The sequence below is a fragment of the Patella vulgata genome, chromosome 9 (genome assembly GCF_932274485.2).
Source record: "Patella vulgata chromosome 9, xgPatVulg1.2, whole genome shotgun sequence".
Lineage (NCBI taxonomy): Eukaryota > Metazoa > Mollusca > Gastropoda > Patellidae > Patella > Patella vulgata.
Window position 1 is genome coordinate 25,312,617 of NC_065887.2, and position 72,089 is coordinate 25,384,705.

Genomic DNA, 72,089 nt, shown 5'->3' on the forward strand with positions numbered 1-72,089 from the left:
ACGTTAAACCCCATTTTATTTTATGTTAATATCTACTAAGATCAGGAGATAAGTTAGGGGTCGGCGTTTTTGAATTAACCGCTATCGGACTTTGTTTGTCCCACACCCTCCACCACATATTCCAGCCCACAACAGCCCAGCCCAGAAACTTTCAAATCATTGCTTTAAAAGTAAGGTCTGTATACAGAATGATATATGCCGCTTTTTAATGGCTCTATATTGTATTTACTTTTTACCTTCCTTACAAAATTTTAAAGAATAATAATACCATATTACTATTATTCACATAATAATGAAGAGCAATTGATGCAATCAAGATTTGGAAATGTCACCTAACTGGGCAGCTGCATATAGTGTTATCAGCGGAATTGGTTGGGATCTCAGAGATACACCATAACCCTTCAGAAACGCAGTGCTCGACTTTCGGCGTTCTAATCAACAAATTAGAATTTATTTGGCAAAATGACAGATTACTTTTTATTTATTAAAACACATTTGGTTTAATTAATTTAATCGGCAAAATGACAGATTACTTTTTATTTTTTAAAACACATTTGGTTTAATTAATTTGATTTACACGAACAATAAGCTGGGACGGAAAATGTGTCAAATTTACAAGGGGGGATATGTTCCGGATCGACAACCAGCAACGGAATTTCAATAGTATCTGTCTGACATGATCCCAGACTTTCAAAACATGCCCCACTAGCTCTGCAAAGATAAAATGTAGGCAGTATGTAAGATATTGACAATGTCACATAACAACATTCTGATAAATCTATATCATGAACTATATCTCAGTATGTATTGACAGTTATATTGTATAGATTTTCTTTGCTACAAATCCCACAGGATATTATAAAATTATTGCCAAAAACACAGTCTGTTGAACACTGGTATCCATAAATAAAAGATAACAGTATAATTTCATTGTAAAATATGGCATGAAATAAACATACTTACAAACACTGAGCATAAGGAACAAATTGTTTTCTTTCTGGATTTTGTAACGTAACAAGGACCTTTGTCTGCCGACGAATATTAACCATGTTAACATTTGGTGTGTGATAAAAGCTCCTGTAAAATATATTTTCATAATGGTTATACCAATGTCCGTCAAGTATTCTTAAATGTTAGTCATGGATGACGATTGAGAAGACATTAATTTACCTCTACATATTATTATACTTACGTGGGACAACATAGATCAAAATCTTGATTCTGCGTTTTAAAGTTTGTGCAAAAGCTATTCCTGAAAGAAAAATAACATATAAATAAGCATAGAGGAAACGAGTATAAAGTATTGATATTTCTGTCCATTTCTAATCCACTTAAAGCAGAAATCGTCTAGCCCAGTTTGTTCTTTTTTTATCCTAATGTACTTGGAGGGTTCGATGGCCGAATGGTTAGCGCGCGCACATTGTAGTTACTATTACTCGGTTGTACGTGACAAGGAGTAGGGTCGCATGTCCAACCTCGTGGGTTTTCTCCGTATCCTCCGGTTTCCTCGCACTGCTAAAGACCCTAAGGCGCAAGGGAATTATTGAAATAAAATTGAACCATATGTTGGTCCCAAAATGACCTAGTTTGTGTCGTGTGGACGTTAAACCACACTTCCCTCTCTCTCTCTTCCTAATGTATTTCAAGTCCACTAATCCTGTTCTGAAAAGTCGAACGCATAGTTCGCAGGTGTGTGGAATAAAGAAATTGCGTTAATAGGAGGATCCTAAAAGATTCGTAATCTTCATCGACCATGTAAATGATTCCTGGTTGTTGCGAATCCTTTCAGTATTTTGCATTGAATATTGTGCCTGGATCCAATTTTTGACTCTTCTCCTAGCCGTTTTGAAGGCTATTGCGATAACTGATGGCCAATAGAGAGTTTAGTGATATGAGCTTGTTCTTTGACAGTTTCATTCGAACTCTTTTTGATGTATTATGTACACACCTATTTCCTCTCTGGAACATTATACGTTAATGGAAGGCTTTAGTATATACCTTTCCACGGATGTGGTCAAGATATTGGCTGTCTGTCCATCACTATTCCTAGGTTCTTCGCGGAGAAGCGATATCAATAGTCAGAAACATGACAAAAAAGTTACAATCATCATGAATCAAACCCGAAAACCAACCATCAAATTAGCCGTAACAAGTTAGAGAAAATGATTTATGATTCTCACTGGTAAATGTCCTGTTATGTTGTTCGAAATATTATGGAAACAATTTCATTTGTAGAACGTTCTTTGAGGTCTATATTGACATTGTCCATGTAAAGGTCCGTATGTTATAGGTATCGATTTGATATATTCCATATAATAATTTATGTTTACTAACAAAAACATATCAGAATGCAAAATGGAGAAAAGGTTCAAAATGTTGTGTACCCTTTATACTTTATTCCTTTGAAATTTAAAAGCTTTTCCAGATTCAACGGTCATTATAAACGAAGCCATCCATTTCTAATTCCGATATTTTATTTCCGTTCCTAATGGGTTGAAATGAAATGAAAGGAAATAATCAGTTAGGCATGGCAGTAAACATAAAACTTAAAACAGTGTACCCATTCCAGAAAACGAACATGCCAAAAGTTCATCGTATACTTACGATGCATAGTAAGGGTCTTTGCAAACTTGATACAGGAATGATGCTGGTCTGGTTTGGCCATACTTTTCACGATGTAACGTGGCCCATTCTTTTAATTTATCGCCGATCTCTTCCTGTGTATGAAACAGTCCATCGTAATAATTAAGTAATGTTGAAGTGCTAATCTTTACGCATTTTTCTTCATCACACAGTGTTTGTAGTAGATCGTAACGCCTCGGACGTTGTATCAATACTGGGTCTTGAGCTATCGTATGCCACCCAAGGGATATAATAGCCAGTATACTTAATATTGCAGATGTATAATTTAGTCTGTAAATATCCGCCATCTGAAATAAAAGGGTTTTCAACGTGAATAAAGAAAACTAACGACCTGGAAGTCGGTTATAAAAAAATCCTACAAACAAAAACTCATAAATATTACACGTCAGGAATAAACCCATGGACAAAAAATCCCTTATGTATGCTCTTTAAATCAAAAGTTCTCTTAAATACTAGATGCGTTATTTGCATTTTTGCCCAAATATCAAATTTCTCCTAGCTCTCTCCACGCTAAATATCTACCCAGGTTGAGTATTTAACATTTAATAAAAGATGGCATCGTCTTGTTATAAGCAAACAGTATAGATCGGTGGAATTTTAGTTATAACTTTGTAATTTTGAACGGAATTGATATTCCTATTAGAGATAAAACTTCACAATATTATAGTTTGCAAGGAATTGCTGTTGCGCTAATCGATGCTTAGCTGGTATAAAGAAATTTTATATTGGTTAATTGGTCACAGACTGTCAAATACTTCAATTATATTAACGCAAAGTGTGCCAACTTGTGGTTAACCATACATTCACAAATTAGCAATAATCAGGTTGAGTTATTCGGCTTGCTTTACATTTTAAGAAATCAATTGATTGTTTAACTAAATACTGATCTGATTTTATTTAAAATAGATTTTTAAAATTGCTTCATCTATCTTAAAAACCACATAAGATGATAAAACTAGATTGTATGTACTTATAGCCAGTGGTTACTATATATACATTACAGCAAGTTCAATCCGGTTAAAATTATTCGACATATCGAGGTTTAAGTATCGGGCACCCAAAAACGCTTTTCAACTACACCCTTAATCCAGTTGATTGTTGTTTTAATCGGAAGCCAATTATTGTTGGTTTACTATCAGCGTATTCTGATTAAAATGACACAGGGATATGGCTACAGAGATTGTCTTTGTTATGACATTATAAAACAAGTTCTAAATTGGATCTTAAAATAAATTACAAAACAAATTATTCCGTAGTCAATTGTTTTATTTAATAAGGGGATTAAGAAATCAGTCAGACGTTATTGAATACACACGCCTGATGTATATAGCTAGTTAAGGAATAACATTCCGAATAGGGATTCGGTCACTGCGACGTCAATGACGTCTGAGTGGATTAGGGGTGTTTTCGATTGGCAAAGTCGTTTTTACGGGAGGTCTCTTTTTTCGACTTTGCGTGAAGATAGCTGAATTAATTTTAATCAGATTGGTGTGAGCTTGCCGTAAAGTGGAAATAGTAACCATTGGCAATACGTACCGAAAAGTTTTCTCGCCCATCTTATGTGCCCTTTAAGTGATGAAACACGACTCGTTCGTTTAAATATGGGAATTATGGTTACGTTTAAGCAATTACTGTATTGCGCCTTTCGAAGAAAGAAGGGGGCATTTAAAAAGGGGTCGTCAATACAATTTACACGTATTCTGATTAAGCCAGAGTCAATAACGCAGTGAATATTTAATTTAATCACGTCCGAGATCTTTTGGATATCTAACCAAATACCACGTTACACTTCAAATTCCGATAGCTTGTATTTTTCTAGAGGTAATATGTGGGGTATTGCTTTAGCTTTCCATTCCCCAAACTCTAGTTACGTCTAAAGAAGGAGTGGTATGTGGGTAAAGGCACGTGTCTCCTCTTCACAGCAAGCCCATGCCTCCAGTACTGTGTTTATGACTCTTCTGTAGAATACAGACGCTGTATCACATCCCATAAAACTACAGGAGACAATGAGGGATGGGAGTCCTTCCTACCCCCTGAACATGCAATATAGTATTTTCACTGACTAGACAGCATTTCTTTTCAACTTGAACTTTCTTTCTCTTGTCTTAATAAAAGCAATCTAACCCTTCTCGTAGTGGTATAATTGTTTTCATGGACCTTTTAAAAGCCTGTCATGATATAATGAACATGTTAAAATCAGTACACGAGTCGTGAATTTTATGGTTTTGGGTGACCTTTGTAATAAACAAAGAGAAGCATAAGCTACAAGACAATGCAGAAGTAATTAGTATGGCTGATTCACAAACGATGAAATCGTAATAAAAAAACGCTTAGAAGGGACTAAACAGAAGTAAAGGACTGCTCTTCAGTTTGGACTATTCACGTATTTCACCGAACAATATTGATTACAATTTACAATAAAAAATTAAATTTTATGGTTCCGAAAATAGAGTAATACACCCTTTAAATTTCTATCCTTTGTGAAATTCATATTTACAAATGCACACCAAGTGAAATATGTTTTCTGTGTTAAATTGTTATAATAATTCAAAATGTTGCATAGGTTTACTGCCATAATGAATAATCTCTACGCCGTCTAGTCGAGCGGAGACCGGGTGACACATCGTACGACTGTACCCGCCACAATAATAGTTTTCTTCATTTAGTTTGGGTTTCATTTTTAAGGCAAAATGAAACTGTAGAATTATTTGATACAGTTGAGTTAGCTTTAAATTCTGGCGAAAGCACAGTCCCCCAAAGCGATACCAGTCTAAAAATGGGTCATTTCCATTCAGTAATTGCAAAAATATGATCAATTCAAATTTTCTACAGAGGATATAAACGGGACATGGTTAAAAGTCGGTGTCACCTGTAATCTTCGAGAAACATTTTTTGATATGCTTCTTTTAATCCGACTGAACCCAAACGGATGATACTGTTGATATTTAAATTGAAAATGAGTTGCATTTTCTGGTTCACTGTAAACCGTATGACAACCTGAGAGTTATTTTCAATGTCAATAATCATTTTAAAAGGTGCAAACCATGCATGCTTAAGAATAATTGTAGAGCACTAAATGTGATATAATATTATGTGAATGAATTCATCTATAATGCTGTGAAAAATGAGAACATGTAGACAAAATAAAAAGAGGCCGAGATAAAAAGTGCGTGCTTTAGTAATCCCATCTTCAACGATCTATCCGTGATGTAGGCCTATCGATATCGTGGGCCTTGTTTGTATCGCTACCTACTAAGTGACACTAAGTGTAATTGTGAATTTAGCGAAGACTTACACTTATATAAATGTAAATGTAAGTGTAGCCTGGGGGCTTATCATTTGAACGTGAACATTCGCCATGGTGAGTTCAACTTTTAATAAAGCAAATTTTGACTGCGCTGGGCACCTTATCATAAGCCAAGTGGCGTGGTTTCGATTCTCTGCTTGTTCGTGATAAATAGTAGGATGGGCTGCCCAACCTCTATAGTTTTCTCCTTGTCCTCCGATTTCCTTCCGCTGCTAAGGATCCCTATGCACAAGCGAATTATTGAAATAAAATCATTCGTAGACCTTGTTTGTGTTGTGTGAATGTTAAACTAGATTTCTCTTTCTCCCCCTCTCTTTACTGTATCGTAAACAATACTGTCCTATCGTATCGTGAACATAGTTATAAGTTATAGACAAAAATAAATAAACTTCTGCTAATAAGCAATAAGCGTTCTAATTGATTAATAAGTTAGGAACATTACTTACTTACTGTGCAGAACTGCGCCACAAATACCTTAGTACACCCATAACATCGTGTGTTTTAGGTATGGGTACCGTAATGAGTCTAGTCTGTCTATGGCCTAGGTCACACTGAAGAACACCATTTAATATATATAGACCAAACGTGTACTATCCACCTTCGTGTGTTTATATTATGGGTTAGGTGGGCTGTATGTGTTCAGAACGTTCACCTCATGGACGTGCTCTGAAGACTAATATTAAACTAGAAGGGGTTTGATTGTTTACAGCGTAATACTGAATGATACATACACTATTAATTTTGTTTTAAACGTTAGATGATAGCCCAGGTGTAAATGTAATTTCAGACAAAAAGTACGCTGAATAGTTATTGTGGAATATTGTACTAACAGTTCTCTAATGTAAAAGACAATGATAAATCGAAATTGAAATAAACTACCCCCCCCCCTCCAAAAGAAAGCCCCCCCCCCCAAAAAAAAAACAAGAAAAAAACCGAAAAAAAAACCCAAGCAAAAAGCAATATCCGTAGGCTTTCTGGGTATTTAAATATTTTGTAAAAAAGTAAACTGTATTTTAATTGTCACCGCCAACAGTGACTATCTGTGCTTATCTCCCTTGATGACGCGACCTTCCGACGGCTTCTTAAATTGATGTGACACGGACTTGTGATGTCAGCCGCACCCATACGTTCGTTCCTTAAAAGTAAATATCACTATTTCTGGCATAAAAGTCGAAATTCCTATGCTTAAAATAGTGATGTTAATTTACGGGATTAACACGACTACCATTTTGATCTGCTAACCCGGTTATCCATTAATTATTTACTTAAAGGTGTTGAATCGTCGACGGTGGGTGTTTGTATTTTCTTAAAAACAAATGAACATGAAAGGTGTAGTGAATCTTGACATCCCATTTGCCCTTTGATGTATCATTGTATGTAATACAACTATTTTTTAGTTTAGATTTCTTAGCATTTTATGGCAGTTATAGCGAATTTGCATATTCAAATTTAAGTTATTTGGCTATATTCTGGTATTTGCCGAGTTTCCAGTTGTTGTTTTCCAGCTTGGTGTCCCCCAGTCAGTGGTGCGGGATACGCGAAAATACTTGGCCCCGTATACCAGCTGCTATTCGAAATAAGAGTTGGTCGCAACGCCGCTGCCCCAGCAAAACACTGAATGGCTTATCCCCATCTTCCTTTAGCCTGGATGGTGTAGAAAAGTAGAATGTTAAAACACATTAATCCATTCCAGTGTTCTTGGATATATATGAGGTACCATCCCGGCCTAAGTGATGTGAATATCAGATCTCCATGATTGATAGATTTTAATTATGCTTAAACCAATATGCGTTTAATCAACTTTTTTGTCTCAAATATTCTATTTGTCAGCAGTCTAAAATATATTTATATTGCCTAAAATGATAAAATATGGCCTTTTAGACTGACGCTGTTATTCATTGGTTAATGGTGTTTTATTGCAGTACTAATTGCACGTGTTTAGGGAAAATAGGTAAGTATCCATGTTGATGTTCTTCAGATGCTGCCACACAAATAAATATGATGAATAACGCAATTACTACAATACTCAAAATCTAATTTAAAACAAAAGTGATTTTAATTAAGATTTCAAGACTTTATTCAGAGAATCAAAATAACAGTGGCCACGAAAAGGTGATAAATGTGAAGAATGAAACAACCAGCAGCAAATTACAAACTCAACAGAGGTATTTACGAAACAAAGACTAGCAAATTGCATCGATAAAATTAATTGTTCGAAAATTATATATACAAGCGTAAACAGGGAGATGAATACAAAATACCAAATAAATATAACGTGGAATTTTCAGATAAATGTTTGTTTGATAAGCAAAGTAGTAGCATATTTTCTAGAGAGTGCAAACATTCTGCCTCATAAGTCATGACTAACACTGTACAATGTTACTATCAATAATTCACTTGTGTGTATTGGTCTTTAGCGGCGGGATTAAACCCATGAGGTAAAGCAAGCGACCATACCTAGGATCGAAACCACACCATTTGAATCGATGGTAGACCTTATGATCTAAAGAGCACGCGGTAGACCATTGCGCCCTTGCCCTCATTTTAAATGGTTAATCTGCTCCCAAGTTAATAGTTTCTACCCTCTCCCCGGTCGAACCTTCATATGTGTGCATTATCATGTATTTAGTTTTACAATATATGTTAGTTCATTTCTAAGTAACTCATATTTTTCTTATTTCGCTTCCGAGGATTTCGTTTCATTTTTTGTAATATCGTTTTAATGGATTGTCTTAAGTTTAGGTTATTTCCTTTTGCCAGAGCTTATTTCGCTTTACAGGTATTTCCAAACGTATACACTATTTAATATTAACTATCAACAATTCAAATACCCAAAAAATCATAGATCTAATTATTCACCGCAAAACTATCGTGTTGTTTCCGCTTTACTGGTGAAAATTCTATATAACCACAACCTATTTCTGATGGATTTCCATAGCTTGCGGACAGTTATCTATGTACATTTTAGATTAATTTCTTTCTTTCGTTTTGCACGAACAGTAGACAGGGAGTTCAAATTCATCAAATCTACACGGCGGCCAAAGTTGTATATCGACTACCAACAGTGGAAACACAACAGTATCTGTCTGACACATTCCTAATCCGCTAAAACATGCACCATCGTCCCTAAAAAAAGGAAGCAGAATTTTTAACTTGTAAAGCATTATGAAGCATATTTCCATTGCTATAACATTGCAGATATTACACTATAAGATCATCCAGTTCTAGAAGAAATGGTGTTCTTTGATTTTATAATAATTTATTCCTATTCGTTTCATGTAGCACATAGCCGATCATGAAATATTCCCTTATTGTTAATTCGTATCTCTACAGGCCCAGGAGGACTTACAATTATATATAATGTACCGATATATAAGATACTCTTAATAATTATATAAGTAAATAATTAGTTTTGATAAGAAATATCTGAATGCAGATATATTTACAATAATAGCTAAATGTAGTTTCAAATGAAATCTGGCTGCACCGAATCGGGGTCCAATGGGAAGTGGCAGTGTTCAGTTCTTGAATATTGTATTTAACTTTATATCCACAACCCACGTCATCAACCGGTTATAGAGCAGAACATAATGTATCCCTATAAACCCACAACAAATCTGCGATCCTCTACTGAAACATGATTACTAATACATCGTTCTTATAATTTATCACCATTCTATGTATAAGCACCATTGTTATGGAATAAATTCGTAATTTCATAGCTATTGCTACTTATAAAACTAATTTATAATTATATGTAATGTTATCTAAATATCATTTTCATTAGTATGCTCTTTGTTATCTTGTTTTATTATGTAATTTTTTGTTATGGTTTCTCCTTATCAGTGGTGCAGGACAAACTGCCTGGCCACAAACAACGTATATATTAATTCGAGTGGAACGAAAATATGAAGTCCCGTGTACACAGAACAGTAGACATTAAACCCCAATTCATTTCATTTCATTTATCATGTATTATATATGTTGCTGTCTTGCTTTCTAATATGTCTTTGTAAAGTTAATATAATAATCCTTTTCGAAGCTTTTAGAGACAAACTTGTTGACCCCCAAGAACCTGGACATTTTCTGAAGTGGTCTTTAATTGCTTAGATGACGTTCCATTAATATGAAAATCCCTGTCTGTTTGTTATAGCGTGAATATATCCTATTCGTCAGCCATCAAAATTGGAATTTTGTGCGGATGCAAGTAGTAGTTCATGACTCAACGACTCTATCTTTGGAAAATGTTCATAATTGTACATCAGCAGCTACTTAACTTTGAAAGGAACACGGCAATTAGAACGGAAGTGAGGCAGTGACAACACTCACTATTTGACAAGAAACTAAAATTATTACATTGGGCCCGGGCCTTTATGGACTCCCTTCAAACATTTATTAGATGGGTGGTTATCAGTGCCTAAACTGTTCGGTTCAATCTCACATTTTGACGCTTCTTACTGATAATATTGTGTTGATAATATTATTCTATTATGCTAGATCTGTAAACAAATCTAGGGACTCTACCAAACCCGATAAAATGACAAAAGTGATTTGCAGATTTCGATGCTGGTATCAAAATATTGTATACTTCATACCTTCAATATTATTCCTTGAAATAGTTTTCTTTAATTTGATTAATTATTATATCAAACTTTATACATAAAGCTATAGTTTGATCGTATTGGATAAAATTATGTATACAAAATCCTCCCTATTGTTTGGGTCTGAGATTACCCCTTGTTTCCGACATTGTATTTCGTGCCAGGAATCCGACATCAGGGTAAACATTATAATGGCAAAGTATTCTACTTATATTATGATCATTATGTACTAATTTAACTTCAGTACTGAAAATACGAAAAACTGCACAGGCAAATCCGTGTAATTGTTGACGTACACATAAAAGAACTGTTGACAGTAGAAATTCGATGAATAGTATGCAGACATGCCGCTATCCAGGAAAAATCCCCCTTATTGCACATAAGGTTGCGAATGTTCAGAATTATGAAAACAAAAGAGAAAACTTCATTGAATTATGTATCATGAATAATCTTCTTCTTAAGGACCCCCCCCCCCACTAAAAATCAACAAAATATAAGCAGGCCTTTAATTACCATTTTTTATTCCTATGAATTAAATTCAAATATGATCGTTCTTTCACAAGTTATAATGTTACTATAAAATGTATACTTACAGACATTCGGCAATGGGAATAAACTGTTTCATGTTGGACTTTTCGAGGAATACAAGTGTTTGGAGTTTTCCGTGTATATTAACTAAAGTCTGATTTCCATAGTGACCCAAAGACCTGGAAATAATGTTTGGTAAATGGTTTTTATTTATATAATAGTATTACATGTATACACACATACAAAACCGATAAGACAAACCTGTGGACAAGACACAAACTACACAGACATTCCCGGAAATAAACAGCAAATATCAAAGTTAATGGATACAGGGGCCAATCGTAAGCGTCCACTGCGCTATTCAGTTTCCGACCTGTAATATTAAAGGTTTCACTCAGAATGAATTAACTGATGTGCAGCTCTTTGGAATATACGACATATCTCATGTTCTTATATACTAAGGCTATATTATATAAAAAAATAATATACCGAAATACATTCATTGAACTTCATCGACTGTATAACTTCTGTGTCATAACTAATTCTAACTTCACGTACTTACATTGGACAACACAAATCATAATCTAAACTTCCCGCAGGTGAACTTTTTGGTGGAATTCCGAATTTCGAACAGGATGTCATGCTATAAAAGAAACGATAAATTACATTGTAAGTGCAGGTTTACCAAATATTTTGCGGGACAGGGTCCAGTATAAAGAAAGGGTGTCTTTTTTGTTTATCCCGCAAGAGCAGGAATATAACTTTTCGTCATCATGCGCTCTTTCACGCCGAGACAAATCAAAAATAAAAGACACGCTGCCTGTAAGCTTTGAATCCATATCACTTGGTCCAAATAATAGTGATTATAGTGATCAATTTCATCAATAACATATTTGAAGACGCCCTTCATCGTATATTGATCTCATGTACACGGAATGATCTCAGAACGGTAAGACGTGCTTCGGGATCTATATCCCGGGGAAAGAGGTACAGTCAGCACATAGACTGTCAAAAATGTGCCCTGCATACACATCAGAAATGTTTGCGATCAAAGAATGACAAAGATGCCGTATTGTGGATATCCTAAGTAGCTTGGAATTCATTAGAAACCAGAAGCTGGACAATCGTCCCGTCCAGTCCCGTCCAGACTGGTAAACGTAGTATAAGAAGAGCCCGTGGCAGAATTTAAAAGTATGGTCGGATGCCACATTCGCCCTGAATGGGAAAATTTCATTTTGGACCTCAACACTTACAGATTTAGATCCATTGAGCCTTTCAACGCTAAATGGATTGTAAATCACCCACGCGGGAATATCTACTGGTTAATCACTAAACTGAAGGCGAAAGAACGATCACAATTTTTCAGAACAAGCCTATAAAGCGCAGCCGCGACACAAACGTGATCTATACAAGATATATAGACATGAGATGTTCGATTTAATCTATTTGTGAGACACGAATCAAAGACCCCGTGGTTTCATCTCTCTTGGTTATGGAGAGTGTTTTACTCTGTGACGAGTTGAAGTTGACTTTAACAAAAAATGAGTTGGTCCGAAAAGCGATCTCCCAGAAGTAAACAGAAATCGGTAACTTTGGAAGGGGCCATTTGTTGAAGCCCAGGCTCGTTGAAATGTAATTGTATCGACGCGCTAGGCCAAGGGGTGTTGTTAGGCCCAACTCGTTAAAATCGTTAATATGAATCATCCCTTTCTTTCCTGTATGTTATCTCCTCAGCGGTCCAGATTAGAATGAAATGTTGTTTTATAACATGTCAGCTCTAGTTGGGCTATATTGCGCGGTCGAGTTTTGATATTACCATATAAGACGATCAGTTATGTATCACCCTAGGTGGAATATGTCGTTAAACCCGACGACAGAATGAGCACATCGATACCAATAAAGTGAACAATTTTCCATAAACTAAATGTTTAGGCGATAAAAAGTACATTCAACAAAAAAGACCCACAGTTTCATTTTCGACAACTCAGAAATGAGTCAAGTGATTAATAATTGTCTGTTGGGTAATAAAAGGTATCTAAAAGAAAGCAATATTTAAGCTTTGGAATTTTAATTTAGAATAGGCCATAGTGCCGCTGTCCGGGCAAAATTTCACCTCCCTCATAGCACATTTTGTTAGTTCCGTTTATTATGCCGAATTGTTAACGAATACACTTTGATATCCACGAATGATGTCAATAGGCCTACGAAACGTTTACGATCTTCGGCACTATCCGTGAAAATTTGATATATTCTTGGGTCCCTAAACGCTATAAAACGCCACTGACCGCTGCCGAACCCGTCATCGGCACAATTCCTAGTTGATTCTTGATTGGTCTAAATTGAATCGTTACAAATCGTAGACGATTCTTTCATGTTGTACCTTTATCGTAACGTTATCTTTCCATTCGACATATTTTTTACCCGATTACCCACGAATTATCTTAACTTTTTCGTACACTATTCGGAACTGCTTCGTAGCTACTCCCGATTCTCCACGAATTTTTAAAATGTTTTGCCGATTTGTCATGATTCGGTAGTATTCCTAGCGATTCGTGTTTTCGTAGCCCATGTGAACGTCAGGCATAACAGAGACTAATTGAGTCAGGGAGTCGCATTTCCGTTGTTAATTCATAGTTGATTCATAGCGCCACGTGTCACAATGAGAATTAGGATTTTGTCGTTTTCACCGCGTCTTGTAAAATGTTTAAGAAACTGAACAGACAAGTTACAACAATATAAAAAAATATATAACAATTAACAATATAACATAGGTAACAATGGAGATTTAAAACACGATCAGATATAAATCAGTATTTTTGCATATGCAAATGACGAATTCAATAGAAGTAAATAAGAAATTATATATATTGAAGTAAATTTATTAGAATAAAGATAACTAACTTAACAGTTATGTCATGGAAACTAATACTTACGAACTGAACAAAGGAATAGAACAAACTTTATACACGAGTGATCCAGGAGATGGGCGATAAATTTCATGTTTTAATCCCCATCTTCTTAGTATGATGTCAATTTCTTCTTCTGTATGAAATAAACCATAGTAGGTTTTATTAATCAGCGAAGAGTTAACTGTCAAGCATCTTTTATCATCACACAGTATTTCTTCTACAGCTAAAGTAAGCGGTCCTGGGACAAAAGCGACCAATGCTAACAATACTGATACAGTAAAAAATAAATTGCTTTTATATGTCATCTGAAAAGTAATAAAACTTAATAACCAAAAGAATAAATAAAGACAAAATCGTATTGCCAGTACAATCACATACATAGTCATGAGGAATAACTCTAGTAATCATATAAGTGGCCTCGTGCCAACAGTATGGACCCAGACCCAGTCTTATGTCCCAGCCTTCCATCGTCACAACTAGCGGAATATGAAAGCGTGGTTTGCACGTAACTGAACAAAGCAGAAAGGCTTACATCTTGAAGCCCTACGCCTCAGCCTGCCAAACATAATATACATATAGGTAAATCCGTTATTGTTCGCATTGTTCATGTCGATTTACTTCCTGATCAACCAGCCGCAAAAGCAAAAATATAAACCAAAACATGGCAGAAAATGTAAATGCAAACACGCCTTTTCGATTATATACATAAAACATCAACCAAATTACCATACAAAAGTAGAAAGCGAGAGAAACAGAGAATGGCTATAAGTAATTACTAATCCATATGGTCCCAAGACCAGTAATTCTCTCTCCACGGGCTTCAATGTTAAATCCTTGCCATTTCTTGACCAATTATTTTTTTTTTGACATTCTGATGATTTTAATCTTTATAACCACAATGAGCCTGGCATGTTACAATCATCTGATAAAAATATTAAAGGAGAGTAACCATTCCGATAATTTGCTAGACCTGTTCAAAGGAATATATTGTTTTTCTAGGATATCGCTCCAATTATTGTTTGTTAACTTCCTAATAATTCAGCCTGAAAATGAGGAAAATGTCAATTAAAACACTCTCGTCGAATCTAGACCAAAAAATCAACAAAAATTGCCACGTAAAAGAGGAGAATTGGGAGATTTTTGACAAATAGAGGCCGTACTAATCTTAGTCCCGCAAGAGACCAAGCAGCCATGCTAAAGTATTTTTTTGATTGAGGATAACATTTTAAAGGGGCTTGACACCCTGAATGTTAATTTTTAAAGATTAGATAACAAACCGAACGCCTTAGAATCTAGACCGGATAATCTTGAACGGTGTCAGAACCAATGAGGTGACTCAAAATTTTGAGTTGCCTGAGTTATGTAGCTCTAGATCGTGTCTATGGAAGTTGGAAAATACCGAATAAGGAACCCGAGTATAATCCATGTAGGTCACACGAAATGTGCACACTGAACAGTTCCTTTATTCTGAACATGCTATTGTATCCAAATTTCCACCACGAGTGTGTGTAACCCTAGCCTATTCCCGATGACTGTTTGTATTGTTGCGCGGCTGCACTACACTACATTGTTTATACCATGATGTTGAAATATACTTTTAATAAAGCAAACTTATTATAAAATGTAGGAATCTGCTTAATTTAGGCCGAAATTGTAACACAAAATAGGTTACATGTGTATCTAAGTAGATTTCAAATACCAAATTCCCTTCAAGAACACTAGCCCCCACCCCACCTACCTCTAACAAAATACAACCTTGAGCTTTGAGCCCAAATGAAATATATCTTAACTAGCAATATGATTATAAATTGATAAAAACGAAGCATGTCTGGTCTTTGCATTGGATTAAAACATAACATATTATGGCCATCTATTAATTATTTCTGTATATTCTTTTAAATTAATTGGTAACTAAAAATAACGTTCGTTATAGTAAGTCGTTTTTTTTTAAAAGTTAACATTATCTAAGATTTTATGGAGATTTGCCACATTGACTCACATAGGGACGTACTTTTCAGTATTCCATCCTACATATGGACCCATTGCCGTTGTAACTCATAATCGTATAAATACCATATTATAACTTACATATAGGCTTATTTATTGTCTTTATAATTTAATATTATAAATATCATATTATAAGTTCTTTATTAGACTTATTAACAATCGCTTGTGTTAAAATCATTTATGATCAAACTTTCCTAATGTGTTTATTACTTACCATTTTCGCCAGGAGTTTTAAACCTTCTAAAAGTAAAAGAAATATCACTCAATATTATTTGCTCGGTACGTCTGTCCGGTAAATGGGGTAATATAATATGGGGACTCTCTTTTATTTATATATCCGTTTAAAGATTTGCATACACATAAATATCCCAACAGTCTCTAATATACACAACAATATACCGCTGGTATTTTTGGATTAAAAAAAATATTATATCGTTCAATAATCTTTTATACTGGTTAAAGTATTTGTCGACCAATCAAATAGAATTCCATTCATGTCGATCTCTCAGGTAAAGGATATGTACATCAAAACACTAATATTTTACACACTCGTGAATCTTTCTCCGCAGTAATTTTTCTTTTACTGGGCAACCATTGATACAAGTGGCTTGAATAAGAATTTAAAAATATGAACAAAAAGCAGCAAAATTTACTTGTCTGAAACATTGGGGTGTTCGGGTATCATTTCAAGGTTTCTTTAACAGGGTTACTCAACTCAGTTATCAATCCCATTGTTCAAATGTATGTATGAATGACTAAATACTCAGGAAGGCCAATTGCCGCTAAAACATCGATATGTACATATTATATACATTAGCGTAGAATCTGGAGATTCCTGGCCTCGAGTTCACAAAGCATTCTCAGACTTCAGTTAAGAATTTACTCAAAAATTGCTCGCCTTATTTTAACTGAAATATAGCCCTTTATAGAGCTTTTGTTGTTTTAATGTATTAAATACACCAATAAGAAACTATGTGCCAAAGTTTTGTGTTTCTGGATCTAAGATATTTCTCATAAACAGTTGAGTACATTCTTAATTTAAGTCTGAGAATTCTTTGTGAACTTAGGGCCTGATCGTACTACCGTACTAGACTGAGAGTTTCTACTAATCTGTCGATAAAATTATTCGATACAATAGATGGAATAAAGGTTCAAATGGCTGGGTGCGAAATATATATATTTTGCTATTCGGTTTATTCTGAAACATGACTTTTTAAAATGACTTTTTGGGACCTTTGTGCGGTGTTATTGAACTGATATATTTATGTGCACTTGATCCCACAGGAATACATTTAATTTTCCTTCAGATAAAATTATCATATATCTTTTGAATTTCTTCACATAAATTCGTCAGCCTCGCACTTTCGCAGCTCAACTGACAGGTGTTCTAAAGGATTTCCGGTGATCGATAAGGATATTTTACTAGGGTGAAAACTATTTTAGTTCATGATTTTAATAAATGTATTAACGAGGTCGCCTTACTGGCGTTAACATATGACACAGCGTGCCTGAAATTCGTTGTCAATTCACGACAACATATTTATAAACAAATATTATCTTTAATATTGACAAATATTATCTCCTTTGTGAACTTTTCGCATTAGAATTAGAATAATAGAAAAAGTTACATATTGTTTATCTGCCACGTTTATGATATTTATAAAATTACAGAGCCCCCAATACCAAGATTTGCATAAATATTAACTTTTATTAAGAAATAAATACGTTTTGTTTGGACACAGCAACAATATAAACTTTGATAGGACAATTGTGACAAATTCTCAACAAAGTGATATTAATGATTATATTTATACACTAACACAGAAATATGAGATTCTGAATCAAGTACAGTCTCCTGCACCGCCCAAATCAAGAAGACCAGAAAAAAAACCCGTATGGGAGTATGAATTGTTTATTTTATTTAAATCAACCTGTAATAAACCTAATTTTTGGGTGGCATTAAGCGGTTGGGAAACACATTAACAGAACACAATGAATATCGGAAACAATCACTGATTTTATGCTAAAAGTATGACGATGTGCTTGATAACAATAAGAGGATACGTGTTGAAACGTCGTGCTTTTAGAATAAACCCAGTACTTAGTGATTCTTCCTGTATAAATTGTTTTCTGTTAATGTAGTAGCATTGCCATCATTTCAAGCTATCAGCTATGCATTCTGTTTGCTTCTGAAATATAATTTTTATTATAAATGATGGGTGTTTCAATAATATATGCAATATGATGGGAAACGATGTAAATATGATGTGTTTACAATTTACTTTTTGAATCAACAGCATTTAATGGCTATTAGATTAATGAACTCATTTTATCAATTATAATAACATTAATATTTTAACAAATATACTATAAAATCAAAACATTTATATATTCTGGTAGATAAATAAAGGTGATTGGCGAACCATTAAAGATACCTTATGTAAGATCTAAATCTGCACATTGCGGGTCTTTATTTTGGCTTCAAATGTCATAAACAATAATTCAGACACTTATTCACATGGCAATCCATAATCAATTATATAGAAATCGGATGCCTGAGATATTAAGCGGAATAGACAATGCATGCCACATCTTCGTATAATGTTACCAGCATACCAGGATACGCCCACATTTTCGAGAGATGGATAGAGAACAAGCTGAAAAGAAAGTGATTTTTCAGGAAATTACAATTCGATATGCGCAAATATCGAAAGGAACCGAGATCTTTGGGTTATAAGCATACATTTCAAGTTTAAACTAAATCCGATAAAAATTGTGACTTCTACAGTGTTCACAAGCTAAAAACGTGATTTTTCGTACATTCAGGGGCCATAATCCATGAAGTTACAGTCCGATACATGCCAATATCGAAAGGAACCGAGATCTTAGGGTGATAAACCTATATTTCAAGTTTCATTGAAATCGGATAAAAATTGTGACCCGTAGACTGTTCACAAACAATTGTGGACGGACGGACAGGGGCGACGACAAAATGGAATATCGAGATTTAATTATTATTGCAATGGTACTTGACAATTGAAACTATTTACGCTATTTTTTGTTAAAACTTAAAACATTCATAACATCGCTCCGTATAAAGAAAATTTGTAATATATTCACTTTTCATAATTTTTGTTACAGCAAGATCAACAAACTCTTTATCTAAATCTTACATAATGCATCTTTAATGTTAATAATGAAGGTATTTTTATAATATTAAATATACAACTTGAAGATTTTATAGTTACATGGATATGTGTATATGCACCAAGCACTATGTTGAAAAGGGAATGGTTACTGCCGATATCTTACAGAACTTTTCGTAGTCGTCTCAAATCCGTTGGATATGACACTATAATACCTATCAGACGAGGCTAAATCTATCTATTTCACATGCACACCTGAAGATTTTGTCACAGGTCACGATATGTACACAGGGTTTCGACACGTGATTGTTGCCGATGATTGTGGGTTAGGGTTAAGGTAATGCTTACGACTAGGTCTTGGTTTACATTTCGTGACCTATGACGAAATCTGCAGGTGTGCATGTGAAATAGATCTAACCACCAGACTAAGTCTCTTGTCTATTCACCATAAGACTAGAATGGGTCCAAGCACGCAATCATTGAAACATAGTGTCATAGTGAAGCATAAGAATTCACTGATAGTGCCAGTGACTTTCTCTTGTTCATGACGAATGTTAGACCAAAGGTATAGAGAGAGAGAGAAATGGGGTTTAACGTCCACTCGACACAAACTAGGTCATTTCGGGACTAACATATGGTTTAATTTTATTTCCATAATTCGCTTGCGCGTAGGGGTCTTTAGCTGTGGGAGGAAACCGGAGGACCCGGAGAAAACCCACGAGGTTGGACAGGCGCCCCTACTCCTTGCCACGTACAACCGGGGATTCGAAACCACGCCAGTCGACTCAATGACAGACTGTATGATACAGCGCGCGCACGCTAACCATTCAGCCATCCAACCCCCCAGACCAAAGGTATAGCGACGTAGGAACATGGTATATGCACAGAGGACCATGAACATCCTATACCATGTTCCATTCGGCAGGGGCTCTGTCATGATATTGGTTTGGTTTTCACATGACCGAAAGCTTCCACTGGTAACAGTCAGAGGTAATACTCTATGGCCTGCGACACCAGAGAGAGCGAGAGAGAGAGAGAGAGAGAGAGATCCTGGACAGTGATGTACTACTCGACTTTGACAACCACCCTATTCTCATTTGGCCAATCTTTATAAACGACAACGCCAGATCGCGCCATTGTTAGGTTTTTGCGTTGGGAGTCCGTTGTTACACTAGCAATGGTATGAATCCATCCAGCATATCTGAGATAATCTTTGATGTAATATCCGCCAGAGGATTGCCCGTGCAGAATCATATCCATTTGGATCAGGCACTATACAAGGAATGGAACGGACTAACACAAGCTCAGATCAGTCTCATCCAGGCAATGAAGAGGAGGCTATGCAAGATATTGACACCGTTTGACGGCTCTGTGAACAAATTAACTATGAAATGAAATGAGCTGAAATGTATGATGCTTGGACTTGGATTCCCCCATTTTCCGCCTGCGCTATTTTTGACGACATAATCTTCTTAAATCATCTACTTAATCTTCAATTTTTGTCATTCTTTGCGAGTACAGTGTTTCTCCGAGGCAGTTCATTCTGATTGAATACCTTCCAGAACGCAAAATAGCTAACAGGTCTGTTAGATGTTACTGTATTAGTATAAAAGAACTTTGTAAAATAAACCCCATGGTTATTAAGTACATGTATACAAATCATCCTAATTTTATATGCCATTTTGAATTCATTGATCTCTTTATAAATTATATTTTTAAAATGGAGAGAACTGTTCATGGTCGGGAACAATCGGAAGGCCTCGGTAGTTTTCGGAAGTTTACGGAAGCCATCACAAGTCTTTTTATATATGCCATTCTGAGGGCATCGATGTGTTCCTTATTCCTACCAAGTTTCAAACCGATATCTCAAATAGTGACGGAGATACGCCATCTTGAATGTCGCAAAAACGCCGAAGAAAATTTGTGAGAATCTTGATTCTAAATCTAAGCGTAGAAAATTGCGAATTTCAAAAAAAACGTCTGTGAGATCCCCAATGGGATTTGTCCAAACAATCCAAAATAGAAAACCCATCGAAGAGTCGACCAGAAATAAACGAGATGTGGGCAATTTAAAACTATAAAAACTAACCCAATTTATATTTAATAAATAGTTGCACGGAGGCCAATAAAATCTACGATGGCAGAATGTTTCCACCATACACAGTTTTGACTATCTAGAGTGATTGAAATCCACAAAAAAAAAGAAAAAAAAACGGCTTTCGAAAACAAAACCTCTTTCTTACCGAACATTTTGTAGAATTTTATACACGATTTTGTATCAATAATTGGCAAGAGAGTAAAAATCCCCAAAATAACGACAAGAGACTTATATTAAATGGATTTACAAGAACAGTAAGCTGGGATTGCAAACTTTTCAAATGTACAATATAGGGAACTTCCAAAATCGACAACTAATATTAGAATTTCTATAGTATCTGTTTCGCATCGCCCAAATCCACCAGAACATGCCCCTGTTCTCCTGAAAAAAAAAACAACAACAGAAATTTCACTATTACATTATACTATTTGTCTTAGTAAAATATACCGAAATGAGCAGTATAACAGTATTATACGAAACATTCTATTTTTTAATACGTCCAAAACAAATTATTTGCAAATTGATATCGATTAGGAGCTGATAAAAGACTGGATTTAATCATTACTGGGTGTCCATCTGCTAAGCTAGTCCATGAACACGTGTACTATCAGTCGTAGGCTAGTCTATGATTTCAAAGACACATCTTTACCACAGGGAGCGTTTTTTTTTACATAAACTGAACCTGTTTCCCAATCCCATTCAGATAGCCTAAACAAAATATTGTTTATAAAAAAATAATCTATGCCACCAGTGATAATCAGAACTATCAGTGATTGGTTATTATTTGAAAGACATATCAATATTATCAGTCTACGATTTCAAGAACACGTCTAATGTAAAAAGGAATGTACACCATAGGGGTGCAACATACATGCGGAATCAATCCAGATCAAAATCACCGCCTTACTAATGATGGCTATGCTTAATCTTTCTAGAATCTCTGATATAAATTGTTACCGAGGAGTTTAGATACAAAGCAATCTATGTTTATAATTGTGCAACTTCTTTAACAAAACATAACAGGTATACTTACAGACACTTAGCATGAGGAATAAATTGAAATCTATCAGGATCAGATAATTTAACAAGAACTTTCAATTCATTATTTATGTTTACCAAAGTTTCATTTTTATGGAAATAACGAACCCTGGAAAAAAAAAGAAAAAAAGATTTTGGTTTAGAAAGCTTCCATTGGTGGGAATTGGACAGTTTTATCCATACACCGAGATCTGATCAAGAAATCGTATTACAATTTACATCCGTCGTTTTTGTAGGTTTTCAAAAATATGGTTTGTCGAATGGTGGGGGGGGGGCATCAAATATACCACTAAAACCAACATGTTTCAGCTATTTAAATCTAAATACATCACTAAAACCATTATGTTTCAGCTATTTAAATCTAAATAAAACCACTATGTTTGAGTTATTTAAATCTAAATGCATCACTATAACTAATACGTTTCAGCTATTAAAATCTAAATACATCACTAAAACCGCTATGTTTCATTTTCACCGGGTCGTCCGGTTTCCTCCCACTGCTAAAGACCACTATGCGCAAGCGAATTATTGAAATAAAAATAAACCATATGTTAGTCCCGAAATGACCTAGTTTGTGTCGAGTGGACGTTAAAACGCAGGTAGTACCGCTGTCCGGGTAAAATTTCCCTCATATTCCCGTCTTTATTATCCCAGTCATTTCATTTTATATTTGCTTTGATTCTTCTCATAAATTGAGCCTATTGTGTACAATAAACTATGGAAGCCAACTACTACCATTCGTACTGTAATGGCACATCTCAAAGTATACATATTATCCAAACACTCGATAGCACTAAGGCAAAGTTCGTGTTACCGACTTTCATACCGTTTGGTTTCTTTTATATCGTCGGTATGCTGCCGAATGTTGACAAATATTAAATTCAGAATATTTGTAAATACTGAACGGAATTATTTTGAACGGTCCAACTTTCGCAATAGTTATTCATTCTCCAGTATTCCAATTTAGCAAATATTACGCATGTCTATATACATTACTTTTTAATTCGTGTTTGTTATTTCATAGGGTGGTAATCTGTTATTATAAGCTGTCGTAGAGAACACCGAGTCCCCCCCTCTCATGAAATATGTACTTGATAACCGGCAACATTTTATATTAACGTCTTAGGGATAACTTTTCGGTTTGAGGAGATAAATAGACAGCATGCATGGTAGGTTTGCAAATTAACTTTCTTTGACATTTCCTTTTTACATTTAAATAATTTTGATCTACTTTAAGCCACAGAACAAAACATTTATTGAAGCCCGTAAGGTGACCTTTGTACACAAGATAAATATATGTATACTTTTTAATATAATATAATATAATATATTACTTACGTAGGGCAACACATATCATAATCACTATTCGGTTTCTGAAGATTTCGACATATTTTGATCCTGTTAAAGAAAATAACCGACTACAATTGATTCTAATGATTTTTTTAAAAAAAATAAAATTGGGAATAATGTATTTTAAAAGTAGATAATGCTTCCATTTTAAAAAGATATGTGTAATCTCTTAAATTTTCATTCATATATAAATACCTTAAAGATACATTATGGGAGATTCGATAACGAGTTGGCAGTTCTTACTATAAGAGTTAAAAACTAGATAATGTAAAGGCAATTTGCTGAAAAATATATTCAAATTGATCCACTATGAACCGAGAACTAAGCGATTGAAGTTTTCGCCTAGCCTCGATCATCATTACTAAAGTCAGTACGATAAACAGCATAGTCTCGATTATCCATTTAATCGTTAAATCGTGAAGGAAAGTTATGCAGTAAATCAGCCCATAATCCACTCAAGCTCGCAGGCTAGCGATGCCACCTGTAGTTGATTGTGGTCAGGATAGGTTAATCAATGTCTAATTAATAATTTAGATAACATTTCAGGCCTAAAGAAAGACCTGCAATATACAGATTTAGCTTTTGCATAATGTATGTTTAAGTTTGATTATTTCAAAATTTAAAAGTAACATGGAAAATGAAAGAAGGATAGCTCGGCTTATATAAGTACTTACGATTTAAACGACTGGAGCCGGCAGACTGCAGATAAAAATGTTTTTTCATACTTTTGAAGATGTAACTTGTCCCATTCTCTTAATTTAACGTTGATTTCTTGCTCTGTGTGAAACAATCCGTCGTAATATCTAAGTATTTTTGAGGTTCTAATCTTCTTGCATTGTTCTCCATCACACAATGTCTGTATTGGATTGTTAGGTGAAGGACGTACTCGTACTGGTATTAATGGATCTTGCGCTAACGCAGGCCATCCCTGGACAACAGTTACCAATGGTACTAATACCGTGAGTGTATAATGCAGACTATACATAATAGTTGTCTGAAAAAATATGATTGAAATGAAATATCAATTCAAAAACGAAACGTCAGCAGGAATCTGGAAGTTAACAATCCATTGTCGGATAACAAATACATGTAATTAAAACACCTTGTCAATTGACAATTAGGGTAAACCACACACTACATTCAGTTGTAATCACTTCAAGGGACATTTAAATGTCGAGTTAATCAAATTTTATGAGTTGATTTGTTTGTGAAAAACGCCTTCTTCGTTAAAAAGATTATCCGGTTAGCCATGCTGACATTATCGAAGTTGAATTGACATTTTAATAATTATGATAACAATTACTTACACTTTCCATATTTCAATAAATTATAATGTTTAGTTATTATTTGGTGTTTTTATCAAACGCATTTATTTATATATTTCGAGTGTTCCGATCAAAATTCGTTTTTCGTGTATTTCGTGTTTTATAATAATATATTATCGCTCTAAATTTTACTTATACCGGCGTAGAAAATCAGACACCTAATTATATATAGCCGAAACGAATAAAGATATAATTTTGTTTTGATTTACTTGTAAAACTGAAAAGTCAAACTCATTTCAATGATATTGTTAAACATGTATGCCCATTCTTCACACAGAATTCGTGCTATTAGATCAGCCTGGTTCAACTCTGGATATTCTTATGTACAACCCTACGCATAGCAGACACGTCCCTATCGTCATGAATTACAGTTATCTGTAAAAAAAAACTCCGCCCCTACACACCCACCCACACACTGGTCCGCTATACTTTATTCCTCGAAAAATTCAAACCTTACGATTTTGCTAATACATCTACATCTAAATGCTAAATATCTCACAAATAATTACTTACCCCCTTCTCACTGGTCTTGAGATATAGTTTTTATATTGGCTTTATTTTTCATGTTAATATTACGTGTAATTTTATATATATTTGGTTAACTAATAAATGCTAATAATTACTTACCGTCTCCCCTCAACACCAATCACCTGTTTCTAGGCCAAGTTCACAAATATATATAACAGAAAACTGACAAATCTTTTCCTTTATTATTTGTTGATTTGCTTCAATGAGCATAAATAGCTCACGGTGGACCACCTCACGTGAGATGTTAGGTATAAATAAAGGTGTGTATATGCAACAAGCGGTTGCATAGATATCTAGACAAGTTTATGTTTACACCTCAAAAATAATCACTATTAAGTTAACAATAATAATAATATGTCGATGATGCGTTAAATCCACAAAACATGTTCTTTGTTAATAGCTTTCATTTATTCCGCTTAGTGTGAACATTAGATTTGGTTCCCATTTATATAGACCTGTATAATAAGATATAGCCCACGTCAATCTATGTGTCATATTTCTTAATTTTCAACATTTCTTACGTCAAACAAGGAAGGTCTTAACAGTGGTAGAGTTAAGTTCATTGTATTTGATTATTTATGCTCTCAATCCCATAATATTGTAAAAATAATCGGATGTATCCGATCACATCAGATCCTGTTGAAAACACTATTTTATGGTTCAATTTTCTCTTGAAGAATCCATTATGAATATCATTCTTTTTTTCTGTTCGGGTGGTGGGAGGAGATCCTTAGTCGCACAGCAGTAACATCCTATGGCTGTGCTATCTCTAGGATAGCACGATAGTAAACAAGCCGATTTTCGCTCAATGGTCTGACGCAAACATCCAATGCTATGGAACTGGTCCCATCTAATAGAATTAACATACCATATCAGCCCAATTCAATACTTTATATGGGAAAAAATGTGTCAGTTCCTTTTAAAATCTGCAGTAACAAATATAGACTATAAATGAGCAATCACAGTTTTAACAATGTTTGCAAGTCTGAGGGGAAAGTGCGACAAAATGCAGTGTTCGCAAGAAATTGATGCCAAACCGAAATGTAACTGCATAAATTGTTATCTAGTGTGGTCTTCGGTAGTAATACAATACTAAGTAGTAGCCGGGGTGGTTCGGTGAATGATAATATAAGGCCATTGTCAGCTAATTTGAAGGTAAACTGTTTCAATGGCATTTAGTAATTGAACTAGAGTATACAGGTCACAATTCTATGGAATACAATTACTGCTTTTTACTGAGCGACATTTCGACTAGGCTTCTCTGGTCAATATCAAGCTATGATAAAAAATGAAAATATGACAGGACAATATATACATGTACACAACAATGCTTAGTTAATGCTGACAAACCAGAGATCTCCCTTAATTACGTGTACCTAAACGTAATTTAATTTAATTAAGGATTGTAAAGTTAAACGCTAATAAGAACATTCAATAATACCAATTAACCTAAAAATTGACTAATTGATTAATGGATAAGTTGTTGTGGAGTATACACAATGTTTAGTGGGTTTTAATAATGACAAACGTTGAAAGAAAATGAAATTTGATGAAATGTTATCGATGACCCCTTTCACTGAAATAAACACAAATGATAAATGAATAGATTTTTGTGGGGTATTTGCAACGATTTGATGAGGTTTTGATAATGACAACATCCCAAGAAGATGAGATTTGATTGGTATTATGACAAAAAATAATTGATATGTGCATGTTGATGCGAGTGATTCTACTGATATACGAAAAACCCTTAGAACAATGACTGCACAAATGATCAATAGTCCCCTGAAGGATGACAATTTAAAATATTGAGTAGTACTTCCACTGGATGTTATAGTGATGAAGAAAGGCAGTATTAGAACTATTGAGTGCATTAAATTACAATAACAGCAGGCCTGAATTTGAAGGTGCCGGCTCCGATCCAAGTGATGGCAAAGAAATTTCTTATAATTTTCCGACGTGGTTTACCATTGTCAGGACACAGAACGGAAATCAAGGTCCCGTGTACAGTTGGAATTCAAAATTTCACACATAGGCCTACTTGTTACTAGCTTGAAGGGACTCAAAATTAAATGACACACAAGTTCGACGGCGTTATATTCTGTACAGGGGTATACAGAGTTTCGTTGGAGTTCAGATTTGGTATTCAGATATTTATTCTGTAATAATAACCATTGACTGTATACAAAGTTATTTTGTTTGCCCACCAATTCATAATCAAGATTCAATCATTTTATACATGACCTTAATATAGAATGATTTACCGCGTGACAATTTTTTTTTTAAGAAAAGATCGATTTTCACCATACCAAATACATAGCAAGTAAACAAATTTATTTTGGTAACCACCAATTCATGACCAAGATTCGATAATTTTATAGATGACCTTAAAGGAGCTAAATCGCTAATATTTGGGACCTAGAAATTGACTCAAATGGGTCGCAACGCATATAATAATGTATTATGATTGTATATAAACTGTTTTACATTCAATGGTTTCTGTTTTTACTGTAATTTCTTATCAGTCATGTTCGGCGAAATACGCCTGAAGTCTCAATGGAATGGCAATCTCTAGCGTATTTATTGTGCATGCTCTCCAGATAAGAAAATGGCGTCACCATTTGACATGACTTGTGGAATATGTCTAGCCTCGTTCTTCGAGCCCCGTGTTACCAATGGTATTGAAACGCATTATGGTTCACGATTCGTGTACCAATGGCAAAATGTTTATTTTGTCTTAAATATTGAATATCAGAAGCCCACATTTTCCCGGTAAGACCACAACATCAATGTTGATTTGAACTGACAAATAATTCGTGTTTTCAATGTCGAGGACTTTTGATGATACTGAGTTAGAGACTTAGCTACTTTAATATGGTATACTTTACCGCGTGCAAATTTTTTACAGAAGACCGATTTTCACCATACAAAATAAATGTACGTATAAAATCCAATGAAATCGAAAATTTAATTTTTCAGGTCTACACATAATATTGTCAAGCTAAGGGCTCGCAAAGAAATGTTCCTAATTAAACTAGTACTTATGGATATTATTGAAATTCCAATTTTGGTTCTTTTAAAACAAAACAGGTGTCAGGTAGCGCCCATTGGTTAAGAGTACATCTAAAATGAATGTGTAGGACGAAAAATCTAGGTCACGTGTACACATTGACGTGCACGTAAAAGAACCCGTAAGAGCTGGAATTTGATATTAAGAGTAGGCCGTGGCGCGACTGTCCGAGCAGAATGTCGCTTACAGTACACTATGTGGCATTAACGCAGTCGGAGTAGAACAGTGAGACTCCCCCCCCCCCATCAAAACAACAAAAATACGACGATAATATTAATATCAAAGAAATAACGATACAACCAAAGAAAACGCACCCATTACAATTCTGATGCCATTGCCAATACACACAATTAGAATTTGATTTACTAATTAAGACAAGTCTCCGAAAGACTACCCTTATGATTACATTATCAATGAGGCACTAATTGTATGGATTTATGAACGTTATATTGAGATTTTAAACAATAAAAATGACCATTTGTAAAATATGGCACCAATTATGTATTAAATCTCCCCAAACACGCCCCCCCCCCCCAAAAAAAAAATAGAAAAAAAACCAACAAAAAAACAAAACAAAACATAGTCTATGGATAGTCTATTTTGGGAAAGATTTCTTTTGGTATTTTCCATAAATACACCATGAGATTTATTGTAATATTTGTTATCGTCACAAAATCTATTATAATATTGAATGCTTTATGTTACATGACACTTGACATTTGGTATGTGCTTGGGATACATTTAGTAGCCTATTCAATGGGACAGTAGTGTGTCTTTTCGAAGTGAGACAATAGGCGAACTCCCCAAACTGCCTAAAATGGGTTCAGTGCTAAACAGAGCATAACAGAGAAACAGTTTGTGGATTACTAAAATTAATACCGCCGTTGGCAATTCGATAAACCCAACATCCGGGTTTAGTTCTCACAGCCAATGAAAACTACACCGGTATTGTGTTTTTCAGCAGAAAATCGCACCCAAGTTCCTATAAGTAAACCCCAAAAAACCATAAAAATCCCATAGTTTTATTTAAAAATCCTGGTCACGAAGTCACGATCGCTTTGTTGACGAACACAAAACAAAACCCTAAAAACATTAAAGTACGATATCTGGTTTCTTATGAACCGAAGCTTCAAACTGTGTCATGTCATAATGTACCCGCCCGCGAATGTCCGGATGGACCGGATAAATGCATTTTTAACCTCCAAAATAACGCCAGAGAATGTAAAATCGTTGTGCTAGGGCTAACAAAATTGTCAATAAATCAAGCAGATGATCACATTTTAAAAATCAAACTAGGAAAGTTTTTATACGCCCACATTTTCATGTGGACGTATATTGTCGTCGCCCCTGTCCGTCCGTCCACAATTGTTTGTGAACAGTCTACAGGTCACAATTTTCATCCGATTTCAATGAAACTTGAAATATAGGTTTATCACCCTAAGATCTCGGTTCCTTTCGATATTGGCATCTATCGGACCGTAACTTCATGGATTATGGCCCCTGATTGTACGAAAAATCACGTTTTTGGCTTGTGAACACTGTAGAGGTCACAATTTTTATCCGATTTTGTTGAAACCTGAAATGTAAGTTTATAACCCAAAGATCTCGGTTCCTTTCTATATTCGCGCATATCGGACCGTAACTTCCTGAATTATGGCCCCTGATTGTACGTAAAAACGCGTTTTTTGGCTTGTGGACCCTATAGAGGTCATAATTTTTTATCCGATTTAAAAAAACGTATTATTATATCTTCGTTAAACCCTAAGGACGGTTGAGTTCGAATTTCGTGAAAATCGGCCCAAAACTGACCGACAAAATGGCCGCCATTCGTTCTCAAATAGCGTAAAAATATGATATATCAAGGTTGTGGACCATATAGAGGTCATAATTTTTATCGGATTTTGTTGAAACTTGCAATGTAAGTTTATAACACAAAGATCTTGATTCCTTTCGATATTCGCGCATATCGGACCGTAACTTCATGAATTATGGCCCCTGATTGTACGCAAAAACGCGTTTTTTGGCTTGTGGACCCTATAGAGGTCATAATTTTTATCCGATTTAAAAAACCGTAATATTATATCACCGTTACACCCTAAGGAAGACTGAGTTCAAATTTCGTGAAAATCGGCCCAAAACTGACAGACAAAATGGCCGCCCCTCGTTCTCAAATTGCGTAAAAATATGGTATATCAAGGTTGTGGACCCTATAGAGGTCACAATTTTTATCCGATTTTGTTGAAACTTGAAATGTAAGTTTATAACTCAAAGATCTTGGTTCCTTTCGATATTTGCGCATATCGAATTGTAATTTCCTGAATTATGGCCCTTGATTGTAGGAAAAATCACTTTCGTTTTAGCTTGTTTTCTATCCATCTCTCGAAAATGTGGGCGTATCGTGCCTGGCAGCCGCTGGTTAATAATTATGTATGTCTTGTATCTAGTTCACCCATTGACTTGATTGGTAAATATAACATGTCTCTCTCAGCTATTATTCTAGATATATTTAATTGACGCGTATACAATCTCCCTGATAATATTTGTCTACTACATCATTAACACTGTTCATCACGTACATTTTGCATACCGATAGTCCATTGGCCAATCACGATATTTTACCGAGATTTCGCCTAATATTTTGGATGCAGCTATGGCGGGTGTGGCGCCAGGCAGGGTAAGCTTACTCTTCCGGACACCTGTTACCACTGTTTGTCGTGTATTTTGTACACGGTGAACAGTCCATATGCTGATTACACTATTTTGCCTATACCGTTTTTGTTTTTTAGGACTTCGGATTTTGTCTAATGGTTTGGATTGTTCGTACTTGGTTTTATTTTATCACAACACAATTTTATTTTATTCTGAGCCGCGATGTCTCAGTGAGTAAAACGCTGGTTCCTTAACCCGGAATCTCGGGATCGTTCCCGGTGTTATTCGAAAATGTTCCTAGGATTTTCCGGCCTGGTTTTTCATTGTCAATGGTACAAGACAGAGGGTCTGACAAGGAAAGTGTCTAGTTGCTCGAATGAAGCGAAAAAACGAGGTCCAATGCACACATTGGTGTGCATGTAAAAAGGCCATTGAAAGGTGTATTTCGAAAAAAGGTTTGGCCGTGACGCTCTCCGGGCGAAACTTCCCTCATAACACTGTAGCATATGGCCCAGTTGGTTAATTTCGTGTCAACGCCTACAATGTCTTTTTTATACGTTCACGTTTAATTGATCATCCAATATTTTGCAATAACACTGTGCCTGTCACAACTCATGGCGGGCTTTGTTTTCAAATTTGCACGGATTGTTCATTAGGCCAATAGGGAAGAACCACATTGAAACCTCTCTTTCGATGGCAAATCCCATTTTACATTAAAACCTATGAAAATTTATGAAGGTGATACAATCAGGACTAAGTTCTTATAAATATGACATCCAATATATATCTGGAAAATAAGGAACAGTTCTCATTTAAAATATCCTGTTGGCTTCTTCTAGGTGACCCAGTAGTAAATATGTAAATCCCATTCCTAGAATAAACAGGGGTTTTGGTGGCATTGGTGGATTCAGTAATTTGTTCGGTGAAAGTGTTCTGTATAAGTCTTTCTTGACAATATGCTACATACGGTTTAAAACTAGTGCTTTTCATGGTCATCATACTTTTGATAGCCGTTGCACGTTGTATAGTTTATGTCTCTAACGAAATTAGATCACCCGAAGCATCTTGGAATGGATTACCATATTCTTCAAATATTTTAACCAAACTCTTTACGGGTTGATTACCTTCACAAACAAAGTAGCTATACTAGAAAATGACTTTTCAGTCTTTCGAACGACAAAACCACAGACCTCAAAATCATCTGCGACCTTCGGATGTTTCTGTCGAAGAAGGAATATATCTTTGAAGTGAACAGACACCATCTAAAATAGATAACATGATCCATAGCAAACAAGAATGAAGTCAAATTCTTTAGAGCTGATATATGACTTAAAGATTGAACAAATGATAATATAGAAACTTGTGATCGCAAACTAGGTCATTTCGGGACTAACACACGGTTCAATTTTATTTCAATAATTCGCTTGCGCGTAGGAGTCTTTAGCAGTGGGAAGAAACCGGAGGACCCGAGGAAAACCCACGAGGATGGACAGGCGATCCTACTCCTTGTCACGTACAACCGGGACCTTGAAACCACGCTAGTTGACTTAATGACAGACTTTATGATACAACGCACACGCGCTAACCATTAGGCCATCCAACCCCCCGTAATGCTTTGTTGTGGACCAGCAACTTGTAGCGGTGAAAAGCCAGAAACAATAAACTGTGTACAAAGCGAAGCAAGTAACTTCATGGACATATCTGATGCGTTTTAGATGTGACGTAGATAAACATGATTCGTCAACACCGGAGGTAACAATTCCAGCTTTTACTAAGGAACTGACCCATCCACTTCCGCTTAACCAAACACCAACAAATATTAGCGCTAACATCTCAATGTGTAAACCTCATAATTAAAATAACAACAAAATGATCTTCTCTAAACTCGTCTGACCACGTCCACTGTATCTCCCTTCATCAGACAGGGCCGAGTATTTATTCATAACATTTTCCACCATGTTTTGCGAAAAGAATATAAATATAAGTGACTCAAGCAAAATTGTATCTTATGGCGTGGTAGATTTATTCTATAATATGCCCCGGGATGAAGCAATGGAAGTCCTAAGCTCACGAATCAACAATCTTGAAGGACCGTTGGAAACAAATTTGTCAAGAGAGTATATAGTTAGTCTAGTCAGTATGTGCAGTAACTCCACCCACTCACCTAGAGAGATGAAACTTATGAACAGATCCATGGCCTACCAAAGGGAAACCCTTTATTACCTCATCACAGAAATCTATGTAACGCAATTTGAAACTTCATGGATTATGGCCCCTGATTGTACGAAAAATCACGTTTTTAGCTTGTGGATACTCTAGAAGTCACAATTTTCATCTGATTTTGGTGAAACGTGAAATGTATAATTATAATCCAAAGATCTTGGTTCATTATAATATTTGCGCATATCCGACAGTAACTTACTGGATTATGGCCCTTGATTGTACGAAAAATCATGTTTTTAGCTTATGGACCCTCTAGAGATTACAATTGTTATCCGGTTTTAAAAAACGGTCAAATGTATCACCATTACATCCTAATGACCTGAGTTCGAATTTCGCGAATATGACCGTTCCTTTGTACTGAAATAGTGTAAAAGTATGTAATATCCGAATTTGATGGAACTTAAAAATATATTTTTTATATCTCAACTCATTTCGATATTCGCGCATTTCAGACCATATCTTCATGGATTATGGCCCCTGGTTGTTCTCTATCCATCTCTTACAAAATGTGGGCGTATCTTGCCTGATAACCGCTCTTCCACCCAGAAACTGATAGACAAGAGACAATATTTAAAATAGACATGGCTTGAACAGGCAACCGATTGAGTTTTCTCAGTACAGGAGTGATATGAGAGCATGGATTTGACCTAGTCACAATGCGAGCAGCTGTATTTTAGTTTTCTAATTATCTGATAAGCACGAACGTTTTATGTTTTAAACATTTTCTTCTTTTTCATCACAATACACCTTGATATGTAAATCACATAATTAAATCAACCTGTCCATTCTATCATAGTATAATGCATGGGGCATTGAATTTGAAATAAACAACATTACTAATTATCATTTGTACTTGAAAACGATTAGAGAACACTTATCGAAACGTCGTGCTCTATGTGTATAAACCACTGATTGTTTTCCATATATATTCTGTTGTGTTTTTAATGTACTCAGTCGGTAAATGCCACTCAAGGATAATAATTATATTTATCAAAAACAGTCTTTATTTATGTCCAAAGTCATATCTCTCTGTTATTCCCGAAAAGGCTCAGGGACCACATTTTCATCACACATTTATCTATCTCATATCTTATCAAATACTCAAGAACATTTCACCATATATGATTACAGTGGTCTTTATTTATAGACTCGTGTAAATTTAAAGGGACAGTTAAGCGTGTAATTTACATATAGAAATTCCTTGGAGAATAATTAGATTAGTAATTGCACCTTCAAAAAGTATCTTTACTTGAAACTATATAACGTTTCCAATGAACAGAACGGATATAACGATATGTGGTAATTCATTAATTAGATTGCAATAAGTAAAATAATTCAGTGTTTCGTAACTTTAAATAACATTCAAGGTGTATTATTGGAAACACGCACAGTAACGTGTTTCAAAGCTCAGTTTGGAATATAGTACATCTCGACGAAATGTCCCATTGATATTAATAGATAGATATTACAACAGTTTGTTGTATATGTTGATAACTTTTCATATCTATCATATCTATAAAATAGACGTCATGTAGCAGTAGCAATATATTAAAGATCATATTATTTATTATTATGATTAATTGTAAAACAGTATATAAGGACACGCGTTCACACTCTCGCTAGAATGGAAAAGATGTTGCTCTTAAGAAAAAGACGTCGTTTTGTACGGCTTTGTTTTGTTGGTTGTGTGTACATTGGTGTTGTTCTTCTTGGTCTTGTAGGAGAATTGGTGATTAGCAGTAATTCGAATCTTCCAGCTTTTAATACTGCAACATCAATTGCCGAAAATGGAGACCGGCACAGAATTAAAAGAAGTATCACTTTAGAAGAAGGTAAATTAGAGTAATTTTTCTTAATGTATCCATGACGAAATTGAATGATAATGATCCGTTTTTAGTCGGGGATTGATATTTACAAAATGGCTTATCTGACACGTGATCCGTTATATAACCGACAGTAGCACAGACATTGATAAATACATGTATATACACCTTTACGACTAGTGAAACGAATTACCATCGATTGTACTTCGATTATTTGTTCCAACAACCACCAGTTCTATCTGAGAACCCAAACCCAGATGCTGGTATGAAAAACTTGCAGTTTGAATATAAAAACAAATAAATAAAATAATTGAAATATTTTTTTCCCACAGAGCAGAAGAATTGTACTCCACGATCAGTTGATAATTTCCCAGGGAATTTGATGTCCTTACAAGACACCAAAGATGGTGGAGTTTTTATTCATATACTCCTGTCTCTTTATCTGTTTGGTGCATTGGCTATTATTTGTGACGATTACTTCGTACCATCGTGTGAACACATATGTACAGGTAAGAAATTAGGCGCTTTCACTTTTGCGTCCATAATCGCAGGAATACAATACGTTAATAGCACTGTATAATGCACGCTCTTTCACAAAGAGTTTACATGTACATCCCACAAAGATCCTACTACATTACCGAATCAAATTTACCCAATTTATGTCCGTTCACAACACGTCACGTGGATAAGTATTGACCGTTAAAACCGAATACTAGTTCCATTGGAAAGGTGGCCCTATTCCCCGATCGCTTTCGAGGGCCACTAACGATTACCTAACTAAAACAGTTGTCAACATTAGCGACCGAAATTTAACAGAAGATGAAATCAATCTACTCTCCAAGGGACTCAACTTTGTACCATCCAACCAAAAACCTCATACAGATACCTTTATAGCCAATATTGAAAAGGGACTACGACAATTAGCACCAGGTGGGAAAGTGGAATACCTCAGACATCAAGTAACCGACCTACTTCTTAAAGCCAAACCGCAACCAAGTAACATCACCCAGAAGCAGAAGAAGGCACTAAAGGAACTACGCAATGATCTAAAGATAACAATCGTGCCAGCAGATAAGGGGAAAGCTACTGTAGTAATTAACACAGATGAATATCATACCATTGTTGAAGACTTACTTAAAGATACCTCAACCTACCGACGCCTCAGAAAAGATCCAACCAACACACATGTTAAAAATTACGGAAAAATTTTGAAGTCACTTTTGGAAGAAGAAAAGATCACCAACAGCATCCTCAACAAGTTTAAACCAGACCACCCCCACCCACCATATGCTAGAGCATCTATTAAGATTCACAAAAATCCAATCAAAGCAAGACTCCTCATATGTTCCATTGACTCGGTCTATTACAACACAGTTAAGTATTTATCCAAATTACTCGCACCACTAGGGAAAACAGCCGACTCCTTCATCAAGGACTCGTATGCATTTTGCGTTCGTGTCAAAGATGTCAGAAATCCTGGGAAAATGCTCTCATACGACGTAGTCGATCTATTCACCAACGTACCAAGAGAAGAAGCATTGAGAGTTCTTGAAACCCGTCTCCACCAGTCCGCTACACCGCTGGATACTTCACTACAAGTTGACACAATCATTCGCCTGATTAAGCAATGTCTGGAATCTACTTACTTTACGTGGGGAGATAATTATTATGAACAGATTCATGGATTACCTATGGGAAGCCCATTATCCCCCCTGATTTCTGAAATCTACATGACATCACTAGAGGAAGAAGCTATTTTAACCGCTCCCTTTCAACCGCTAGTCTGGCTCAGAAGGGTTGATGACATCTTCGTCATGCTAAAAGAAGAAGAAGATGCGTTCGTCCTCCTGAATCACCTCAACAACCAACATCCAAGAATGAAGTTTACAATTGAAAATGAAACCAACAGCAGCCTCCCATTTCTTGATGTACTGGTAAGAAGAGAGAATGCCAATATCACCACCTCAGTGTACCGAAAACCAACACATACAGATCAGTATATCCACTACCAATCTAATCACCCCTTCAGCACTAAAGCAGGCATTATCACCACTTTAACCAAAACAGCCAAGAATATTTGTGACCCTGAATCCCTTCCCGCAGAAATTCAACACTTGAAAAAAGTATTCACCCAGCACAACGGATACCCAGAACAATTGGTCAACAAGCTCATCAATGCCACACTTGCCGACCTACCAAAACCTGATAAACCTCAAAACGATAAACATCCAATTAGAATCTTCATACCTTTCCACGGCAACATCTCTCACCAAATCAGAAGATTATTGAAAAGGGAAGCAGATATTGAAACCACTTTCTTGAAGGGCACAACAACCAAAGACATAGCAAAAGCGAATGGAAAGTTGAACCCCACCAAACCCTTCTCACCAAAAGGCTGTGTCTACAAAATCAACTGCAGTTGCCAGCAAAGTTACATTGGAGAATCTAAAAGACCATTAGATATCCGACTGAAAGAACACATGTCAAAAGCCCCCACCAACCAATCTGCAGTTGCTGAACATCTGAATGACAACCCACGACACCGTGTCGATTGGACCAAAGTTAAAACGTTGGCTGTGAACCACCACAGCAAAAGAATCAGAAGAATACATGAGGCGATCAATATCAGAAGACATGAACCGAAACTGAATCGAGACCCAGGCGTCTATATCCCCAGAGCATATGACCGCATTATCAAATTGTAACACAGTCCCCCTAAGTAATTCCCCATGCAAAACCATATTTAGCTACTGGCATTTTCCAATACCGAATTCATTGTATATTCCATACCCACAACCCTCACATTTTATAATCCTCTGTTAACAATATGTAAAATTTGTATGTTTCAATTAATTTCTATAATTTATTTAGCTATTCACAGTATTTTATGTTATGTTATACCTCTCATATTTATAATTATAAAAAGGTTTCATCATAGGGCCCTCTGCTTAATTTGTCATTATTTATTTATATTTTATTCAAGCCTTTGATATATATTCACCTTGTAAATACATATATGCAACTTATTACTTAACTTTAAAACATAACCGTAAAATTCTATATTTCCTAACTGTTATAATCAATGTAAACATTATGGTTTGATATAATTCTATAAACCCCCAGTTTGATCTTTATGTGTGTTTATTTAGTAATCTTAGTATATACTGGTTTCAGTTATGGTACACTGTGTATGGTTTCAATATGTGTTAATCTTGGTTAATGCCCTGTTTCATCTTTTAATTGTACAATAAGCCAACTCTAATATGTATTGTTTAATGGTCGAGAGCGAGACATTAAGTAATATATTGTAACAACATGAGGGCCGTAGGCCCGAATGTTTTTACAATATATTACGCAATGTCGTAAGCTCGAGACCATTAAACATCTTAAAATACTGACACTCCGCACGAGCTTTTACGTCACACTAGTCCAATATCTCACTGGTATGAATAAAGTACTATTGGCAAGTTGCCCGTACGATTATTTGAAATAATGGTACGCCAACATCAAAGGGTGACGTCACATCTGTATTTTAAATACGATTATGCACCTTTGTTACATCAATAGCTTGTTATAGCTAAACATGCTCACTCACCTTGCATTCCATTGGATAGTTCGCACTGATGTTTGTATTTATATTCATATCTTTCTCATTTTTTATCTATTTGTATATATGCTTGATAACGACTTGTGAAACCTTGTTGAAACGTCGCAGTGAAATAAACCATAGTAATTGTTATCCATAAAAGTGTGTTTTTGATTGGGTATTATAATGTCAATTAGCAATTCGACAGTTATCGAATACCAACTGCGCAGAAGCTGATTTTTCTCCCAATCTTAGACATGAAATAAATAAACAATGAGCACTGTTTAGTCTAGATCAATATTCCCCTCAAATGACAGCTAATTGGACTACTAAGACATATTTATGCTTAAATCTTTTGATGAAATACCTGATGAATGTATTTAGATAAGTAACACTGGATACACATTACTAGTCGGACTTTAACTTACCTGGCAAAATTATAGTTCACACATAAAACATTAACACATAAATTATTGGCCAATATACGAAAAGTGTTATGTAGTTTTGTCCAATTACGGAATGTTGATATTGTATTTTCTTAATATATTTAAAATTAAAAAAAAAAAAAAAAAAAAAAAACCCAAAAAGAGAAAAACTTGTATACATTTCATTAGATAAGTCCCCGTTTGAAGACCAAGTTTGGACAAATCCAGCTAAGTTAAATTGTTTGCTGAAAATATTTAATGTCTAGCAAGGTACGAAGTTTGTAAATATATCGCCTAATTCAGTCGTATCATTATCACAACTGGTGAAAGAATCAATGCATGTTCACTGTGTAACAACCAAATATCAATTTCATCAGGTCTTAAGCTTCAAGAAGATGTAGCAGGGGCAACTTTTATGGCGGCAGGAAGTTCTACACCAGAATTCTTTACCTCGGTTGTTGGTAAGTCCGTTTTAATGAATATATAGAAAATCACCTAGGAGTCTTTTTTGATATCAAAAAATATCAACACAAGTCGATGAATTAAAAAAAAAACAGGCTCTGCGCCAAAATTCTTTACCTCGGTTGTTGGTAAGTCCGTTTTAATGAATATATAGAAAATCACCTAGGAGTCTTTTTTGATATCAAAAAATATCAACACAAGTCGATAAATTAAAAAAAACAGGCTCTGCCGAGTTTTTTTTACTTTATCGACGAGTGTTGATATTTTTTGATATCAAAAAAGACGACTATATATATATATATATATATATAGTAGATTTTATATATCACCCTATTCTATCTTACATGCACAAATAAATAAATATAATTCTTTGCTATAGATTTCACTTTTACTGAAGCTGATTACATTACGGCATAGTGATACATAATTTTTTTGACAGCAATTCAACCATTGCAAAGTCCTTTATATTGATCCAGTGTCTCCATCAAGATCAATTAAATAAAGATAGTTCATTTTTAATAAAAAAAAGAAGTTACTTTTAATAAAAAAAGAAAAAAAAGAAGTTACTTTTAATAAAAAAAGAAAAAAAAGAAGTTACTTTTAATAAAAAAAGAAAAAAAAGAAGTTACTTTTAAAAGAGTTACTTTTAATAAAAAAAGAAAAAAAAGAAGTTACTTTTAATAAAAAAAGAAGTTACTTTTAATAAAAATTAAAAAAAGTAGTTCCTTTTCAAAATGAAATGAAATGAAATGGGGTTTAACGTCCTACTGTTTTGCTCCGAACTGGGCTAATGAAGACGGGCATACGCCATACAGTGTGCTATGAGGGTAATTTTGCCCGGACAGCGGCACTACGGCCTACTCTTATATCGAATTCCAACTGTCAAGGGATTTTTTACGTGCACGCCAATGTGTACACGGGACCTCGGTTTTTCGTCTCATCCGAATGACTAGACAGCTGTCCTTGTCAGGCCCTCCGTCCTGCATCACTGACAAGGGGGAACCACGCCGGAAAATCTGGATGAACTTTCTCGGCCAATGCAGGGATCGAACACCCGACCTCCAGGCTAGCGAGCCAGCGCCTTACCCACTTAGCCACCGTGATCCCCTGTTCCTTTTCAACTGACCAATGTATTATTGACCAAAGTATAAGACATATTTGTTAACTACGAGGTATCCTCAACTAAGATTAGCAACCAATGTTTTTCCGTTTTTCTACTGTTTACTTTATTTGAATAATTCTGGAGTTTCCTTTCGATATTTACAGGAGTTTTTATTGCCCAAAGTGATGTTGGAGTTGGCACAATTGTAGGATCGGCAGTTTTTAATATTCTATTTATAATAGCCATATGTGGCCTGTTTGCTGGGATGGTAGGCATTTACAGTTCCTCGTTTACATTCTACCATATAGCTACAGACGAATCTAATGAAGACGGGGAACGCGATACCGGATAGGGTTCTATATCTTATTCGTCAAAAGCAGGATTTACTGACACGAACTTTAACGGACGACCCTGCTACTTAGAAGCCCCCCCCCCCCCACGTGTATGTTTAGATAGTAGTTGATAAACTCAAAATTAAGCAAATTAAGTATTTAAATTTTCCGGTTAATCCGTAGATTTGAGGCAGGTATAGACCACGATCACTAGTACATTAAAAACCTGTAAGTGGCTGGTAGCAGCTGTATATGTCGATTTTAAAAGAACAGAGGCAGTGTATACTTACCTTTTTATAAACACCTGGTTCCACTTTCCATTATCGAATTTTGATGTCGCTACATAGTTGTACTTCGATTGGATTATGTAGCCTGTAATTAGGATCATGGCATATTTATAAATATAATTTCTGTTGTACCTGATCCTTTATTATTTTCATTTATCGAATCTTTTTTTTCCTTGATATTTTCCAGGCTGTGCAATTAACTTGGTGGCCATTGTTTCGGGATTTAGTATTTTATCTATTGTCTGTATTAGCTCTTATTTTAGTTATTTATGATGGAGAGGTCCACTGGTAAGTTAGAAACCTATAATAGTATAAAACTGTATTCTTGGTGAATTTTCATTTAGTTAGTGCGAAATGCAGCAAACCTTGTATTGTCCGATTATCCTATATCAGCACATTTCTGCAAAAAGTGCCAATAGTAAATTTATCAAAATTAATGGGGTTTACGTGTCCATGTTGTGGAAAAAACAGTTATCAAGTTTGCATTACTAAGGGAGACAACTAATATTTCTGTATTTTAAAGGCGCACTTTCTTCAAGCATTATTTTTTTACACGCGCTATAACAAGCTGTTTCCCAGTATTCCACTATTATCAATATCGTTAAACAAACGTTTATGTTGAAAGGTATGAGGCTTTGATCATGGTCATTATGTATATAGTCTACATTATCGTCATGTATTTTAATCCTCGGTTGGAAAAAAGAGCCATATCTGCCATTAAAGCTTTTCAAGACAAACACCCCACCAGTAATGGATCTAAAACCGAATCAACAGCAGAGACTCAGCCACTACTACGAGACGATACGGTGTCGGCATCAAATTCGCTAGCGAGTCGGTCAGAAGAAACCGGCTTTTGTGGAGAAGTAACTGGTTTGAGTGAGGATATTGTGGATAAGGATATACGTAAAGTGGAAGAAATTAATCAAGATAAAGGTAAATTTCTGACTACATGGAACAAACCTACAACAAAATGTAAATTTAAGATTAAACAACCCCAACAAACTCGCCAATGCTGGTCGTGAGTTTTTTCGAACAATATCTACTTTTTTGTCAATACTTATTCCACTATAAAATGTCTCAAATTAATTATTTAACATTTAACATTAGAGAACCAGTGAAGTGAGAGCCTGCCAGGAATTTTATCGAACAGCAGAGCTCCCAAGCACGTTAAAGAAACATTGACTGCTGGAATTCGAAATAAACCTAGATCGCAGTAAAATTTCTCTCATAGCAAAACACTATATTATGACCTATATCTGTCTTCATTAGCTCTGTTGGTGCAGAAAGGTATATAGGACGTAATGCCCCATTGTATCTCTCTCACTCTCTCTCTCTCTCTCTCTGGTTGCAATTGCTGAACAGAGGTAAATCTAAAAGCATAATGGTTTGAGCAGCCCCCCCCCCCTCTCCATCGTGGATACGTAAATCCCAGTGCTAAGTAGATATACGTGCAAATGGGGTGTAAATTAGTTATCTAATATTTTCAGATGATGAATATGAATCTCCCTGGGCAATACCAGTCGGATTTCCGTCCCGTATATTTTGGGTAGCTATGTTACCAGTAAAAGTTCTGCTGTATATAACCGTTCCTGACTGCAGAAAACCAGGAATCTGGAGAAAACTCTTCTTACTGACCTTCTTGTCCTCTATAATATGGGTGGCCATTTTTTCTTATCTCATGGTATGGATGGTGACAATTGCAGGTTAGTTTTGATTATAGGTATATTGCTTATATTTTAAAAGTATTTATGGAAATCGTGAATATTTTATTAAAAGCTTATTTATTTATTTATTTATTTATTTATTATGTAATTTCTTCCCTTTTATGCAATTTAAAAGAAATGACTGACTAAAACTAATATCAATATCAATATATACACTTCCTCAGAGCTTTGGTATAGGACTATTTATGTGTTTTACAAAAACAATTATCTTATTCCAGATTGTTTATTAATTTGAGGGAGGAGGAATGATCTAATGCTTGCGCTTTAGATCGTAAGCTCTGTCACTGAGTCACTGTTTTCTAGCTTGTACGTGACAAGGAGTAGGGTAGCTTGTCGATGAGTATGGGCTACCATAGACTTATACTACTTTATGTTTCAGGAGATGCTTTAGAAATACCAGATACGGTAATGGGACTGACATTCCTGGCCGCCGGGACAAGTGTTCCAGATTGTCTAGCCAGTCTGCTTGTAGCTAGAGATGGTGAGTAACATCTTTCAATTTCTACCCTTTCAATTTCTAAGTTTTAAATATGAAATCATAAGGCACCACTTTCTATGTTTCCTACCAAACTTGAATTCTGAGAAGGAGTAGGGTTGCCTGTCCAACCTCGTGGGTTTTCTCCAGGTCTTCCGGTTTCCTTCCACTGCTAATGACCCCTACGCACAAGCGAATTATTGAAATATAATTAAACGATATGTTAGTCTCGAAATGACTTAGTTTGTGTCGAGTGGACGTTAAACTCCATTTCTCTCTCTTTCACTGAATACTTCATGATATCAACCGAGATAAGTACGAGATATTTGATTTAATGACCCAATTGAACTTATATTGTGTACTGTGAACTGAAAATGAATACACAGTTGTTTTAGTGAGGCCAAGACGTTGTCCAAAGATATATTATAAACACATCGTGCCTCGGGTTCTTTCAAATATTGTGCGGAACAAAATAAATTCTTGGAGAAAGGGTTAGTGCCTCTTTAATACGACCATTGGTTGAGTATTACATTTGTTACTATTATTACTCAAAAACTCGAAATGGATGTTAATACGTTTACGTACAATTGTACAATATTATTCTCACCTGCTGCTGTTTGAAGCATGGAATCTTCTGCTAAGTTTGCTAATATATATTTGCTGATAAACCTTTTAACTTCCTAGTTTATTTTTTTTCCAGGTCTAGGCGATATGGCCGTATCAAATTCTATAGGCAGTAATATCTTTGATATTCTAATGTGCCTTGGTTTTCCCTGGTTACTGGAAACACTTATTGTCAACACAGGAGAACGTGTAGTAATAAGTAGTGCTGGACTTACATATTCTTCAATTATACTCCTTTCTACCGTGGCGTTCTTGCTTATATCAATTTTTATTAACAAATGGCAAGTAGACAAAAAGTTGGGTTTAATATTTCTGTCAGTCTATGTTATTGTGGTATCCATCTCATGTTTATTCGAGCTGAACATTTTTGGCGATTTTAATGATCCGGTTTGTTCCAGGTGAGGGACTATACATTTTAGGTTGTTTTTTATTTGTTTTTGAAGGAATGTGTACGAATATTTAAAAAGTGTATTCCCGGAAAATACTAATCCATAGACTAATATTTTAATTTTTGCAAGATGAAAACCATCTCACAGCGGCACATAAACAATAATGAAAGCTATAATACCACGGTCACAATTATTCCTGTATGGTATTATATTTACCTCTTGTCTGCAGTAGTTATAATGACCACAAAATGGCGATCACCACGTCAATAAAAATTATAAGACCTTTTAGTATTTTTTTCATTTTGTGTATTACAGAAAAGTGTTAGTCATAATTATAAAAAAAATTTCGTTATTATTATAACTCAATTGTTTGAGACAAATAATCGTTGTTAAATCAAATTGCCCAAGTACAATTTGCGCAAAGGGGTTATAGATAGTACCCATATATCGCTATTACATAATGCATCTTTAAAAAAGAAGCTTTTCACATATGAAGTGATAATTCCGTCCACACGTTATGTCAGCCCATTTAAAACCATATGCCCTTGCCAAAACTAAACATTTTTCAGCATTCGAATTAGTAGGTTCATTTGGTCCCCAGTCACTATAACTTACTAGTGAACCATCAGGCCAAGTCCACACATTGGTTCTTTCATCACCAATATAGAAATGTGTAGCAGTTACCATTGCTACAAAAGACAAAACAGAAAATTGAGTTCAATACAGTTTATATAAAGTACAGTAATCCTGCACCTTCATGGTATACTACTTCACGATTGATTTGTCTATAATGTTAATATTTATTTAATATATCGATAGTCGATTCTATTTCAAACAATTACAGTATGTATAGACTGATCACATTTAGAAGGTAAACAAAGTATTTAACCAACCGGTGTAAGTCTTCAACAAGTTTTTCATATGTTCATTTTTCTCGAGGGTATCTAACTTTATTAATGAACCACCATCATTTTCACACACTGACTTTCCTGCACTTTGTAGTAGTTGTCTGTCCTGAAAGGAAACGACACACTATGTATTAATTATCATTATATCGCTCATAAAGTTAAATGTTACTGGTCTATTCTGAAAGGAAACAGCACACTGTATTAGTTATCATATCGCACATGATAGTGTGCCCCATGTGCCGAAAATTTTTACTACAAAACTGGTACTCGACACGGTGAATGTGCACGCTTCAGTGACTTGTCTCGAAGTGATTTCTGGCTGGTCACGCACTCTCTTTGAGTCTATAAATAGCCATCACACGTAAAACTCTCAATACATCTATCAACTATTACAAGTGTAAAAAATCTATTGTTGACGATTCTGAATAGAAGTAATATTTAACTTTTTGGTTATTACAGCAGCTTTAGAAATTACGTTCGTTTTATTTTTTAAATTGCTTTATCTTTAACTATTCCGGCATCTTTTGGTTTAGTACAAATAATATCTCTGAAAAACTCGGGTTAGACAGGAACATGATACTAGCAGTAGTTTCATTTAACATGTATAAGGTTCTTAAAACATTTGTTGAGTTGCCTACCGTGCGTGTTTCTAAATTCGATTTCTTCTTCCAGCTTTCTATCATGTTTCGTAAAAAAGTAGTCTTGGTTATCCCTGACTGTCAATCAGACGCAGAATGGTCGGTAGACTGGTTATGCTAGACTAATTTCAAAACAAGGGCACGTAACCTATTTTTTGCTTAAAAGTGCATGGATGTTTTGGACGACACTCTGAACCTTTTTTTCAGTCTATTATTTATCGATGGTTAAATGGTCATAGCTTATTAAGTACAACATGGCCGTTTATTTAGTGACTATAATGTGCCAAACAGATTTAAGTATTGGTATATATAAATATTGTGGTGTAATTGTCGAGCTATTTGGAGATATTTATTTATGGTGGGGCACCCTACCTATGAAAAATTTCTCAAGTCAATCGAAGTGTGGGTGTTGGGTAGGGAATTGGCGACTATGGCGCGTAGACTATCGATTATAAGTGTAACCACAGAGTCAAGTGGTTATTATGTGACAATGCCAGCGAGCCAACGTCCCAACCACTGAGCCACCGTGGATCCCACGAATAATTAAAGACTGGTTTTCGTTCCGACAAATCCGACGTGAGACGTCATTTTTGTTAATAATCAAGGTAAGCTCAAGGTAATGCTCGGGCGTACTTCGAAGACAACAAATCAGTGGTGTATCTGCTCGTATCGGCTAGCATTGTTAAACAAGTTATGTGTTTTGCCGACTTCAAAACTACGTCAATACACTCGTGTGATATTCTCTGCACTTTACATTTCAAAGTTTGTATTTGATCAAACTATTTGATTTTCTCCAAGGTGGACTTTATTCTCAACAAAGCCACAATTCCCCGCGTTCTCGCCGTATCGAGAGGGTAAAGGTGGTAGTTGCTCAGTTGTAGAGCTGGCTGTACAAAAACCGCTGAGATCATCTGATGGTTTTGTCTAGAAGAGGGGTACCTATTCTAGATTTATTAATAATAGCTATTATTAAAAGCATATTTATAAAATTTATAACAAAGCCACAATCCCCCGCTTGCCCGCCGTATTGCGAGGATAAAGTTGGCAGTTGTAGAGCTGTACAAAAACCGTTGAGATCATGAGGTGGTTTTGTCGAGATTAGGGTTACCTTTTATACATTGATTTTACATTTATTAATAATGCCTATTATTACAACGCGTCTTCATTATCCCAGTCGGAGCAGAACAACGAGACTTTAAACCCCATTTCATTTCATTTATTATTCCAAACAAATTTATAATTTTTGCCCGGGTCAGCTTACTCAAATGAAATGAAATGAAATGGTGAATAGCAAATCATCGGTGGTCGCCATTTGGCTAGTTTATTATTACAAAGTTAAATAAAATAAAATAAATCGCATCAAACGAACCTTAACAAAGTATTTTATTTTTAAAAATACGAGTCTGGTTAATTGAGACTACGAAAAATATTTTTCGTTCGTTTAATACCCAGTCCCGTCTCAAAGCTAACAAAAACATAACTTCTAAACACCACGGGAATTTGGTAACTAAACGAAAGGTCTTACGATTAAATTCAAGTAAATTTCACAGTCTTAAAAGTATCAGTAGGTTTAAAAAACTGGAAAACTCGCGAGATAATTCTCAACTGTGAATGTTACAATCAAATAAATGGCAAATGAAACTACCGAGTTTGATCAAAAGTTTTGACCAATTTCGTAATAAAATCCAAAGCGCAAATAAGGTATATTTTAAGGACTTCATAGATAAATAAGTGAATAAATATTATTATCAGGTGAATGCCTATTTCGGGCGAATGTGTGCTGCGTGCAGGGAAGTCACATGACCGTAACTGGATTGTAATCATTCCATAATTTTTCATTAGAGATGCAAAATTTAGTCAAGTAAGTTCCAGTTTTATTAGCACAAATATTAACTGTTGTCGCCAAATCGGGAATCAAATGATTTAAAGATATTTAAAAATCGACTTACAGTATAAACTTTATAACATAGTCCTATTGGTTGCCTGGCTAGTACATATTCTAAATTGACCGGACACGAATCTGTAAATAAAAGAATATGAAAATCGAAGTAATACTACACATATTTTAATAATTCCATGGTTGAAACGATAGCTAATATGTTCTGACATAAATATTTTAGATTTTATACCTCATTTGCTAAATTTGATTGGTTTAAATACAACCTTGTGGTACTGGTATCTATGTATGTATATTTATATTTGATGAAACATTTTTACATACATATACATCCTTTATTGTTATGTTCACGTGCATCCTTTATTCATGCACATCCTTTGTTGTTATCCTTTATTGTTAAGTCTATCTACATCATCTACATTCTTTGTGCATTATAAAATGGGGGGGGGGGGGGCGGTCACGGTGGCTAAGTAGGAAAGGCGCTGACTGGCTAACCTGGAGGTCGGGTGACCGATAGCTGCATTGGCCGAGAACGTTCATCCAGATTTTACGGCGTGGTTCCACCTTGTCAGTGATGTAGAACGGGCGCCTGACAAGGATAGCTGTCTAGTCGTTCGGATGGGACGAAAAACTTAGGTCCCGTGTACACATTGGCGTGCACATGAAAGATCCCTTGACAGTTGGAATTCGATATAAGAGTAAGCAAAAATTCCCTCATTGTACACTGTATGGCGTATGTCTGTCTTCATTAGGCCAGTTCGGGGCAGAACAGTAGGACGTTAAACCGCATTTCATTTCATTTGCATTATAAAATAATGCTATGCAATTGACCAGTTTCCTAGCCAAGAGACTTATGCCATTGTCCGTTTGCGATTTTACGTTTTATCATGTTGAGAGTTTAAGGGACAAATTTACGCTCGTTTGACTTTTGTTTCTTGGTGTCTATTAGTCTCTATCATCCAGAAAAATATTCTATGAATATTAGTCTGGATGCGTTGTCAACATTTGAGAAAAATTGACTAGATAATCCGATCTATTACATTGTCATAAACAACGTCTAATGGAGGTAACCCCTTTTAAAACAAGATGTTTACGCCCATGAAATTAATTTAAGAATGTTATTTCAAAAAATCCATTTGATTGCATGCAAGTTCAATATCTAACACTCTTAATTTTTTATTGTAAAAATTCTCTCTTCATGGGCCATATCTATGCTTTTAAAATTAATCCTAATTCGTCGTCACGATTCATGTTTGTTTATATTACTGCAAGAAATATGGGATTTATTGTGGGAAGGGGCGCAACTCTTACTTGACTTGGCTAAAGAGACTGGATCATCAGGACACAGATCACTAAAGATTTCCCCATTGACTCCAATGTTAATTCTCGTATCTTAGACCGGCTCTAACTTTTTCCCAAATTTTCGTTGGGTAGAACGCTTTCTACCACAGATGGAGCAACATGTGGCAACCACTTGCCGAAAAGCACGTATGAGGTTCTTCATGAAAAACTTGAGATACACAAGCTGGAAGTAGAGACAAGTAAACATGCAATTTCAGGCCCTACATTTCAACCTAACCAACCTCTCAACTCTTGTATCCTTCCGCATCAAAATTATGAATATTCACCAAAACCTGGCAGAAAATGTATTTTCAAACCCTTTTCCTCGATTCTACACCAAAAAGTCAACAAAAATCGCCATGCAAAAGGGGGAAAAAGGAAAAGGGAGAGGAAGACTAAAAATAGCTTTGGCCCTTGTTTCGTGGGTGACGGCGTAGGGGTGACGGGTGACGGCGTAGGGGTGACGGCGTAGGAATATTTGGTGATCTGTGTCCATCATCCACATTAAAAACCAAACTCCCGGTTACGCATGGGCAATGGACTTTACGTCAAATATTGACGACCTTCCCAGACCCTCCGTATGTTGAAGACTAGGAGGTTCTGGGTGACCGAGACTAGGTGTCTATTTGACTCCAATGTCAGCGTCCTTTTCACGACTTCTATAAACTTGATGATTGACCCCCTACTCATTACCTTGACATTGGTACAAAACCTGGATGGCGAGCAGGATAATCTGGGACTAGAAGGCACTCACTGTATTACACCAACACCAATTATCTTTCCGTGGGCGTATTTGTTTAGTCGTCCGGCCAAATGGCGTCTTGAAGAGCAAGCTTTGCTAATTGTCAATTTGACGTGAAAACGCACAAACCCACTGAAGTCTAGTGCATGACATTGCCAAAGTCAGTCTTCTGGCTGGCCTGTGTGGATGTTAGATCTTATGTAATGTACACAAAATCAAAACCGTAAAGATAAAACGAAATAACGAAATGAAATGGGGGTTAACGTCCTATATAATGCCACTGCCGAAGTCATTCGTCTGAATGGCATATGTTTTGAAGAATGTCAGATCTTAAGTAATGCAAACAAGAACCCCAAAGATATATCGGTTTCATTTGTTTTGTAGGTAAATTTTCTAGATTTTCTGACAATTAAGGCCGAAAAGCTCTCTTATTCCATAACCATAAAATTATAGAATAATTCCTTAAACCTTTTAACAGAATAATGGATGAAAAAGTTAATGATGATGTTAATTGCATTGATGATCTGTATAGGACCGATGTTAAAATATCTTATCCTTTTAAAAAAAAAATAATAAAATAACATAGATTATTATCGGATCTGAATGACTGGATTAAGATAATTGAGCCTATAGTAAATTGGTATACCGTTATTAGGCAATAAATAGAGAATGACAGATGTACTTATTTGGATTTATATAAATATAAAGCCCAAACTAATTAAATATTAAATATATATATAATAATTACCCGGGAACATTTGATAGTACTGCCATCCAGTTGCAGGAACTAGGTTGCTAGAATCTGTCATATATCTGGTATCAGATCGGGTACAATTCCTGGTATCTTTAGAATAAGATACAGATACACACCAAGATACCGATAAACACATATTAATGCAGGATAATTTACTTTTGGTTAAAATGTAATCTAAAGGTGTTTTTATCATAGCGTTAGCTAAAGCTAATTTTAATATCGTTTCTACGATATTCATTTTTTACTCCTGTTTAGACTTCCTATAACGGATCTTCGACGAAATGACATCTGATGAAATGAAAAAAATAACAGTCTATTGTTTATAATAGTATATTACTGATTGTGTTAAAAATCCAGTTGATAGTTGTCCCCGAACAATTGTCGTCTATACAACATCCATGCATCAGTAACCAGTAACCATAACAATAATTAAGACTTAAATTATGCATATTATTATAAATACATTTTATTGAGTAGGAGATGAGCAAGATGTATGACTGCAATTAAACATTATGTAAAGTCAGATTAGTATCGGTGATAAATTGTAATGGGTTTTAAGTTTAAACATTATTTTAAACGCCGTCTTCCGTTTTTTTCTAAAATCAGTGGAGGAATGACAAAAAATCGGTCCATTTTTATTGAAAAATGGAAATGAAATGAAATGAAATAGGGTTTAACGTCCTACTCTGAAAATATTAATCACCCAGGTAAGACAAGGTCGTATATGGTTACATCTTTCAATTTCCAGATTTCACGTTGTGCTTTAATGGGCGTCCTCGCTAGAGGTAAAGGGACATAATTTTATGGTGAATACATAATTCTTATATGAAATTAAATTGTAGGATGTCTTCTAACTAAAAAAGCAATGCCCTCCTTCCTATGTATGTTCACTGGGCAATCAAAGCACCATAAATAAGGTTACCGTCATTGAGCGTAGGTGTCAAATGAGAGTCGAGATGGCGCAACATCCCAAAATGTGTTTTACCATATCTTTGTTAAAAGATATTAATCTCATTAGTTACTAATAATGATTACTTTAAAATCATTAATAACTATATTTTTCATAAAATGTGATTATAAAATAATCATTTACAACTTTTAAAGACAGGGTATCAAAGTCTCATTATATTTACAAACTCTCATGTTCCAAAAACTTAATCAAGGTGCCAGAATATAAACGTTTTTCAACTAATCAACTCAAGCCATCAATGGAAAATTGAATTAGAATAAAATAAGTTTTAAATGAAATGAAATGGGGTTTAACGTCCTACTGTTCTGCTCCTAAACTGGGCTAATGAAGACGGGCCTACGCCATACAGTGTGCTATGAGGGAAATTTTGCCCTGAAAGCGGCGCTACGGCCTACTCTTATATCGAATTCCAACAGCCAAGGGATCTTTTACGTGCACGCCAATATGTACACGGGACCTCGGTTTTTCGTCCCGTCCGAACAACTAGAAAGCTGTCCTTGTCAGGCTCTCCGTCCTGCATCATTGACAAGGGGAATGAACTTTCTCGGCCAATGCAGGGATCGAACACCCGACCTCCAGGCTAGCGAACCAGGGTCTTACCCACTTAGCCACGTGATCCCCCAAATAAGTTTTAAGCAGTTCGTAGTTCCTCTTCACTGTCATTAGTTACACATGCCCATCTAGCGGTTATTACACCCTTTACAGTGACTTAAGTCTATATGTGCATCGAATAGTGGCCTTTCTACAGAGTCGCAGAATTTCCGCTTTCCTCAAGACCTGGTGCAGAAATGTATTGTTTCAAGTTCCTTCTATAGATGACCGGATGGTAGTTTGCTCGTATGATGTGGAGATACAGGCACATATCACACACATTTCCAAACCTGAAATAGTTGTATAGTATATCATCTACGTTTATATCATCTTTCCACCCATACATATCACAAACATTTTCATATCTTGAATAGCAATAACATCCGGCACAACCCATTATCTGGACCTATGCTGCAAATGCTCTGACGTAAAAAGGATCCTTCAACATTATTTGTAGTGGCTTCACTTTACCCATGCCCTTAAAGGCGCTTGCTGTATCAAATCCGGTGAACGGATTAAATCAGAGTAGAGCTGCGACAATGTCTGATCCCAAGCCTTTCATTATTTACCAAAGACAGTAGCAATAAAAGTCTGTTTGATATTTGACTTACGGATAATTATGTCAGACGGGGATGAAAAACTTTTACTTGCATGAAGGGCATGAATAAATATCCTTGTGTCAGCTTCAACATGGTCAGAATGAAGATCTGCTGATAATAAAATTCCCTCTTCAGAAACTGCCAGCTTCCTACAACTCTGATCATATGAGACATACATTTATAATCCTTGGAAAAAGATTTGGTAGATTTTTTTCCTATTCTTAAACAATGAATGCATTCAGTCTTTATTTGTTGGCTCAACAAGACACCAATCTCCTCAATTGCTTGGGCATTTCTTGTTCTGGCCTCATATCTTACCTTGCATGGCTCTCTTTTCTTGTTCATGTCTGATAGATACATTAGGGTATATGTCGACTACAAAGTCAACCTTCTTTGCATGGTATTTCAATGACATGTTCACAACTTTCTCTAAAATACATGCTGCAAACTGGCCAAAGGTTTCAGGAAAATTCCGATGTTGCTGAATTAATGCCATAGCATCTAGGATAAGAACAGCGGTAGTAGACAAAGCGAATATAGGTAATGCAGGTGATTCTGAAACCTGGTTTTCTATCTTAAAAAGGAGACTCGGTTTGGTTGGTTTAACCACAGTTCCATCTGAATTGGCTATCGATGATGGAACTGAATTCAATGCATAAGAAAGGACGCCTCTAAAATTAAGGCCTTTTTTTCTGAGCAATCTTGATAACACCTGTTTATCTTCGCGTAGTGTGACAACAAGCAATTTGTACTTCTTTTTGTCAAGATTCGAAAATGTTTTTGATCACTAGCTTACCACTATCCCTGCAACACATTCTTTGTGAAGACCATTTATCATCTAGGTGTGACTAGCGTCTATACTGTTGAATATCTGAATTCCTGTGCTTGAAAAGGCATATACTGGATATTGGCGTTCGTTCGTTACTGGAGTTTTACGTCTACTTCCACCAATGGTGAGATCGTAGACAAGATGTGGGCGTGAACTGTCTCTTTTTTAGTACGCTGTAAGCAATCGCCATATTTGTTCCACAAATTGAAAACAAGTAACGGTATCGCGACTGTTAATTAGGGTGTTAACTTTTTTTATTTAATTATTTCTGTAGTATTGTAATCGGAGTTTAGCTTTAAGAGCACCACTATACGCTATTAAAATAATGTTACCAGTCACTGCTAGGGAAATATTTGTCGAAATATTATATTGTAACACATGACAATAGTATGACTATAATTTCTGATAAATGATGATAGTATGCATTCGTTGTCGGAACAGTTGTTTTTGTAGATGTCTTTTAAACATTCAGTTTCCAAAGATTTCAATTACATTATCGAATAGTGGTAGTATAATGATGGATATTGTAAACTGTATGAGTTTAACAATGTATAACAAATGGAAAACAACATAATATTAGAAATGCGTAGGGCTTTTTGGCTTTTATGTTGGACCGAACAAGTCATTTAGTGTTGTTTACAAAGGCGTACAGAATCGATAAATGTTAGGTGGATGTTAGGTGGGTGTTGGTAGGGTGTTTGGGGGTGGGAGGGAACCTGAAATGCCTGAAAAAATTTCAGGTTACAGACGGCGGCGCCGAGATTTAAACACTGGGAAGTTAAAGCAGCTTAACTCTATGGACAAATGTGATTATTTACTTTGATTTAAAAAATCGCGTACCCTTAACTTACAGAAGTTACGTATATTTAAGCGAAATCTAGTAGACTTAAGATATCCATTGAATACGGGGGTTCAATGAACCAAAGGACATAACTCTACAATAAAAATTAACTCAGATTAGAAATTCCCATTTTAGGAGGCGATCATCGTATTCATGTCCGTTTATTTCCTATCATTCCGAACAAAAATCACGAATATACACCAAAACCTGACAGAAAATAGAAAACCAAACACTTATCAAGGGGGGAAATGTGAAAAAGAGAAGATTGCTATAAATAGAGGGAGTCCATTAGATCAGGAGAATAATTACTAGTCTTAGTCAAATGGTTTAAGCAGTTTTTCTAGCCCATCGCAAAACAGTGGGAAGCGAATCTGGAGAAAACTTTTCTTACTGACAGTTGTAACATAGGAACAAACATCATAACTCACACAATCTATAATTATAATAACTATTAGGCCACAATATATACACAGCAACGTAAGATCTATTATACATATTAGGCTGTAGTCAAAGTGACCAATGTTAATTCACGTTCGCTTTCATCGTTCCTTGCCGTCCTTTGGCTCTCTGTCCAACCGGTTGTATAGCACGTCTCCATTGATATCAAAACCACAGCTAATTTAAAACTCATTTGGTATTCACAGACTTTTTCAATACAACAATGGGAGATATACACATTTGTATTTCATATTATGTAACAATTCCCCCTCTTCATATAAACACATAATAAATAATAATACATGATTAATCTACGACCCCTTAGCTTATATTATAAATTCTTCACCTTTCTAATGTGCGTGGCCATATTTTATTTTATTGAATTATATGGATGGCAACTATCGCAGTTTAGTTCTGATTATAGGTAAATTACCCAAATAGAGTATTTCGCGAAATCGTCATATGTAGTGTTATTATTTCAGTTGAAAGCTTAATTCTTTTTTTAAAATATAACCTCTTGTATCAGAAAATGATTCCTTGCTTTGAAGTGGTGCAAATTGTACTCTGCGTTGTTAGCCTATAATCCCCTGCAATTGATAAGTATATTCCCCTCATTTCCGGATTTGTTATTACAATTTTATCCAGTACAACTATTAAATATATTTCGTAACCTGGCTGTTTCGTTCTTTTTTCATTCGTACCTCACATGAGCGGTTTCGTACTTCACTTCGTACCTCAAATTGATTCGTACCTTTTCCTATGTTGTTGAAATCAGTTGAAAGAATATGAATATGCGAACTAGAATTAGAATATGCACGAGATTTGTACCTCAAATTGATTAGTTTCTTTTCCTAAATGTGGCTGAAATAAGAAATTGAAATAAAGGTGAAACATACTTAAACGATTTGATTAAATCCAACGGCTGCGCTAAATTTATAAAAATGGCTGCCGAACGAGAATTAGAATACACACGTGATTTGTGCCTGAAATTCATTCGTACCTTTTCATATATGTTATTGAAATAAGTTGAAAAAAAAAATTTAAATATATCTATATGTTGTTGAAAAATGTATGGGTGCCATATCATACTTGGCGTATTTGTGTATAGCGTTGTATAATTGTATTGTTTCCTCGGTTAAAAATTCACGACGGAAAATATCTTTTAATTCGAATATTAACCTTATCTTTCATCTGCCGCCTTAATCAGAATTATTTAAACAATTTAGATTTATAATTTTATTGATCGTTTGAAACTATAACCGTTTACAAAGTTCGGTTTGTTCTAAGCCCCTAATCTATATAACGCAGGTTTTATATAAATGTTAAAGCAGCCCATCCTCTAACTCAATATTTTCCTTAATAGTCGAAATTAAAAACATGAATTGGAGTTCAATATTGGTCTATTGCAGTCAATAATGATGTTATTCAATATTTAAGACACATTAAACGTATTATAATCAGCACACCTGTCATGTATTCTATGGTCTCGGTGCCATTTGTAATGAACAAAGAAAAAGATATCTTACGAGACAATGACTGATTCACAAACGACAAAATGATAATAAACCAGCGGTTGCCATGCAAAATACGCCCATATTTTGCAAGAGACGGGCAGAGAACGAGCTAAAAAAAGGTGATATTTTGTACAATCAGGGGTGATCATCCAGGATGTTACGGTCCGATATGCACGAATATTGAATGGAACCAAGATCTTTTGGATATAAAGGGCAGATTCGGTCCGATTTTTACGAAATTCGAGCTGAATTATCTTTTGGGTGTGCGGTGAAATATTTAAAGTTTTGTTTTTAAAAGGGATAAAAATTGTGAGGGGCCACAAGTTAAGAACGTGATTTTTCGTACAATCAAGGGCCATAATCCAGGAAGTTATGGTCCGATGTGCGCGAATATCAAATGGAACCGAGATCTTTGGGAGGTAAACCTATATGTCAAGTTTCACCAAAATCGGATAAATACTGTGACCTGTAGAGTATCCACAAACAAATTGTGGTCGGGCGAATGGATGGACAGGGCGACAATATACGTCCACATGAAAATGTGGGCGTATAGAAACCGTGTAGAGTGGACTAAGCACGCGTAAACGACTGTCGTTCATTTTGGACTGTTCACGTATTTCACCGAACATAATTGATTAGAAATTACAATAATATTTTTAAAAATTTGGATATAAATCACTTTATATACATTCATATTAGATTAATATGTGCTTTTAGTATACCCATTTCCGCCTATTTTACATATGCTTTTCACACACGAAGGGGGGACTCCGTCCACACAATATGTTGGCCCATCTAAAACCTATTGACTTTGCAGACACTATACACATATACATTCATATTAGATTAATATGTGATTTTAGCAGACCCATTTCATATGCTTTTCACATATGAAGGGATGACTCCGTCCACACAATACGTCGGCCCATCTAAAACCTATTGACTTGGCAGACACTACACATATACATTCATATTAGATTAATATGTGCTTTTAGTAGACCCATTTTATATGCTTTTCACATATGAAGGGATGACTCCGTCCACACGATACGTCAGCCCATCTAAAACCTATTGACTTTGCAGACACTACACACTTTTCTTCAGTATATGAACTGCGAGGTTCATTTGGTCCCCAGTCACTGTAACTTAGTAGTGAACTATCAGGCCAAGTTAATATACCAGGTGAAGTTTTTTCAGCACCAATATAGACATGCGAGGCCGTTTCTACAAAAGACAAACATAGATTAGGATCGAGTACAAGAATTTCTAATTCTAAATATGTGAACTTCTCTAGAAATATAAATATAGTATTATCATTCTGCGCCATTCATGGTAAACTAATTGAACGGAAAATAGAAGGATTTAGCTTAAAATGAAACATATTATATTATAAATTACCGAGTCCGAAACTTTTTTTTGCATATTGAGTAGTTAGAAGAGCCCGGGTAACAGGGAGTTTGCCAGAGGAGGTTAGTTTTATTTCCGCTTACATCGATTAATTTAATTTTTTCCCAGTCATTATAAAATAATATGTAATTTTTACCAATCTTCTATTTGTGATTAATTTTATGTACATTATCATTAGTCAATTATATTTCCAAGACCGATAAGTTGTGTATGCATTTTGGAGGAAAACTAAATATTTAACCAACCGCTATTTCTGTTCAATAAGTTTTTCATATATTCATTTTTCTCGAGGGTATCTAACTTTATCAATGAACCACCATCATTTTCACACGTTGACTTTCCTGCACTTTGTTTTACTAGTCTGTCCTGAAAGAAAACAACATATTAATTAGCTTAGTTACCCGTCACTGAGTCCACAATAATACATCGAACTTCATCATTCATTATTGAACCGAGTGCAAAAGAAATACCACTATTAAATGTCATTAAAATAAGCCTCCCGGTTTTTGAAGTTATTTTAAAATCTATAAGTTCGGTCGTTCAACTTCCTGTAGCTAACAAATGAACAAACGTTTCTTTAAACTCTCTTTTATCACGAACACACTGACTCACCTATTTTTATTTGGCACAAACATAATGATACACATGTGTTTCAGTCAAAGGGGTGGGGCGAGTGAGCTAGCGCTTACGCTATAAGATCGATTATAAGATCGATTATGAGACCAATCATCGGATTTCGTCTCTTTGAAAGTCGATTTAAATCGACCAAAAAAAAAGGTTCACCTCTTCGTTCAATAAACACGAAGGTTATGTATTGCAATCAGAGATTGCAACTTACTGGAATTAGAATTCTTTTATTTGACTAGAACACATCAAAATGTAACCAATTAGCGAACACCACTAAAACATTAACATTATTTTGAAATTAACATCGACTTACCCCATAAACTTTATAACACAGTCCAACTGGTAGTCTGGTTAGTCTATATTCTGAATGGACAGGACATAAATCTGTTAAGGAAAGAAGCTGAAATTTAAAGTACTTTTAACATGCTCAGTATATAGGTTTATTGATGGAGACTACAAGAAACAGACTTTGTATCGCATGTGTTAATTATTTTAAATAAAATTTTTTGATTGTAACATAGACATTGTAACAAGTAAACAACAAATATCAAATCAAGTGAATGACCAGTCGTAAGCGTCCACTTCGCTCTACAGTGAAAGCCAAAGATCGAGAACATTCTGTAGTACGAAGGGCTAAAACTCTACTCTAATAGTAAGTACAGGGATATCACACTACACTACACGCAAAACAAAACCGACAAGGCAAAACCCACAAACATAGCTCACAATTACCCAGCGACGTTTCATCTATAATAGCCTATATCATAGTCTTTATTAAGCACTGCCCTGCTATTAACGTGGCATATTGCCGCTTGAACATTTCGTGTCCCAAGTATATAGCTCGTGTTATAAAATGTAATTACGTGCATTGGAAACATAACTGCCCCGCCCCATACTATGTATTCTTATGGACGTCCAAAGTTAGAACAAATTTCACTGAACAATCTGGAAATAATCTGAACCAAAGCTGGACATATGCCCACACAGCAGCTATGTCTTGAGAAAAGGTGATCATAGACAGCAGCTAATCCAAATTCGAGAATGCCGTCATGGAATCTGACCTCTATCGTGTTCACTAGCTTTTCCGGATACTTAATACAATATATAATATACATGTAGTCCTAGAATGCTGAAATTCAACGGGGTTTATCTTTCCAATCCAAATATTTCACATTAAATTTGAAAAAACCAACAGGATTCATCCTCTCATAGTCCTAATGATTCACACCAAATTTGAAAAAAATGCCACCCAGAACGAAAGGTCACAGGACGCTGAATATCCATAGTGCTCGTTCTATCATGACATCAATGCTTCACCACAAATTTGAAATGAAATTGGATTAAATGAAATGGGGTTTAACGCCCTACTGTTCTGATCCGTACTGGGCTAATGAATACGGCTATTTCTCTTCAACCGTTCAAGTGACAGTGTAAACGTTAATATAGTTTGACCTAGTCCAAAATAGCATTAGGCATCTAATGGAGAGAGAGAGAGAGAAAGAGAGAGAGAGAGAGAGATGGGTCATTTCGGGACTAACATATGGTTTTATTTTATTTCAATAATTCGTTTGCGCGTAGGGGTCTTTAGCAGTGGTAGGAAACCGGGGGACCCGGAGAAAACCCACGAGGTTGGACAGGCGACACTACTCCTTGTCACGTACAACCGGGGATTCGAAACCACGCCAGTCGACTCAATGACAGACTTTATGATACAGCGCGCGCACGCTAACCAATCAGCCCCCGCCCCCGGCATCTAATGGAAAAACAAAAATTAAAAATCGAATGATAATTGACTCTTTTACGGGCTAAATAACATAAACAGTGACGTATGCAAAAATGTCTATTTCTTGGCAATTGCGCATATTACAAATTAAATTTCACTTACATGTACATTCTCTTCGTATGGATTATTGCTACGAGTTTATTAAAGTTACGAAGAAATATTTGAAAATATAAAGACGCTGGAAGGGTTGTAAATAGCTTAATTTTACACCTTTTTCACCTTTTAGTAGAAATAGCCCGAAAACGAAATCGAAATTAAAAAAACTGAGCCCGATGCTTTGTGGGCCTTTAAAGGACTTCGGAAAACGGACTTTATATGAACATTGTTTTATACAAATCGAACAATAAATAATTAATCTAGGAACGAAAACCTGAATTGGCCTATGGCGGATAACGCAAATTACTGAGACAAAAATTGTTCACATTTTTGCTCACGTGAGATGGCCCTTTAATCCTGTGTAAAATACCATCAAAAAATATTCATAAATAAAAAAGTTTTTTGTAAAAATTTAAATTTTCAAAATTTCGCGCCTAAAATCAGCGAAGATTCGTCGAAAATCAAAAAATCCGAAGTACAGTAGCTATTTGCCCTGTCTCCGACTATGTCAAAATGTATCAAATGTTAAAATCCGTCGATTATTGTAAATATTACGGCAATATTTAAAAAAAACCCGACAACTTCGGTGATTTCGCATTGGCACACAATGTTAGAAATTGATTTAATCTCTAAGTCATGCCAACTTTCCCGTAACACCACAGATATTGGATCGATCCGACAAGCAGTTTCTGAGATATACTCAAGTGGAAAATAAAACGACCAACGTGTTTGATGATTAAAAAACAATCATCACTAGAACTGCGATGCGGTAATGACGGGTTTCACCGGTACCATGTTACTCTTGAACTTATGTCACTTCCGGTACCGATGAAACCGTTAAACAGATTTCCACATAAGCATTGCACACGTGTAATAAAATGGACACAGAATCACCCAAATCCAGCAATGTCAATTCAATTTATACATTTCTTACAATGTGTTACACATGTCAAACCAGCGGCTGTCTGGAAGATACGCATCCATTTTGCAAGAGATGGATAGAGAACACGCTAAACAAAAAGCGATTTTTCACACAATTAAGGGCCACAATTCAGACAGTTACAAACCGATATGTGCTAATATCCACAGGAACCAAGAAACTTAGGGTTATAAAGATATATTTCAAGTTTCATCAAAATCGGATCAAAATTGTGACTTCTAGAGGGTCCACAACCTTGATATACCATATTTACACTATATGCGTACGAGGGGTGGCCATTTTTTCCGGTAGTTTTAGTCCGATTTTCACGAAATTCGAACCCAAGCGTCATTACAGTGTAACGGTGATATATTCAAACGTTTTTTTTAAAAATCGGATAATAATTGTGGCATACTTTTCAAGTTCCATCAACATCGGATAAAATTGTGACTTCTAGAGGGACCGTATGCTAAAAACGCGATTTTTCGTACAATCAGGGTCAATAATTCAGGAAGTTACGATCCGATATGCGCAAATATCGAAAGGAACCAAGATCTTTGGGTTATAAACATGCATTGCAAGTTTCATCAAAATCAAATGTAAATTGTCCACAAGCTAAAAATGTGATTTTTCGTACAATCAGGGGCCATAATCCATGAAATTATGGTCCGATATATACCAATATCGAAAGAAATCGAGATCTTTGGGAGATAGACCTATATTTTAAGTTTCGTCAAAATCGAATTTATTTTGAAGGCTAAAATATATCCTTTTTGTCGAAATGTCACTTTCGTTGAAAATAAATGTTGAAAATAATTGACACTTTTATGGACCAAAAACTGTTAAAAGTGACTTGCAAAAAATCGTCTATTTCTGAGCAACTAAACAAGTTAGAAACCATTTTGTGATATTTATATGATTGTATGGGTTCATTCTTTTTATTGAATAAAAATAAATATCATACTTTTAAACGCATAACAAATAGGACTCATTTAATTTCTGCTTAAATTAATTTAATGCACATTTGCTTTATGCATCACATGGTGTTACTTTTATGAAGATCAAATCATAATTGCATCATGAAACATATGAAATTTGTTTTATACATATCAGGCAATAAATAATTAATATAGAATCCATCAACTGAAATTAAAAAGGATGAAAAATCGTAAAAAGTGATCCTGAGAATCTGCATGATCATGAAACATATGAACTTTGTATTATACATATCGGGCAATAAATAATTAACCTAGAACTCATAAACTGAAATTAAAACGGCTAATAATCTTAAAAAATGGTCCTGACAAAATTGGTTATTTCTCGACAAGGGAAGATGCTACAACCAATTTTTTGTTGTTGACATCTATATGATCGTATTGAGCCAATCTATATGTCCATTGGAATCAAATAATACAATGTTAAACGAATACTAAATAAAACTCACTTCAAAAAGAATATTTGGTTTAAAGGCCAAAAATACAGTTTTTGCCAAAATTACATTACTTCCGGTGATAATGAAAATGTTAATTAGTTTCATCAAATCAGAAATGGCATAAGGCATCGCATGGTGAACATTTTATGAAAATCGAATAATAATTGACACTTTTATAGACCAAAAACCTTGAAAAGTTACTTGTAAAAAATCGTCTATTTCTATGAAAACGTACAAGTTAGAAACCATTTCGTGGTATCTGTATGATTGTATGGGTTCATTTTTTTTGTTGAGTGGAATCAAATATCATAATTTTAAACAAATAACAAATACGACTCATTTAAATAAAATATTTGTCTTCAAAGCTAGGAAAATTACGGAAACAAAAAATGTTGACATTTTTGCTGAAATCAGATGACTCTATAACCCCGGGTAAAATGCTAAGTAAAAATATTCATAAATAAAAAAGTTTTTTGTAAAAATTTAAATTTTCAAAATTTGACGCCTAATATCTTCCAAGATTTGTCGAAAATCAAGAATCAAAAATAGCATAGCTATGTAAAAAATGCATCATATTTAAAATCCAATGATTATTGTTAATATTACGGCAATATTTAAAAAAACAACTTCGGTGGTTTCGGACATTTCGCATTGTCTCAGAACGCCCGCTTTAATCTCTAAGTAACACCCACTTCCCCAGTAAAACCGACAAGTAGTTTCCAAGATACAATCAAATTGGAAAATAATAATAATAATAAGAAGAAGAATAAGAATAATCCGAACAAAAACAATAGTGTTTCACACAAGCTATGCAGTGTGAAACTTTTATTAATTACCTGGAAACATTTGATAATATTGCCATCCACTTGCAGGAGCTAAGTTGATAGAATCGGTTATCATATATCTGTTATCAGATCGGGTACAATTCCTGGTGGTTTTAGAATAAGATACAGCTACACACCAAGATACTGATAAACACATATTAATACATGATAATTTACTTGGTGTCAATATATAATCTAAAGGTGTTTTTATCATAGTGTTAGCTAAAGCTAGTTTTAATATCGTTTCTACGACACCCATATTGTTCGGAATGTAGACCTGCTGACGACCTCTGACTGATATAAAGATCAACGTAATTGCGTTTTAAGGAAGATCAGACACTATAAATGAGCAGTCGTGTATTCAATGAAAATGTATACGTTCAATAGACTGCTTCTCACCCGAACGATGATTGATAATACAGTAATACTTCGAACATGAATTATTACTACGAACCTGAATTATTACTAGTATTATAAGTAAATTTTCGCGCGATATAGATTAGTTGATCACAATAAAAGATTATTGATTGCCGTAATATAATATATAACCGACTTACAGTTTTGCGTGTGAATTTTTATTAGTATCTGAAACTTAGGCCACTGATTCTAGTCAAAATAAGAACAGAGGCAATAAAAAAGACCCTTTATTAAAAGAATAAAAAGGATAGTATACTAATAGTTGGCGTTTTTGTTTCATTAGACTTTTGGCAAGCGTAAATTCCTGGTCCGTATCGCTTATCCGTATGTGACACTATGGGGACAGATGTGACTATCCTGGGCCCGGTTCCTTGAAAATTCTTAAAGTAAGCACAAAGTCATGCTTCACTTTTTCTTACGTAAGAAACTTATAAAAATACCGTCCCTAGAAAATTCTCAAGACCATTCTAACGAAAGCACAAGTCAAGTATAAGTCTAAACACATTGTGACTGGTAAAGTTTACCATAAAATGAGACTACGATGCTCTTTAACGTCATAAAAACAACTTTGGTATGCGAATTACGTCTTAAATTTGTCGTCTGCTTCATTGACGCCATATATATATATATATATATATATATATATATATATGGTTCATTTCAATGCATTTGACATGTTCCCTATTCACATAGAAAATGTGCCACAAGATAAAAAACGCAGACACATACAAACTAACTGAATAATTGTGAGAGCGCCTGATCTTAAAGTAGCCTAGGCAGGGTAAGCTTAATCTTCCGGACACCTGTTACCACTGTTTGTCGTGTATTTTGTACACGGTGAACAGTCCATATGCTGATTAAACTATTTTGCCTGATTACACTATATTTTGCCTATACTGCTTTTTTAGGACTTTTGTCTAATGGTTTGGATTGTTCGTACTTGGTTTTATTTTATTTTTATTACTAATTGGTAAATAAATAAAATGGTTTCAGGGTAGGCCTAGAAGCGAAATTTTCAATAGCATTCTTAATTTGAAATTTCTTCTGGAGAAGGATATTCTCTGTCTTGTAATTGTCTCTTTGTATCAAAAGGTGTCGGAAATGCCGTCGAATAACTCTACGGTCAGCCATCTTTATGAAGCAGAAACAGACTTAAGGTTGGTAAGCAAGCCGTATACCTTGCTTGGGACTTGTGCTTAGATTGACTATGTTTAAGAACGAAGTTGTGCTTAAGTTTTTTCTTGGAACGCATAATAACGTTCTTGTGCTTACAATGAAGTCTACTTAAATCTAAGCACAAGAACGTTCTTAAGAATTTTCTGGGAACACAAAATAAGGTAAGTTTACTTAAATGCAAAATCTACTTAAATCTAAGCACAAGAACGTGCTTAAGAATTTTCTAGGAATCGGGCCCTGGTCACGGACTCAAAATAAAGAGATAGGCTATAGATGTGACACTATCGTCTAGGACTTTCTTTGACTTCATGCTCTGATAACTATTTCAAATGATCAATTAAGTCTGAAACACTGTTTATGTTGTTGCTATGTTTATATATCGAATACAGCAAACTACAAAAGTTCAATACAGGAAAACTACAACATCTATTAACTTCATCTTTTATAGTCTGGAGGCTCAGTGCGGAGGGGTGTCCCACAAATGGGCACAAAGCCAGACCCAACTTTTCTAGAATAAAATTTTGCGTAGAATAATCAGTCCGCCATTGGGGTGTTTTTGAGATATTCGGGATCAAAGGTCAAATGAGTTCATTTGCACTGAAAGTAAATGCGTAGCCATTCTTGTATCATGAAAAAAAGCTGAACATGATTGAAAGTAATCACCCTTTCAATACAAATGTAAACTTGCTAAATTTATCTTTGTTCTTTGTGACCCCGGAGGTCAAAAGGTGAAATTTACAGTTTTAGCACGAAGAAGATTTAAAGGTCAAATGAGTTCATTTGCATTGAAAGTGAATGCATGAGTTCATTTGTATTGAAAGTGAATGCGCAGCCATTCTTGTATCATGGAAATAATAGAAAGTAGTCACCCTTTCAATAAAAATGTAAACTTGCTAAATTCATCTTTGTTCTTTGTGACCCCGGAGGTCAAAAGGTGAAATTTTCCGTTTTAGCACTACGAAGATTTAAAGCAATAAATGTCAGTGTAAATTATAAAAACTAAAGCGAACCCTGTTCTAATTGATAATAGGAACATTTAAAATGTATATAGCACCGAACTTTTACTATGGAACGTCGAAAAGGATGTTACATAACAGAACCAAAACACTTCGAAACCTGTTTCAAACATGCGTAAAATCAAAATCTTTCCGAATTAGTTTTACAACGAATGCTATACATAATGATACTGGTTGTCTGACAAATAAACAATTATATAGTTTCATTGCTGGACTCCAATTTGCAGGTCGCGTCATGTATAATGCATCCACCTGTTTTATCTGTGTCCATGTTCCGGCGAAATTCATGGAAACTCATAAAAAATTTGCAAACTTTTAATCTCGTCGTCAGATACACGTTTTCCGGTCACAGGTTAACGTCGATTATCTCAGACTGGGATTCCCGTAAATCCACGAGGCCTGCAGGCTGGAGTCCAACCATGAAACTATTCATCTGTTTATCAGACAACTAGTTTCATTATGTATAACAATCGTTGTTAAACTAAATCGGGGAGATTTTGATTTGACAGGTTTTAGATGTTTTTGGAACAGGTTTCGAAGTGTTTTGGTTCTGTTATACAAGATCTTTTTCATCATTCCAAAGTAAATGTACGGTATAAGACCACCCAAAGTTAAGTTTTAAATGTTCCTACTATAAATTAGAACAGGTTTCGCTTTAGTTTTTATATTTTAGGCTGACATGTTATTGTTTTAACTCTTCCTGGTGCAAAAAACTAAAGGTGAATTTAGCAAGTTTATATTTTTATTGAATGAGTGATTACCTTCGATCATTTTGAGCATATTTTCATGATACAAGAATGGCTGCGCATTCACTTTCAGTGCAAGTGACATCATTTGACCTTTGACCCCGAATATCTCGAAAACGCCCCAACGGCGGACTAATTACCACTCGGCATCGTATTCTACGCAAACTTTTACTCTAGAAAAGGTGGGTCCGATTTTGTGCCCATTTGATGGACACCCCAGCGCACTGAGCCTCGGGTCTATTATAACTCTGACCTAACGACTTAAACATCACATACTGTCTCTAATCCCAGCCGCTCAGCCCAGGAACTCACCGATTATGTCTTCTTTACGGTCTCATCATGATATCCGTATCCCAGGCCTCTTAGCCTGTATGACGTTCCCCTGAACTCCGAATGATGTCTGAAGGGAAATTTAACCTCGCTCTTTCTTATATACAAAGTATAGATGTTTCAGCTATTAGGGCGAGACAATTACCATTTTTGGATAAGTGTTTCGTATAGGCACCGTTTTACGTCAACACTATTCTAGTTAATTTTACTAATCCGTGCACGAGATGACTGAACGATAGTACCCCACGCCCAACAATGGATACTGATATAACTGTAAGTAAGTCTAAGATAGTGTAGAATTATGCAAACTACTTCATTAAACAGAAACCTTTCTTAGAGCTAAAATAAACCCTATTAGTAAGTGCAGGAGGACCGCACTACACGCAAAACAAAAATCTAAGATAAACCTGCGGACAAGACAGAAAATAGACATTGCACCAAATAAACAAATATCAAATCAAATGAATGGATCCGGGGGCCAGCCGTAAGCGTCTACTGCGCTGTACAGTCCCGGGCCTGTGGTGACACAGACTTCACTCAAATTTGAAAAAATCAGGAATAAGACCCAGAGAAACCATTGTGTAATGCCAGCATGAGTCATTATCTGCTATATGTTACAAGAAATATGAATGTTAGCATATCGTATTAAAATGTAACTATACAAGTAACCACATAGGTGAAATGTATAAAAAAACCCAGGTAGTCTAAAACTAAATGCTCTAAGTCAATTAAGAAACGTTTTAGTATTCAATAGAATCGAGGCATATAAATGAGACAATGTAGACCGGCTCGAAAGACAGCCGTCTGCTGACGTGACGTAAAAATAGACGGTAGGTTGTCAAAGACGTCAAAATTTTAGAAAGACGTAACACAAACAAAAAAAAGGGGCGATAATCCAGATAAAATAACGCCAAAAGGTTAATAAACTATCAGTTTTGTAACTAATCGCAATTATTAAGTTATTAAGTCATGTAATTGCACAAAATATAATACATAATATCCCACACAAGAAATGCAAAAACAGGTATGCTGAAGAAAACATACTATGTAAGTGTATTTATAAAGGCATAAAATAAGGGCGATAATCCACGAGAGGATTAGGTAACTACAGAAAATTTAAAATAAAAATTTAAATTGAATCATTATCCAATATGTAGTCGGTTGTCAAACTTGGTATGTTGAAGAAATGGAAGTTTCGAAATTTCTTTTAAAATGCGTAATTGTGTACCGCCTTTGGCAGTACACTTAAAATAAAAATATTTTATTTGGGAAAGAAATAGTTCTTTATCGTTACATATTGTTAAAAAATCGTAATGCCTGTGAATAGAAAACACTATACAGCGTGGTATCTGGTATGTTACTATAAATTCACGGGTATTTTACTACTTCAAAACCAAATTTGTCCGTTTTGTCGAAAATACCGACATTAAATTTATTAATTTTATTATGTTAATGTCTAGGTCAAGAACAGATGCATTTACTATGCCGGAATTTTCTTTATTTAAAATTAAACATACATTATGCAAGAGCTAAATCTGATTATTGCAAGTCTTTATTTATACTTCAGATGTCATAGAAATTATAAATTAGATCTTTATTTACACAACAAGCACAAAATCAACTCTGTAGACCCACGGATAGCTTGGATTCGGCTTGGATTTAAACAGGATTTCGTTGATTGATTAAATTTTTAAATGGCGTCGTAAGCGGCGATTAACCGTTACGTTGACGTCATACTCCCGGAAATAATTTTAGATCGAGGCTAAATGATAGATTGTACGAAGCGAGGCCGCTGTTCAGCGAGGCCGCATTTCAGTCAATTTGATTGAACGTTCGATATACATGTACATGTATACGGCCTTGATATTATGTTTAGTTGTGGTTAAAATGAGTTTAGATGTCGGTATTATAGGCTACCGTACGCTCTTTTGTCACTTGCGTTTACAGAAAAAATTGATAAACATCGCAGCTAACATCACCCCAGTTGAATTGCAGCTCCATTGGATCACTGTTCGGGAGTTACGCAGACCTACCAGTTACAGTACAAGAGTACACGCAGGCTAACAAGAAGTCGGCTATAATTGTGCCTCATTGATTTGGTCCATTCCTTTCAAACTTTCGCTTCTTATCTATATATTAAATTGTAGTAAAAATAAATGTGATACGAATTGAATTGCAACCCCGTCTCAAACCACAGCCATTGAAAACGTTACTTGATAATCAAGATTATGTAGGTGGGGTTAACGCCTGTCAATCAAACGACCGTCCATTCTCGGAGACGGTGAAGAGAGAGTTGACTCCCATTTCTAGTCAAAAATTACAATAGTGATAACTTTGTTCAGAATAAAGTAATTTGACTGAAAATTTCAATATATTCTTCTTTCATCATCTATTTTTGAACTGTTATAGCAGGAATGGCCAACTCTCTACTAAAATCTCCCATAATGTATCTTTAATTCTGGGGGATATATTTCACTTTTATATTTGTGGAAATTTCCGTTGTCATTGTATCGGAAGTTATAGTTTAGACTTTTAGTTACTTTGTAATCTTTTTTTCGTTTGTGATCCTGAAAGCAGAATTCATATCTATATAAATCTTTTTTTCGTTTGTGATCCTGAAAGCAGAATTCATATCTATATAAATGTGCATTTGCCATAAATGGGGCGGGGTCAGTCCCCATTGATAAACCAATAGGTTGCTGTATTATCTGATCCCCAACCTTAAATATGGCATTGTCAATGAGAAAATGTATGATATTTTGAAATTTGTCTTTATCAAAAACTACAGTGTCGGCATTGCGACGTTTTATAATCCATTTAGCATTTTCTGAGTAAATGGCCACCAAGTTTCTGCCTTTCCCGAAAGCTCCATAAAAAGCTTTATCTACTAACTAATCCAAATTATCTTTCTTTAAGATCTGAGTGTTGTAGTACAGTATACAAAGTAGAAAAGTCAAACGTTTCTACTGTTTTTGCATTAACTTTTTAATTGATTTTATCTATCTACTATGGGTTTATTTTTATCAATTATGAAAACACTAGTAATTCAAGTATAGCTACGGAGTGTTCTGCACCAAATGGCATGTTGGGTTTGGCATGATTTAAGTCCTTTGGTAATAGTTTTTGCTAAAGGTTTTGTTTCGTAGATGCCTGAGGATATTATGTATCTGTATTTTACTGGGGTTTTATGGAATTTTGGTATAGAATAAATATATGGTAGTGCATCTATTTTAACATTATCTTTTATATCATTACTCCTGTTGAAAGTATATTGATTATGTAAAATATCCAATTTAGTTAAATCCGTAATGCATTTGTAAGTGTCATTTTTGGTAATGGGCCAAAGTCCAACTTCAGTAAGAATGTTTCTAAGATAGTATTTTTTACAGTTAATAAAAGCAATATTGTTGCAAGCGTTAAAACAAATCTCTCTTGAAGAGTAGCAAGACATTCAGCTGCAGATGTGTTATTTAGGTCCTCGGGTGGGGCTTCTTGGGTTTAGTTTTATATATTTGATTCTCTTTGACTGACGAGAGATCTAAAAAGGTTTTTAAGATTTTTCTATCTTCAACAATATCGAAGTTTTCTGTCAGCATAATAGTCATGAAACTCGTCTTTAAAGGTAGAGTTGGCGCATTGGCGCGTGGTATTATCGTAATTGTCAATAAATTCTTGTACGCTAAGGTTTTCAATAGTTTCATGGTAGTTAAATATTTGATTACGAATTGGAGGTAAAACTTTGTATACGACTGTAGGAGAAATTTTAGGAATAGTGTCTGGTATAGATTTAAGTACTGATCGGTCTCTAAAGATTCTATTCAATCCAATGTCTTGTATATGTTTATCTGTAAAAAATTTTTACATAACACATCAGGTATTTTCTTACGTACTTTATGAGGTTGTATTGAAGGTGAAAATTTACTATTTATCAAATCGGTTATAACATTGTAATATTGAGGAAGAAAACGTTCATTAAGTTGATTAGAATAGATGATATCCTGTATGAGGACCCCAAGTTTTTTAGCTGTTGATTGTTTCAAAATGTGTATAATTTGTCGGGCTAGGTTGAGTACACAAGCTGCACACAAAAATTATTGGAAGTATGGCATTGGCATACAGAATACATTTCATTCAAAATAATTTCCGGGTCTTTTTGAAATTTCGTTTTTTTTTATAGAACGTTTTATATTTTGAAAATTATGGTCAAACTTTTTATAACAATTTCTTGTAATCAAAGTATTTTCATCACGGTTGCTATAATCGATGTTTTTAAATCTATCATTGAGACCATAAAGGGAAAATAATCTGTAATTTTGTTACCCAAGTTTCCTCGGGGTGTGTTCTATTTTGTGTAGCAGCAGGATCAATATTGCCATTAGTGAGGTGTCCTGAACCGGGAAGTTTTTGAATTATTTGTACTCTGTATCCAAAGTCCTTACAGGGATTTTGCTTAAAATGTTGATATAGTAGTCTGTGTGCATTTTCAGAATTTCATGCAGATCTATGATTATTAAACCTTGTTTTACAAGATTTACTTGTTTCCCCAACATACTGTATCTGCAATAATTGCAGGTCAATAAATATACTATATTTTGCGTATTAC

The 72,089-nt window shown here is 35.1% G+C and overlaps 1 protein-coding gene and 3 long non-coding RNA genes across 5 annotated transcripts; 1 reads left to right on the forward strand and 3 right to left on the reverse strand.

Moving 5' to 3' along the window:
• Positions 1-520: 520 nt before the first annotated feature.
• On the reverse strand, positions 521-6,701 carry LOC126831730 (uncharacterized). 2 transcript variants are annotated; one of them, XR_007684286.2, is made up of 5 exons: positions 6,401-6,701; positions 2,605-2,930; positions 1,193-1,252; positions 964-1,077; positions 521-711 (listed from the first exon to the last, which is right to left on the reverse strand). It is a non-coding gene; the product is annotated as an uncharacterized LOC126831730 (long non-coding RNA). The 2 variants fall into 2 exon arrangements; XR_007684285.2 differs by having other exon boundaries at positions 6,397-6,701.
• Positions 6,702-8,003: 1,302 nt separating this feature from the next.
• Positions 8,004-16,312, reverse strand: LOC126831731 (uncharacterized). The gene is made up of 5 exons (XR_007684288.2): positions 16,210-16,312; positions 14,013-14,293; positions 11,642-11,722; positions 11,145-11,258; positions 8,004-9,076 (listed from the first exon to the last, which is right to left on the reverse strand). It is a non-coding gene; the product is annotated as an uncharacterized LOC126831731 (long non-coding RNA).
• Positions 16,313-17,683: 1,371 nt separating this feature from the next.
• On the reverse strand, positions 17,684-25,785 carry LOC126831732 (uncharacterized). Its single transcript, XR_007684289.2, has 5 exons — positions 25,580-25,785; positions 24,302-24,621; positions 23,616-23,675; positions 22,273-22,386; positions 17,684-21,620 (listed from the first exon to the last, which is right to left on the reverse strand). It is a non-coding gene; the product is annotated as an uncharacterized LOC126831732 (long non-coding RNA).
• Positions 25,786-33,338: 7,553 nt separating this feature from the next.
• On the forward strand, positions 33,339-44,664 carry LOC126807645 (sodium/potassium/calcium exchanger 3). The gene is made up of 10 exons (XM_056103279.1): positions 33,339-33,345; positions 35,144-35,254; positions 35,578-35,754; positions 39,634-39,717; positions 40,985-41,088; positions 41,627-41,727; positions 42,065-42,372; positions 42,927-43,142; positions 43,543-43,644; positions 44,339-44,664. The coding sequence occupies exons 1-10, from the start codon at positions 33,339-33,341 to the stop codon at positions 44,662-44,664; spliced, it is 1,536 nt and encodes a 511-aa protein (XP_055959254.1).
• The last annotated feature ends 27,425 nt before the right edge of the window (positions 44,665-72,089 follow it).

Bases quoted from the DNA above. Each gene is read 5' to 3' on its own strand.
- LOC126807645 (XM_056103279.1), top strand. The intron at 35,755-39,633 runs GTAAGAAATTAG...CAATTTCATCAG, and splicing joins GTGTGAACACATATGTACAG to GTCTTAAGCTTCAAGAAGAT. The intron at 42,373-42,926 runs GTAAATTTCTGA...TAATATTTTCAG, and splicing joins AGAAATTAATCAAGATAAAG to ATGATGAATATGAATCTCCC.